The 72,089-nt window shown below is 52.9% G+C and overlaps 1 protein-coding gene across 5 annotated transcripts; it reads right to left on the bottom strand.

Moving 5' to 3' along the window:
- Nucleotides 1–22,426: 22,426 nt before the first annotated feature.
- On the bottom strand, nucleotides 22,427–66,262 carry CLASRP (CLK4 associating serine/arginine rich protein). Of its 5 annotated transcripts, XM_076052035.1 has the most exons (22): nucleotides 66,026–66,258; nucleotides 64,285–64,519; nucleotides 61,828–61,925; nucleotides 60,327–60,428; nucleotides 59,361–59,437; nucleotides 58,485–58,575; nucleotides 54,762–55,108; nucleotides 54,329–54,425; nucleotides 52,176–52,254; nucleotides 51,900–51,973; nucleotides 51,198–51,239; nucleotides 49,583–49,927; nucleotides 46,629–46,766; nucleotides 45,648–46,187; nucleotides 44,281–44,320; nucleotides 42,153–42,213; nucleotides 37,116–37,174; nucleotides 36,183–36,229; nucleotides 35,704–35,789; nucleotides 35,413–35,446; nucleotides 24,648–26,684; nucleotides 22,427–24,495 (listed from the first exon to the last, which is right to left on the bottom strand). In XM_076052035.1, the coding sequence occupies exons 2-21, from the start codon at nucleotides 64,381–64,383 to the stop codon at nucleotides 26,600–26,602; spliced, it is 2,541 nt and encodes an 846-aa protein (XP_075908150.1). In that variant the 5' UTR covers nucleotides 64,384–64,519; nucleotides 66,026–66,258; the 3' UTR covers nucleotides 22,427–24,495; nucleotides 24,648–26,599. The 5 variants fall into 5 exon arrangements, with proteins under 5 accessions (XP_075908150.1, XP_032830298.1, XP_075908151.1 ...); XM_076052036.1 differs by lacking the exons at nucleotides 22,427–24,495; nucleotides 24,648–26,684; nucleotides 35,413–35,446 and having other exon boundaries at nucleotides 35,756–35,789; nucleotides 44,277–44,320; nucleotides 66,026–66,262; XM_032974407.2 differs by lacking the exons at nucleotides 22,427–24,495; nucleotides 59,361–59,437; nucleotides 61,828–61,925; nucleotides 64,285–64,519; nucleotides 66,026–66,258 and having other exon boundaries at nucleotides 25,094–26,684.
- Nucleotides 66,263–72,089: the final 5,827 nt, after the last annotated feature.

The raw sequence follows: 72,089 nt of genomic DNA, 5'->3' as shown, positions 1-72,089 counted from the left end.
CTTCCCCAGCACCTCCGATTAGCACGAATGGCGACGTACGGTGCGAAAGAAGTTCAACGCTGTGCTACGAACTCGGTAACCCGAGTACAACAGCGGTGACAATGGTCTGAACCGATCCTGAGCCTCCCCTAGGTCGACTCAGCCTCAAATGAGTACCTGATGCAGTATCTAAACATCGTCACTCCGGAGACAAAGGCGGCCGGGTGCGGTGCTGGCCACCCACCCCTCGAGTGCAGTCTTTATAGACGCTGCTCGCTAACAGCACTTGGCCCGGCAGTCTGATTGTGATGTGTCGTGGTGGCGTTGGTGATGGTGTTGTGATGGTGTTGTGATGGTGTTCGTGATGGTGGTTTTGGTGATGGTATTAGTGATGATGGTGTTGGTGTAAGTGATGGTGGTGATGGTGTTCGTGATGGTGGTGATGGTGACTAATGGGTCATGTGTGGTTGTTGAAATGTACGACGATAACGATGATGTGATCGGTGATGATGGCAGTGGTAGTGGGTGGTGGTAGTGATGGTGGTAGTAATGGTGGTAGTGATGGTGGTAGTGATGGCAGTGGTAGTGGGTGGTGGTAGTGATGGTGGTATTGATGGTGGTAGTGGGTGGTGGTAGTGATGGTAGTAGTGATGGTGGTAGTGATGGTGGTAGTGATGGTAGTAGTGATGGTGGTAGTGGTGGTGGTAGTGGTGGTGGTAGTGATGGTAATAGTGATGGTGGTAGTGATGGTGGTAGTGATGGCAGTGGTAGTGGGTGGTGGTAGTGATGGTGGTATTTATGGTGGTAGTGGGTGGTGGTAGTGATGGTGGTAGTGATGGTGGTAGTGATGGTGGTAGTGATGGTAGTAGTGATGGTGGTAGTGGTGGTGGTAGTAGTGGTGGTAGTGATGGTAATAGTGATGGTGGTAGTGATGGTGGTAGTGATGGTGGTGGTAGTTGGTGGTGGTAGTGATGGTGGTAGTGATGGTGGTAGTGATGGCAGTAGTAGTGATGGTGGTAGTGATGGTGGTAGTGGTGGTGGTAGTGATGGTGGTCGTGATGGTGGTAGTGATGGCAGTGGTAGTGATGGCAGTGGTAGTGATGGTGGTAGTAGCGATGGTGGTAGTGATGGTGGTAGTGATGGTGGTAGTGATGGTGATAGTGATGGCAGTAGTAGTGATGGTGGTAGTGATGGCAGTGGTAGTGATGATGGTAGTGATGGTGGTAGTAGCGATGGTGGTAGTAATGGTGGTAGTGATGGTGGTAGTGATGGCAGTGGTAGTTGGTGGTAGTAGCGATGGTGGTAGTGATGGCAGTAGTAATGATTGTGGTAGTGATGGTGGTAGTGATGGCAGTAGTAGTGATGGTGGTAGTGATGGCAGTGGTAATGATGATGGTAGTGATGGTGGTAGTAGCGATGGTGGTAGTGATGGTAGTAGTGATGGTAGTAGTAGTGATGGTGGTAGTGATGGTGGTAGTGATGGCAGTAGTCGTGATGGTGGTAGTGATGGTGGTAGTGATGGCAGTTGTAGTGATGGTGGTAGTGATGGTGGTAGTGATGGCAGTTGTAGTGATGGTGGTAGTGATGGTGGTAGTGATGGCAGTTGTAGTGATGGTGGTAGTGATGGTGGTAGTGATGGCAGTTGTAGTGATGGTGGTAGTGATGGTGGTAGTGATGGTGGTGGTGATGGCAGTAGTAGTGATGGTGGTAGTGATGGTGGTAGTGATGGCAGTTGTAGTGATGGTGGTAGTGATGGTGGTAGTGATGGTGGTAGTGCTGTAGTGGTTACAGCACTTCTGTAGCTGGTAGTCGCAGTCGATGACAGGGGTATGAGTAGATGATGGCCGTGATGGTGATAGTAGTGGTAGCAGGACTGCAGCTGGTAGCAGTCGGCAGCAGTGTGAGTTGGGTGATGATGACAGTAGTGGTAGTAGAAGATGGTAGTACAAGTAGGTGGTGGTCGTGATGGTGAGTGTTAACGTTGGTGAGTGTTGGTGGTGAGTGTTAGTGGTGGTGAGTGTTAATGAATGATGGTGAGTGTTGGTGGTGAGTATTAGTGGTGATGAGTGTTAGTGAGTGTTAATGTTGGTGAGTGTTGTTGGTGAGTGTTAATGGTGGTGAGTGTTAGTGGTGGTGAGTTTTAATGATGGTGATTGTTAATGTTGGTGAGTGTTGGTGGTGAGTATTAGTGGTGGTGAGTGTTAGTGATGGTGAATGTTAATGTTGGTGAATGTTGGTGGTGAGTGTTAGCGGTGGTGAGTGTAAGTGGTGGTGAGTGTTAGTGATGGTGAGTGTTAATGTGGGTGAATGTTGGTGGTGAGTGTTAGTGGTGGTGAGTGTAAGTGGTGGTGAGTGTTAGTGATGGTGAGTGTTAGTGGTGGTGAGTGTTAGTGGTGGTGAGTGTTAGTGATGGTGAATGTTAAGGTTGGTGAGTGTTGGTGGTGAGTGTTAGTGGTGGTGAGTGTAAGTGGTGGTGAGTGTTAGTGATGGTGAGTGTTAATGTTGGTAAGTGTTGGTGGTAAGTGTTAGTGGTGGTGAGTGTTAGTGATGGTGAGTATTAATGTTGGTGAGTGTTGGTGGTGAGTGTTAGTGGTGGTGAGTGTTTGTGGTGGAGTGGGAACAGTAACGTAGCGTGTAGTTCACTGCACTATGAACCTGGCGACCCGGGATAGATTCCCGCTCATTGCCACTGGTGATGATTATTTGAAGCGGTCCTGGGCCTCCCCTAGGTCGACTCAGCCTCAAATGAGTACCTGGTAGGGTGTGCAAACATCGCCACTGGGGAGACAAAGGTGGCCGGGCGTGGTGCTGGCCACCCACGGCCTTCATAGGTGCTTGCTAGCAACATTTGCCCCAACACTCTGTTAAGGCAATACGGGGGGGTCTTTGTCTATATTTCAGTATTATAGTAGTGGTGGTGAGCATTGGTGGTGGTGAGTGTTGTTGGTGGTGAGTGTTGTTGGTGGTGATGAGTGTTGGTGAGTGTTGGTGGGCAGTGGTGGTGAGTGTTGGTGAGTGTTGGTGGGTGGTAGTGGTGAGTGTTGGTGGTGAGTTGGTGAGTGTTGGTGGTGGTGAGTGTTGGTGGGTGGTGGTGAGTGGTGGTGAGTGTTGTTAGTGGTGGTGAGTGTTGGTGGTGGAGAGTGTTGTTGGTGGTGAGTGTTGGTGGGTGGTGGTGAGTATTGCTGCTGGTGGTGGTGAGTGTTGGTGGGTGGTGGTGAGTATTGCTGGTGGTGAGTGTTGTTGGTGGTGAGTTTTGCTGGTGGTGGTGAGTGTTGGTGGGTGGTAGTGGTGTTGCTGGTGGTGGTGAGTGTTGGTGGTGGTGGTGGTGGTAAGTGTTGCTGGTGGTGGTGAGTGTTGGTGGGTGGTGGTGAGTGGTGGTGGTGGTGAGTGTTAGTGGGTGGTGGTGAGTGGTGGTGGTGAGTGTTGGTGGTGGTGAGTGTTGGTGGTGGTAAGTGGTGGTGGTGGTGAGTGTTGCTGGTGGTGAGTGTTGCTGGTGGTGAGTGTTGGTGGGTGGTGATGAGTGTTGGTGGTGGTGGTGAGTGTTGGTGGGTGGTGGTGAGTGGTGGTGGTGAGTGTTGGTGGTGGTAAGTGTTGGTGGGTGGTGGTGGTGAGTGTTGGTGGTGGTGAGTGTTGGTGGGTGGTGGTGAGTGGTGGTGGTGAGTGTTGGTGGTGGTAAGTGTTGGTGGGTGGTGGTGGTGAGTGTTGGTGGTGGTGAGTGTTGGTGGGTGGTGGTGAGTGGTGGTGGTGAGTGTTGGTGGTGGTGAGAGTTGGTGGTGGTGAGTGTTGGTGGTGGTGAGTGTTGGTGGTGGTGGTCAGTGTTGGTGGGTGGTGGTGGTGGTGAGTGTTGGTGAGTGTTGGTGGTGGTGAGTGTTGGTGGTGGTGGTCAGTGTTGGTGGGTGGTGGTGGTGGTGAGTGTTGGTGGTGGTAAGTGTTAGTGGGTGGTGGTGGTGGTGGTGAGTGTTGCTGGTGGTGAGTGTTGGTGGTGGTGAGTGTTGGTGGGTAGTGGTGAGTGGTGGTGGTGGTGAGTGTTGGTGGGTAGTGGTGAGTGGTGGTCGTGAGTGTTGGTGGTGGTGAGTGTTGGTGGGTGGTGGTGAGTGTTGCTGGTGGTGGTCAGTGTTGGTGGGTGGTGGTGGTGAGTGTTGTTAGTGGTGGTGAGTGTTGGTGGTGGTGAGTGTTGGTGGGTGGTGGTGGTGAGTGTTGGTGGTGGTGAGTGTTGGTGGTGGTGGTGAGTGTTGGTGGTGGTGAGTGTTGGTGGGTGGTGGTGAGTGTTGCTGGTGGTGGTGAGTGTTGGTGGTGGTGAGTGTTGGTGAGTGTTGCTCGTGGTGGTGATTGTTGCTGGTGGTGGTCAGTGTTGGCTGCGGGCCATGGGGCTAGCCGTGTGGTTTTGGCGTCGGACAAGGAGCGAGTGATGGGGGTCGCGGCGGCTGTGGCGGGAACCTCCCGATTTGGAACCCGGCGCTAAGCGAGGTCATGCGGGCTGCGGACCGCCTCTGTGGGGCCCTTTGTGAGCGCCGGGGCCTCGCTCGCAGCCGCAACACCGACGGCATTGTCCGCATTATTTGTTTATTTGTCTAAATATTTCAGCTCTTTATTTGTTTGCGACCGTATCGATCGCGCCACGCTGGTGCGAAGCGGCTGCGTGCGTGAGAGTGCGGGCGTGTGATGATGTCAAGTGTTCGTGTGTGTGTACTACTGGCTAACAGCACTTGCCCCTACAGCCTGTTCGAGCTGTAGGGGGGGAGTCTTTGTGTCGGAGTGTGTGTTTGTGTGTGAGTGGGGAGCGGTAGTGTAGTGGATGACGCTACGCCGCGCTACCAACCCAGCGACCCGAGTTCGATTCCCGCTCACGGCCACCAACACCGGTGATGATTATCTGAACCGGTCCTGGGGCCTCCCCTAGGTCGACTCAGTCTCGAATGAGTATCATATGCGATGTGTAAACGTCCCCACTCGGGGAGACAAAGGCGGCCGGGCGTGGTCGCTGGCCACCCCTCGTGTGCCGTACCGGCCTTCATCGGTGCTGCTGCTCGCTAACAGCACTTGCCCCAACGGTCTGTTAAAGGCTATACAGGGGATCTTTGTCTTTGTTGGTTTGTGTCTATGTTCATTGGTTTAAATGTGCGTATGTGTGTTTGTGCATGTTAATATGTGTGTGTGACTGACTGAGTGAGTGTTCTTTATTTGAGTGTGTGACAGGGACTGAGTATAAGAAGCGAGCCTTCGACACTTCACGTTATGGCCGAAGACGCCCGTAGCTGCGTTATGCAGCCGATGAGAAGACCATGCCGCTCCACTGATTCGAAGTGAGACTTCCCCTGCCAAAGCCGAGTTGGTCATAAGCACACTGCCCAGGTACGGGAACTCCTCCACCCTCTCCACAACTTGGCCCATCACTCATGGGGAGTTGAGGCAGGGGAGCATTTTGTTGCTCTGTGAGGCTGATGATGAGGCGCCATCTCTGCGTGGCACGCTCCAGGTTCAGCAACAGCGTCTGCAACTCCTTCTCGGAGTGGGCAAGAATCACCAGAGCATCGGCATACATAATGAGTGACCAGGACCCCTTGAATTGCACGCAAGCATCAATCAGCCTCCTATTGTATCTGCTGTACGAGATGGAAACTCCTCGGCTACAGCCATGGAAAGGTTCATCTTCTTTGGTTCTTTCGGTAAAGTCACGTAGAATGAGAATAAAATAATAAATTGATAAAATAAAATAACACAATAATATTCTCACGACGTTGCGGCCACAACACAAGCGGCCTTCATCAGGTGAAGGGAGCGATGTGTTGTGGCCGAAACGTCGTGAGAATATTATTGTGTTATTTTATTTTATCAATTTATTATTTTATTCTCATTCTACGTGACTTTACCGAAAGAACCAAAGAAGATGAATCATTGCAGTCACGAAAGCTTTAAATCGAAATCATGGAAAGGTTCTCGAATTACGTGGTCAAATAAGATTTAAAATAATGTGGGAGCCAGAGGAAATTCCCTGTCGCACCAAAAGGTGAACAGGGAATGGTTCTGACTCCTTACCACACAGCTTTATCCGAGCTCCGGGTCGTCTCAGCCAAGGCTTTGCTCTCCCTTGTCTCTACTTGCGTGGACCCCATGCTAGGTCCTATCAGTGAGCCCCCATCCGGAGGGCGAATGAGCGACGCTCACAACAACGAGCGGAGCGCCAGGCGGCTAAAACACAGAAAATTGGCACAGTAGGGGGCACAGGTGGTGCATCTGTCAGCCATCTGAGTCAGTCAACCCATGGAACCTGCTGGGTTTGTCCCGTGACTTCCTGCTAGCAGCGAACTGTCGATATTTCACGTGGCCTCAAGGTGCACCCAGCCTGGCACAAGCGCTGTGGTGACGTGACAGCCACTTCGTGGCGAACGGCGGCTGTTGTGGTTCGTGGTGGCGTGGCTCGGTGTGTGCAGAGACGCGGCAAGCCATCCTCCACCTGCTCCCCTTTCTTTTCCACCTCCTCTAGCACCACCTCGTCCGCCTCCTCCTCCCCCCTGCCCCCCCCCCCCCCTCCGTGGCGCGTGTTGATGGGTCGCGCATTGATTGTCACAGAGGCTGGAGACGCGAGTCGACGCGCTGACCTTCTCCCTCTCTCGCTCCCCTCCTCCTCGCCGCTCCGCGTGGCTGTCCCAATTTTCAGATTTGGCAAGAAAATGAAATCCACCGCTGAGTTCATCGGCGAGAGGCGCGGCCATCCATTTATTTATTTGTCTCCGAACTCCGCGCTCCGCTTTGATTTTGCGTGCAGGGCTCCTCCAACGCGAATCCCCGTCCATGACGCAGCCCCACTCAGCGGTGGTGCCGCTTGCGCTGGCTGAGGTTATGGTGGTGGTAATGATGGTGGTGACAATGACGAAGGTAGTGTAGCGGGTAGCGCGTTGCGCTACGAACCCAACGACCCGAGTTTGATTCCCGCTCACGGCCACCAACACCGGTGACGATTATCTGAACCGGTCCTGGGGCCTCCCTTAGGTCGACTCAGCCTCAAATGAGTATCATATGCGATGTGTTAACATTCCCACTCGGGGAGAGAAAGGCGGCCGGGCGTGGTCGCTGACAACCCATCGTGTGCCGTGCCGGCCTTCATCGGTACTCGCTAACAGCAGCCTATTAAGGCTACACGAGGGATATTTGTCTTCGGTGGTTATGTTGTTAGTTGTGGTGTTGATGGTGGCTTTGGTTGTGCTGCTGCTGGTGGTGGTGGTGGAGTTCGTGTTGTTGTTGCAAGCGTGGTGGTGAGGGTTGCTGGGTCACTCAGAGATTTGTGTATTGCAGCTGCGTGCTGGGTGATGACCACAAAGCGGCGGTACAGCAAGCGGGATCACGAACCCGGCGATGTGATGGGGAACTTTGAATCCGCCCCTCCGTCCCACCACCTCCTCCACCACTACCGCCGACTTCTCATCCACCTCCTCCACACCCTGGCTCCGACCAGAGTGCGGAAGATGCCCAGGCTGCTGGCCGGACGTTGCCTCTCCAGGGCCACCTTCCTCGCCCTGTATATGGCGAGCTTGGCGTAGCCGAAGAGCACGTTGACCAGCCCCTGAAGATGTTGGGGTCCGTCGCCCTTCGGGTATCCAAAGATGAGGACCGTCGGGGAGAAGTGGAGGCTGAACCTTAAGAGGATGTTTCTCAGGACCTTGAACAGCGAGTCCAGGCTCTTGCACTCCACGTATTGGTGCGCCACCGTCTCCACTTTACCGCAGAACCGACACTCCGGGGACGTGTCGGTGAAGCGCGCCAGGGAGACGTTGGTGGTGACGGTGCCGTGGGCGATGCTCCAGCTGAGGTCGCCGATGCGGTTGTACGTCGGTCTGCAGTAGAGTTGCCTCCAGCGAGGCCTCTCCGGAGAGACGCAGGGCAGGGCTTTCCTCCAGGCATGGTCCTTGTGGCTCCTCAGGGTGTCCTGTTGGTGGAACCGGACCATGTAGGAGTAGAGCACCTTCCTCTTTACATTTGCGAAGGCCACCTCCGGCAGGTCTTCCAGCCGGCACAGGTTGTGATCCGCCTTCGTTTGTCGGCATTGGCGATGCAGTGGCACGACTGAGAGCTCCGGTGGAGGGGGACCGAGAGGGGCCTCGTCATCCCCATCCCTCTCTCTCTCCATCCCTCTCCTCTCTCTCCATCTCTTTCACTCTCTCTCCATCCCCCCCACCCAACTCCTCGTTGAGCCTCTCACTCTGTGCAATTAAAAACATTGTAATTAGCGCATTTGCAGCGCTGGTAAAATTAAAATAATTGTCAGCTCTAATTAAAAAAATGACCTCTGCGTGTGTGTGGGATGCTCCGGAGCTCAGCACGTGATCACTCCGAGGTGCCAGCGCGTCAGATTCCGTGCTATGAGAAGGAATTCGGTACCTTCCTTAAGAAATAAAACAAGAATTACATTTTTCGATACACACAGTGGGGAGCGGTGGCGCTGCAGTTAGCGTGCTGCGCTACGAGCCCGGTATAGATGTGCAAGTGGTGTTGGCCACCCACCCCCTCGTGTGCCACAGTGCCGGCCTTCATACAGTGAGGGAAAAAAGTATTTGATCCCCTGCTGATTTTGTACGTTTGCCCACTGACAAAGAAATGATCAGTCTACAATTTTAATGGTAGGTTGATTTGAATAGTGAGAGACAGAATAACAACAAAAAAATCCAGAAAACGCATGTCAAAAATGTTATAAATTGATTTGCATTTTAATGATGGAAATAGGTATTTGACCCCCTCTCAATCAGAGAGATTTCTGGCTCCCAGGTGTCCTTTATCCAGATAACGAGCTGAGATTAGGAGCACACTCTTAAATGGAGTGCTCCTAATCTCAGCTTGTTACCTGTATAAAAGACACCTGTCCACAGAAGCAATCAATCAGATTCCAAATTCTCCACGATGGCCAAGACCAAAGAGCTCTCCAAGGATGTCAGGGACAAGATTGTAGACCTACACAAGGCTGGAATGGGCTACAAGACCATTGCCAAGCAGCTTGGTGAGAAGGTGACAACAGTTGGTGCGATTATTCGCAAATGGAAGAAACACAAAAGAACTGTCAATCTCCCTCGGCCTGGGGCTCCATGCAAGATCTCACCTCGTGGAGTTACAATGATCATGAGAACGGTGAGGAATCAGCCCAGAACTACACGGGAGGATCTTGTCAATGATCTCAAGGCAGCTGGGGCCAGAGTCACCAAGAAAACAATTGGTAACACACTACGCCGTGAAGGACTGAAAACCTGCAGCGCCGGCAAGGTCCCCCTGCTCAAGAAAGCACATATACATGCCCGTCTGAAGTTTGCCAATGAACATCTGAATGATTCAGAGGACAACTGAGTGAAAGTGTTGTGGTCAGATGAGACCAAAATGGAGCTCGTTGGCATCAACTCAACTCGCCGTGTTTGGAGGAATGCTGCCTATGACCCCAAGAACACCATCCCCACTGTAAAACATGGAGGTGGAAACATTATGCTTTGGGGATGTTTTTCTGCTAAGGGGACAGGACAACTTCACCGCATCAAAGGGACGATGGACAGGGCCATGTACCGTCAAATCTTGGGTGAGAACCTCCCCTCAGCCAGGGCATTGAAAATGGGTCTTGGATGGGTATTCCAGCATGAAAATGACCCAAAACACACGGCCAAGGCAACAAAGGAGTGGCTCAAGAAGAAGCACATTAAGATCCTGGAGTGGCCTAGCCAGTCTCCAGACCTTAATCCCATAGAAAATCTGTGGAGGTAGCTGAAGGTTCGAGTTGCCAAACGTCAGCCTCGAAACCTTAATGACTTGGTGAAGATCTGCAAAGGGGAGTGAGACAAAATCCCTTCTGAGATGTGTGCAAACCTGGTGGCCAACTACAAGAAACGTCTGACCTCTGTGATTGCCAACAAGGGTTTTGCCACCAAATACTAAGTCATGTTTTGCAGAGGGGTCAAATACTTATTTCCCTCATTAAAATGCAAATCAATTCATAACATTTTTGACATGCGTTTTTCTGGATTTTTTTTATTGTTATTCTGTCTCTCACTGTTCAAATAAACCTACCATTACAATTATAGACTGATCATTTCTTTGTCAGTGGGCAAACGTACAAAATCAGCAGGGGATCAAATACTTTCTTCCCTCACTGTAGGTGCTGCTCGCTAACAGCACTTGCCCCAACAGTATGTTAAGGCTATGCGGGTGTTCTTTTTATTTTGTCTTAGACACGTACAAAAGACAAAGATCACCCGGATAACGTTAACATTTTTATTGGGGGCAAGTGCCGTTCGAGGGAGCCGTGGGCTCGAGGTTGGCCGTGAGTCCCACGCGGAGTGGGGAGTGCGTGTGGCTTCGTTGTCGAAGGCAACCGGAGACCCCGGAGAGTCCCCACCACGCACAATGGTGACAGACGCTCAACATCACTCCGCACAGATAGGCGTAATAATCCATTGCCCTGCTATGACCACTGCCACGTGGCTACCTGGCAGCCCGAGACCTGCACGCTACCTGGGCCCTGTGCACTCTTCTCACTGCCGGTGCTCGAGTTGATACGCCGTTGTTTTTGTGCCGATTTCAATTTGTTTCACCGCTCTGCTTTGTGTTTGCTTCTGTCATTGTGCCGCCTCGCGAATGGGGCTCCTCTACCTTGGTCTCTTGAATTCTCACCTGGCTACACAACTTCACCTTGTAACTATGGGAACAATAGCCTTATAGCTAATCGGATTCCTTAAGTAGAAATACATAATTTGGATTCTAACATATTTCTCTGTATCATCTCAATGTGTCTCTGTGGGTCTTTACTGCACCTATATGTCCCTCTGTATCTCCATGGGTCTCTATATATCTCTATGGGTCTCTATATATCTTTCTGTATTACTAGATATCGCCGTGTGTCTCTATATACGATGGCGTGATATTATCTTCCTAGCCTGGGATGCAGGAGGTCGTGGGTTCGATCCCGACCTGACGGCGCCTGCTGCTGTACATGTGTCGTGGGTCTCTCGCTCCTCTCCCCGTGGTCGCGTGGATTTGTCTCCGGCTCCTCTGGCTTTCCCCTCCACATTTAGACATCACCACGCTTTTAGGGTCTTTGGCTGCTATACATTCCCACGTGATCAGCCACTTTCGCTGAGCTATCATTCCCGATAGCCAGGTCGCTTGTAAAAAATAGCTACAGAGCTCAAGTGGGTCTTACCTGGCACAATACAAAGTGAGTTTATAAAACAAGATTCCATCTCTTGTGAAAAATAACTACAGAGCTCAAGTGGGTCTTACCTGGCACAATACAAAGTGATGAATTTATAAAATAAGATTCCCTCCCCGGACACCCGGGCTGTCCGTGGGCCCTGTCAACTCACTTCACGCTTCACATTGTATGCGTGTGTGTGTTTAGTTTGTTGTCCTTCCCACGCACCCACGATTAGCACGGTTGGCTATGTACGGTGCGAAATAAGTTCAGCACACGTATATTTACACAGCACACACGTGTACATTTACACAGCACACACGTGTACATTTACACAGCACACACGTGTACATTTACACAGCACGCGTACATTTACACAGCACACACGTGTACCTTTACACAGCACACACGTGTACATTTACACAGCACACACGTGTACATTTACACAGCACACGTACATTTACACAGTACACACGTACATTTACACAGCACACACGTGTACATTTACACAGCACACACGTGTACATTTACACAGCACACACGTGTACATTTACACAGCACACACGTGTACATTTACACAGCACACACGTGTACATTTACACAGCACACACGTGTACATTTACACAGCACACACGTGTACATTTACACAGCACACACGTGTACCTTTACACAGCACACGTGTACATTTACACAGCACACACGTGTACATTTACACAGCACACACGTGTACATTTACACAGCACACACGTGTACATTTACACAGCACACACGTGTACATTTACACAGCACACACGTGTACATTTACACAGCACACACGTGTACATTTACACAGCACACACGTGTACCTTTACACAGCACACACGTGTACATTTACACAGCACACACGTGTACATTTACACAGCACACACGTGTACATTTACACAGCACACACGTGTACATTTACACAGCACACACGTGTACATTTACACAGCACACACGTGTACATTTACACAGCACACACGTGTACATTTACACAGCACACACGTGTACATTTACACAGCACACACGTGTACCTTTACACAGCACACGTGTACATTTACACAGCACACACGTGTACATTTACACAGCACACACGTGTACATTTACACAGCACACACGTGTACATTTACACAGCACACACGTGTACATTTACACAGCACACACGTGTACATTTACACAGTACACACGTGTACATTTACACAGCACACACGTGTACCTTTACACAGCACACACGTGTACATTTACACAGCACACACGTGTACATTTACACAGCACACACGTGTACATTTACACAGCACACACGTGTACATGACACAGCACACACGTGTACATTTACACAGCACACACGTGTACATTTACACAGCACACACGTGTACATTTACACAGCACACACGTGTACATTTACACAGCACACACGTGTACATTTACACAGCACACACGTGTACATTTACACAGCACACGTACATTTACACAGCACACACGTGTACATTTACACAGTACACACGTACATTTACACAGTACACACGTGTACATTTACACAGCACACACGTGTACATTTATACAGCACACACGTGTACATTTACACAGTACACACGTACATTTACACAGTACACACGTGTACATTTACACAGCACACACGTGTACATTTACACAGCACACACGTGTACATTTACATAGCACACACGTGTACATTTACACAGCACACACGTGTACATTTACACAGCACACACGTGTACATTTACACAGCACACACGTGTACATTTACACAGCACACGTACATTTACACAGCACACACGTGTACATTTACACAGTACACACGTACATTTACACAGTACACACGTGTACATTTACACAGCACACACGTGTACATTTATACAGCACACACGTGTACATCTACACAGTACACACGTACATTTACACAGTACACACGTGTACATTTACACAGCACACACGTGTACATTTACACAGCACACACGTGTACATTTACACAGCACACACGTGTACATTTACACAGCACACACGTGTACATTTACATAGCACACACGTGTACATTTACACAGCACACACGTGTACATTTACACAGCACACACGTGTACATTTACACAGCACACACGTGTACATTTACACAGTACACACGTGTACATTTACACAGCACACACGTGTACATTTACACAGCACACACGTGTACATTTACACAGTACACACGTGTACATTTACACAGCACACACGTGTACATTTACACAGTACACACGTGTACATTTACACAGCACACACGTGTACATTTACATAGCACACACGTGTACATTTACACAGCACACACGTGTACATTTACACAGCACACACGTGTACATTTACACAGCACACACGTGTACATTTACACAGCACACGTACATTTACACAGCACACACGTGTACATTTACACAGTACACACGTGTACATTTACACAGCACACACGTGTACATTTACACAGCACACACGTGTACATTTACACAGTACACACGTGTACATTTACACAGCACACATGTGTACCTTTACACAGCACACACGTGTACATTTACACAGCACACACGTGTACATTTACACAGCACACACGTGTACATTTACACAGCACACACGTGTACATGACACAGCACACACGTGTACATTTACACAGCACACACGTGTACATTTACACAGCACACACGTGTACATTTACACAGCACACACGTGTACATTTACACAGCACACACGTGTACATTTACACAGCACACACGTGTACATTTACACAGCACACACGTGTACATTTACACAGCACACGTACATTTACACAGCACACACGTGTACATTTACACAGTACACACGTACATTTACACAGTACACACGTGTACATTTACACAGCACACACGTGTACATTTATACAGCACACACGTGTACATTTACACAGTACACACGTACATTTACACAGTACACACGTGTACATTTACACAGCACACACGTGTACATTTACACAGCACACACGTGTACATTTACATAGCACACACGTGTACATTTACACAGCACACACGTGTACATTTACACAGCACACACGTGTACATTTACACAGCACACACGTGTACATTTACACAGCACACGTACATTTACACAGCACACACGTGTACATTTACACAGTACACACGTACATTTACACAGTACACACGTGTACATTTACACAGCACACACGTGTACATTTATACAGCACACACGTGTACATCTACACAGTACACACGTACATTTACACAGTACACACGTGTACATTTACACAGCACACACGTGTACATTTACACAGCACACACGTGTACATTTACACAGCACACACGTGTACATTTACACAGCACACACGTGTACATTTACATAGCACACACGTGTACATTTACACAGCACACACGTGTACATTTACACAGCACACACGTGTACATTTACACAGCACACACGTGTACATTTACACAGTACACACGTGTACATTTACACAGCACACACGTGTACATTTACACAGCACACACGTGTACATTTACACAGTACACACGTGTACATTTACACAGCACACACGTGTACATTTACACAGCACACACGTGTACATTTACACAGTACACACGTGTACATTTACACAGCACACACGTGTACATTTACATAGCACACACGTGTACATTTACACAGCACACACGTGTACATTTACACAGCACACACGTGTACATTTACACAGCACACACGTGTACATTTACACAGCACACGTACATTTACACAGCACACACGTGTACATTTACACAGTACACACGTGTACATTTACACAGCACACACGTGTACATTTACACAGCACACACGTGTACATGACACAGCACACACGTGTACATTTACACAGTACACACGTGTACATTTACACAGCACACACGTGTACATTTACACAGCACACACGTGTACATTTACACAGCACACACGTGTACATGACACAGTACACACGTGTACATTTACACAGCACACACGTGTACATTTACACAGTACACACGTACATTTACACAGCACACACGTGTACATTTACACAGCACACGTACATTTACACAGCACACACGTGTACATTTACACAGTACACACGTACATTTACACAGTACACACGTGTACATTTACACAGCACACACGTGTACATTTATACAGCACACACGTGTACATTTACACAGTACACACGTACATTTACACAGTACACACGTGTACATTTACACAGCACACACGTGTACATTTACACAGCACACACGTGTACATTTACACAGCACACACGTGTACATTTACACAGCACACACGTGTACATTTACATAGCACACACGTCTACATTTACACAGCACACACGTGTACATTTACACAGCACACACGTGTACATTTACACAGCACACACGTGTACATTTACACAGCACACGTACATTTACACAGCACACACGTGTACATTTACACAGTACACACGTGTACATTTACACAGCACACACGTGTACATTTACACAGCACACACGTGTACATTTACACAGCACACACGTGTACATTTACACAGTACACACGTGTACATTTACACAGCACACACGTGTACATTTACATAGCACACACGTGTACATTTACACAGCACACACGTGTACATTTACACAGCACACACGTGTACATTTACACAGCACACACGTGTACATTTACACAGCACACGTACATTTACACAGCACACACGTGTACATTTACACAGTACACACGTGTACATTTACACAGCACACACGTGTACATTTACACAGCACACACGTGTACATGACACAGCACACACGTGTACATTTACACAGTACACACGTGTACATTTACACAGCACACACGTGTACATTTACACAGCACACACGTGTACATTTACACAGTACACACGTACATTTACACAGCACACACGTGTACATGACACAGCACACACGTGTACATTTACACAGTACACACGTGTACATTTACACAGCACACACGTGTACATTTACACAGTACACACGTACATTTACACAGCACACACGTGTACATGACACAGCACACACGTGTACATGACACAGCACACACGTGTACATTTACACAGCACACACGTGTACATTTACACAGCACACACGTGTACATTTACACAGTACACACGTGTACATTTACACAGCACACACGTGTACATTTACATAGCACACACGTGTACATTTACACAGCACACACGTGTACATTTACACAGCACACACGTGTACATTTACACAGCACACACGTGTACATTTACACAGCACACGTACATTTACACAGCACACACGTGTACATTTACACAGTACACACGTGTACATTTACACAGCACACACGTGTACATTTACACAGCACACACGTGTACATGACACAGCACACACGTGTACATTTACACAGTACACACGTGTACATTTACACAGCACACACGTGTACATTTACACAGCACACACGTGTACATTTACACAGTACACACGTACATTTACACAGCACACACGTGTACATGACACAGCACACACGTGTACATTTACACAGTACACACGTGTACATTTACACAGCACACACGTGTACATTTACACAGTACACACGTACATTTACACAGCACACACGTGTACATGACACAGCACACACGTGTACATTTACACAGCACACACGTGTACATTTACACAGCACACACGTGTACATTTACATAGCACACACGTGTACATTTACACAGCACACACGTGTACATTTACACAGCACACACGTGTACATTTACACAGCACACACGTGTACATTTACACAGCACACGTACATTTACACAGCACACACGTGTACATTTACACAGTACACACGTGTACATTTACACAGCACACACGTGTACATTTACACAGCACACACGTGTACATGACACAGCACACACGTGTACATTTACACAGTACACACGTGTACATTTACACAGCACACACGTGTACATTTACACAGCACACACGTGTACATTTACACAGTACACACGTACATTTACACAGCACACACGTGTACATGACACAGCACACACGTGTACATTTACACAGTACACACGTGTACATTTACACAGCACACACGTGTACATTTACACAGTACACACGTACATTTACACAGCACACACGTGTACATGACACAGCACACACGTGTACATGACACAGCACACACGTGTACATGACACAGCACACACGTGTACATTTACACAGCACACACGTGTACATGACACAGCACACACGTGTACATTTACACAGCACACACGTGTACATGACACAGCACACACGTGTACATTTACACAGCACACACGTGTACATGACACAGCACACACGTGTACATGACACAGCACACACGTGTACATTTACACAGCACACACGTGTACATTTACACAGCACACACGTGTACATGACACAGCACACACGTGTACATGACACAGCACACACGTGTACATGACACAGCACACACGTGTACATTTACACAGCACACACGTGTACATGACACAGCACACACGTGTACATTTACACAGCACACACGTGTACATGACACAGCACACACGTGTACATGACACAGCACACACGTGTACATTTACACAGCACACACGTGTACATGACACAGTACACACGTGTACATTTACACAGCACACACGTGTACATGACACAGCACACACGTGTACATGACACAGCACACACGTGTACATGACACAGCACACACGTGTACATGACACAGCACACACGTGTACATTTACACAGCACACACGTGTACATGACACAGTACACACGTGTACATGACACAGCACACACGTGTACATGACACACGCCGCGTGTTCACAGGCGACGTCTCCCCCCCCCCCCCCCCCGTGTACCGCTCTTGCTGCTGCTGCCTCTTTTGACATTTTTGAACGCTTCCACCAAAGTGGTCGGTTTAACGATGTCACAAGTTGTAGTTTACAAACAACAACAACAACAACAAAAAACCCCACGCGTTGTTTTTGTTGTTAAATCAAAGGCCAGGCCAAGACGCAGCACCCAGGTATGAATGTAAATTTAATGCGGCTGCACTTGTGAAGTCGGGAGCCAGACCTCGCCATTGATGCCATTAACGATGCCGCATCTACACCCCCCCCTCCACTCTCACAGCCCCCCCCCCATCTACACCCCCCCCCCATCTACACCCCCCCTCCACCTACACTCCCCCCGACTCTCACAGCCCCCCCCCCCATCTACACCCCCCCTCTCTCACAGCCCCCTCCATCTACACCCCCCCCCATCTACACCCCCCCTCCACTCTCACAGCCCTCTCCATCTACACCCCCCCCCTCCACTATCACAGCCCCCCACTCTCACAGCCCCCCCCCATCTACACCCCCCCCATCTACACCCCCCCTCCACTCTCACAGCCCCCCCCCCATCTACACCCCCCCATCTACACCCCCCCTCCATCTACACCCCCCCTCCACCTACACCCCCCCCACTCTAACAGCCCCCCCCATCTACACCCCCCCTCCACCTACACCCCCCCACTCTCACAGCCCCCCCCCCCATCTACACCCCCCCTCTCTCACAGCCCCCTCCATCTACACCCCCCCCCCCCCACTCTCACAGCCCCCTCCATCTACACCCCCCTCCATCTACACCCCCCCCACTCTCACAGCCCCCTCCATCTACACCCCCCCTCCACTATCACAGCCCCCCACTCTCACAGCCCCCCCCCCCATCTACACCCCCCCCCATCTACACCCCCCCCTCCACTCTCACAGCCCCCCCCCATCTACACCCCCCCTCCATTTACACCCCCCCATCTACACCCTCCCTCCACCTACACCCCCCCCCCCACTCTAACAGCCCCCCCATCTACACCCCCCCTCCACCTACACCCCCCCACTCTCACAGCCCCCCCCATCTACACCCCCCCTCTCTCACAGCCCCCTCCATCTACACCCCCCCCCCCACTCTCACAGCCCCCCCCATCTACACCCCCCCACTCTCACAGCCCCCCTCCATCTACACCCCCCCTCCATCTACACCCCCCCCCCCACTCTCACAGCCCCCCCCATCTACACCCCCCCACTCTCACAGCCCCTCTCCATCTACACCCCCCCTCCATCTACACCCCCCCCCCCCACTCTCACAGCCCCCTCCATCTACCCCCCACTGTACCCCGCCACACGCGCCACCTGCCAATCATCCTTCTCTGCTGCTGGATGGGGGCGGGGTGGGGAGTGATTGAGACGGAACCCGTTCTCTTAACTGCCGCGACGGGAGATGGAGCGGGCGACGTAGAGAACCTCAAAACAAAGATCCCACCTCTACTTTGGAAAATATCTCCCCCACCACGGTGTACTGACGTCACAAGCGGTGAACGAGTGACGCGTGTGGGTGACGTGAGATCCTCACGGTGTACTGACGTCACAAGCGGTGAACGAGTGACGCCGTGCCGGCCCGCACGGCCTTGTGAGAATTCCCAATTTCGGCAGCACCGATTAATTCCGCACAAACACTCTGCACTGGTTTCGACAAACAGAGCCTCATCAGCAGCACCGCAGAGAGGACGTTGCACTCCGGAAGGACCGCGGGGAAGTGTCACGTTCTCACAGACGGCACACGGGCCACCGTGGCGTCCGCCACGTGCACAGCGCCTCGTATCGATCCACTGCTGGATGAGTGTCTACCCCCCCCCCCCCCCCCCCCACAGCTCTAGCCCAGGGGTCGGCAACCTGCGGCTCATGAACGACTGTTTCGTAACGTTGCCTAAAGACCACCGTCTCGTGTTCGCATCAGAATCAGAAAGGGTTTTATTCGCCATGAAAGTTCGCACAGACAAGGAATTTACTTTGGCAGGAAGGTGCATACATTCAACATATAGGAATTTTAAATCTTAAAATAAAGTAACTATAAGATACAATCTAAAAATACAAATAGGGTAACATAGTGTAAATATGGCAAGGTGTCATTTTGTAGATAAAATGTTAAAGTCGGTGTAAGCCCTTGGCCTTGTTTAAGAGGCCAGCAGCGGATGGGAAGAAACTGTTTTTGTGGCGTGAGGTTTTGGTCCCGATGGACCGCAGCCTTCTGCCGGAGGGGAGTAGCTGGAACAGAGAGTGTCCAGGGTGGGAGGAATCGGCCACAATCTTCCTCGCTCGCCTCATGGTCCTTGTCGTGTGCAGGTCCTCGAGGGTTGGTAGATTGCAGGCAATTACCTTCTCAGCAGTGTGGATGATACACTGCAGTCTGCTCTTGTCCTTGGCAGCAGCGTACCAGACGGTTATGGAGGAGGTGAGGATGGATTCAATGATTGCTGTATAGAAGTGCACCATCATTGTCTTTGGCAGGTTGAATTTCTTCAGCTGCCGTAGAAAGTACATCCTCTGTTGAGCTCTCTTGGTGAGGGAGCTGATGTTCAGTTCCCACTTGAGGTCCCGGGAGAGAATAGTGCCCAGGAAGCGGAAGGACTCCACAGTTTTGACTGGGGAGTCGCACAGGGTGATCTGGGTGAGTGGGGCTGTATTCTTCCTGAAGTCCACAACCATCTCAACTGTCTTTAGAGCATTTAGCTCTAAGTTGTTCTGGCTACACCAGGTCACCAGGTTGTCAGCTTCCCACCTATAGTCAGACTCATCCCCACCAGAGATCAGCCCAATGAGGGTGGTGTCGTCCGCAAACTTCAAGAGTTTGACGGACAGATGATTGGAAGTGCAGCTGTTGGTGTACAGGGAAAATAGCAGTGGGGAAAGGACGCAGCCATGAGGAGTTCTGGTGCTGATGGACCTGGAGTCAGAGACTTGTGTTCCCAGCTTAATGCACTGCTTCCTGTCAGACAGGAAGTCTGTGATCCACCTGCAGGTGGAGTCAGGCACGTTCAGCTGGAAGAGCTTGTCCTGAAGCAGGGCAGGGATGATGGTGTTGAAGGCAGAGCTGAAGTCCACAAATAGAATCCTGGCGTAGGATGTTGGGGAGTCCAGATGCTGTAGGGTGAAGTGGAGGGCCATGTTAACTGAGTCGTCCACAGACCTGTTGGCTCTGTAGGCAAACTGAAGGGGGTCCAGGAGAGGGTCTGTGATGGCTTTGAGGTGTGCCAGGACCAGGCGCTCAAAAGACTTCATTACCACAGAGGTAAGGGCGACCGGTCTATAATCATTTAGTTCTGTTGGCCTTAGTTTTTTGGGCACAGGGATGATGGTGGACTTGAGACAGGCTGGTACATGGCATGTCTCCAGGGAGGTGTTAAAGATGTTGGTGAACACCGGAGACAGCTGGTCAGCGTAGTGCCTGAGGGTAGCTGGAGAGACAAAGTCCGGCCCAGCTGCTTTGCGTGGGTTCTGCCTCTTGAAAAGTCTATTAACTTCTCCCTCCTGAAAGGAGAGAGTCGTCTCTGTAGTCGTGGTGGCGGATGGGGCCTCTTGGGTGGGAAGGGGGAGTTCAGGACAGTCCAATTGTCTTTCAAATCTACAGTAGAACTCGTTCAGGTCGTTGGCCAGGTGGGAGTCGTTAGTGGTGTGGGGGGCTCTGGACTTGTAGTTGGTGATCTGCCTGAGCCCTCTCCAGAGAGAAGCAGGGTCGTTAGCAGAGAACTGGTGTTTTAGTCTCTCTGAGTACAGTCATTTAGCCTCTCTCACCGCCTTGCTAAACCTTTTCTTTGATTCCTTGAATCTGTCTCTATCCCCACTCCTAAACGCTTCCTCCTTCTCCAACCTCAACCTTCTGAGCTTTGCTGAGAACCAGGGCTTGTTGTTGAAGTTCACCCTGGTACGTGTTGGAATACAGCAGTCCTCACAGAAGCTGATGTATGACGTCACAGCCTCTGTGAGTTCATCCAGACTATTGGTAGCAGTCGTGAACATATCCCAGTCAGTACAGTCCAAGCACGCCCGCAAATCCTCCACAGCCTCACTGGTCCACTGTTTGGATGTCCTCACAGCAGGTTTACAGAGCTTTAGTTTCTGCCTGTATGCAGGAATCAGGTGGACAATGGCATGGTCAGAGTGTCCCAGTGCTGCTCGGGGGACGGCGTGGTAGGCTCTACTGACTATAGTGTAGCAGTGATCCAGTGTTCCCTTCTCTGGTAGGGCATTTAATGAATTGTATGTATTTGGGGAGTTCGTGGCTAAGATTACCTTTGTTAAAGTCGGCAAGTACGATAACCAGCGGATCTGGATTTGCTCGCTTCACACTCAGTATCTGGTCGGCGAGCATGCGTTGGGCCTCTTTAACCTGAGGACTCGGCGGCAAATAAACTCCAACCAAAATGAGCGACGCGAACTCGCGAGGCGAGTAGAAAGGTTTACAGTTTATAAAAAAATTATTCAAGGAGCGGAGAACAATGTTGCAGAATCACTGTGACATCTACACACCAGCCACTGTTAATGTAAAAACAAATACCACCGCCTTTCGTCTTGCCGGAGTGCAATGTCACGATCCGATCTTACAAGATGGAATCCTGCCAGTTGTAGCGCAGTGTCCGGAATCAAATCACACAGCCATGTCTCCGTGAAGCACAAAACAGAAGCTGAAAGAAAGTCTCTGTTTTTCACCATCAGTAGCTAAAGTTGGTCCATTTTGTTGCACAGTGAACGTACGTTGGAGGGGGAAAAGCTCGGAAGCACTGTTCAGATCCCGCATCTGCGTAGCCGTACGAAAGCCCCCGACCGTTTACCCCTTGGGCGGCGTTTCGCTGCTTGAGCAAAGCCTAGCGCGGCTTTGACCAGAATGCCCACTAATTCTGCTGCTGGAAGCAGAAAAGTGGGATGTTTAAAAGTTCGTCTGTTGTTAGGGAACTCCGAAAATATTGGCAAAACACTGAATTAACAGACAAAACAAGACAAAACAGGGCGCATCGACCGGCTGAGGCTACCATCATCGGCGCCATCTTCTCACCAGCACGGATGTGCTGAACAGCAGGCCCCCCTCACAAGCACAGGTGTGCTGAACAGCAGGCCCCCCTCACCAGCACAGGTGTGTCGATCTTGAAATATTGAGGTTTTGTTATTTTGGTTGCTGACCCCTGCAGTCGCCTTAGCGAGGGGCACTGCTCGCAATCGGAAGGTCACGAGTTCAAATCCTGGTTTGAGTGTCCACTCAGAATGCTTTAGAATCAGAATATTTAGACCGGAGAAATCCGATGAGCTATGAAGCTCTTTTTCACTCAGCCCATTGCCCTGCTCACGCCCAGAGTGCGAGCAGCATCGCCTACTCGGCCCCCACGCCTTCCTCGGCAGACAAAGGGGGATAACCAACAGTTGAAAGTGTGAAGAAAATCAAACACTTCCAACGTGAACCTTTTCAGCCTGGCATTCACAGATGGAAGCCACGGAACATTAATGGTACAAAATACATGGTGTGCAAACATGTCGAAAACGAATTTCTTTAAATTGAAAACTAATTCCTTCACGACTGCTTTGACGTTTAGTTTGCTTACCGTCCCTCGCACCTCCAATTAGCTGTTAGCTACGCACGGTGCAGGTCAACATACAACCACCACCACCACTCCGGTGTGTGTATGAGCGCTAAGCACGCTGCGCTACGAACTCGGTGACCCGAGTACAACAGCGGTGACAATTATTTGAAGCGGTGCTGGGCCTCCCCTAGGTCGACTCAGCCTCATACATAACCGAGCGACTATTTGAATTGCACGGAATAATGGGTAATGTAGAGCGGTCTTGGGGTTTTGAAAGAAAGATGCCTGTGAAGAAATAACATTTGATGATTGTGCACCAGTTCAACAGCGGTTTTCCTGTGGCTAGACTCGGCTCCCGCTAGAGAAATGTGTAAACCACCGCCGATGGCTCTGCATGGGTGTTTTGTGAACGGGGAAACGGATTTTGTAAGTCAGGGCTGCGAGGGACCTCGGGGACTTGGCAGCCGTGACCGACGGCCCGTGACCAGGGCCACCCGCAGACAGACGACACACGCACGCACCTCTCAAGCAAGCACTCTCACCGTTGAACATAACTCACGCTGCTTTAATTTCCGTGCCACAAGTCGAGTCCAACAGAAGATTGCCCCCCCCCCCAGCCCTGCAGTGTGAATAGTCGATCCCCCCCCCCAATCCCCGCCGTCAGTAGTGAATTGTCGAGTCCAACCAAACCCACCCACACCCCCGCAGGAGAAAGAAATGAGAGGTTCACACACAAGCGTGGCGCGTGCAGACTCCAACAGAACTCCGTGTGGCACACACGACACGGGGATAGTGGGGCAGGGGGGGGCGGAATGATCCGCTCAATCGGGCCGAGGCTGCGCAAACGCGGAGAATGCAGCCACACAGCAAGAGCGAGCACGGACTCACCCACCCACCAACTCACCCACCCACTCACTCACCCACTCACCAACTCACTCACCCACCTACCAACTCACTCACCCACTCACCCACCCACTCACTCACCCACCTACCAACTCACTCACCCACACACTCACCCACCCACCCACTCACCCACCCACTCACCCACCCACTCACCCACCCACCAACTCACCCACCCACTCACTCACCCACTCACCAACTCACTCACCCACCCACTCACCCGCTCTCATTCGCTTGCCCATTCACACGCACTAATTGGCTCTTACCCACCCGCTCACTCACACATTCGCTCATTCACTCACCCATTCGGTCATCCACTCGCTCAAGCACGCACTCATTCTCTTACCCATTCACGCACTTACCGGCTCACCCACTCACTCATGGACTTTTTGCACAATTCACTCACCCAATGGCCAATCCACTCGCTCACCTGCTCACCCACTCAGGCACACGCCCACTCGCTCACCCTCTATTCCACTTAGGCACGTGCTCACTCGCTCACGCACTCACCCCTCACCCGCTCTCTCACTCGCTCACCTGCTTGGCTCCGCTCGAGCTCGCTTCCAATAAAAAAAAGCAGCACAGCCTCGAATACAAAAGCCGCTTGGCCACCATAAAAAAAATTCAAACCAGAACCCAACGTTGCCTGGCCCGGTTACGTTTTAAATATCGGACCGACACCGCCGCATTGCCGAGGACACCACCGCTGCCGCCAATAGAAATCGTGCCCTGGGCGACACGGGGCGAGGGGTGACAACGCGTGTGTCAGTGTGTGTGTCAGTGTGTGTGTCAGTGTGTGTGTCAGTGTGTGTGTCAGTGTGTGTGTGTCAGTGTCAGTGTGCGTGTCGATCGGGGAGCGGTAGCGGCACGAGGAACCCAGCGACACGGCCTCCCACAACAGTGACGAGCATCTGAACCGATCCTGGGCCTCCCCGAGCTCGACTAAGCCTCAAAAATGAGTACCTGGTGCGGTGTGTAATCGTCACTGGGGAGACAAAGGCGGCCGGGCGTGGTGATGGCCACCCACCCGTCATATGCCATGCTGGCCTTCATAGGTTCTTACGAACAGCACTTGTCCAAACAGTCTGTCATGGCTATACGGGGGGATCTTTGTCTTTGCATGTGTGCGTGGGAAGGGCGAGGGGACCGAGTGTAATAACCCTGGATGGGAGAGAGGGGGGCGAGACGCGTTGAGGTGGAGCGGTGGCACAGTGGTCAGCGCACCGTGATGTGAAACCGGTGAGGCAAATTCCAATAGCTCGCCACGGCTAACACCAGTGGTGAGCAATGTTCTAAAGAGGCAGGCAGGTTGGTAGGTGGGCGAGTTGGCGAGCGGTCGAGTGAGATGGCAGGTGGGCAAGTGAGCAGGTGAACTGATGGGTGATTGAGTGGTTTGAGTTGTCAGGTGAGCGAGCAGGTGGGTTGGTGCGTGAGTGGGTGGGTGGATAAGTGAGCGTGTCTGGCTGTGCGGCGAGAGGGTGTTTGTGGCCATCGTTACACCAAGGTGAGCGCTTACAATTGGGGCACGGTTATCACCCCGCCAGTGCCCCCCCCCCGCCCCCCCCATCAAAGCATTGTAGTTACTCATACACCGCGGTTACCCCGAGGCCTCGTCGCCGCGGTTACCCCGAGGGCCAGGTAGCTGTGGTAACCTCGAGGCCTCGTTGCCATGGTAACCCCGAGGCCTCGCCACCGCGGTTACCCCGAGGCCTCGTCGCCGCGGTTACCCCGAGGGCCAGGTAGCTGTGGTACATCGTTGCCGCGATTATTCCGAGATCGCGTCGCTGCGGTCGCCCCAAGGCCTCGTCGCCATGGTCACCCCGAGGTCTCGTTGCCGCCATGCAGTCACTCTAGAGGCCTCATCGCCACGGCGATCGCGAGAACCTCGCCGCAGCAGTGACCCCGAGGGCCTCGTCGCTGGGGTCACCCCGAGGACTTCGTCGCCACAGTAACCGTGAGCCCTCGTCGCCAAGGTGACAGCCAGGGCCTCGTGCAACGATGACCCCGAGGGCCTTGTCGCCAGGATGACTGCGAGGGCCTCATAGCCACGGTGACAGCGAAGGCCTCGTTGCCGCAGCGGCCTCGAAGGCCTCATCGCCATGGTGATCCCGAGGACCTCGTCGCCCCGGCGACTCCGCGTGTCTTTCCCTAGTGGCGGCTGTAGCGGTGGAGGCTCCGTGATCGCGAGCGGGAGCGCGAGCGTGACAGAGAGCGGCTCCGTGACCGAGACTTCCTGTGGGAGACATGGGGGGGGGGGGGGGGGCAGGGAGGAGGACCATGGAAGACGAAGAGGAGGGGGGAGAGACGGAGACACGTTTCTCGACGTTCAACAGAACCTCGACGTTCAACAGAACCTCGACACTTGCGAAGAGCGAAGGTCTCGTCGAGGCAGGCTGAGCGCGTCTCTGCGTGCACAGCGGGCGACACTGGGGGGTGGGGGGCGGTGTGAAAACGTGGGAGTAGTGAACTATTTGTCTTTTGTCAACGTGACACTTTTTTTGCTGATTGGCCGTGTCGGGTGGTGGAGGGTTACGACACATTTATAAATAACGCGATCTAACCCAAAAAACATTATAATGAATAAATATAATTATTATATAACATTATTCTCATTATTATGATAACAGTTTGTGATGTACTACCGCCGAACAATATCCGCTCATCGCCCTCACAGGGAGAGAGGACGACTCGGAGAGAGGGGACGACTCGGAGAGAAAGCGCGAGGGGACGGCTCAGAGGCGCCAGGAGGAGGAACCACAGACGAGGAGCAGGAAGGCAGCAGCAGCCACCGAGTGGTGAAGAGCCGCATGGCTGTCGGTGGCAGTGTTGGAAACGGTGTTGCTGGTGGCGTTGGTGGTGGTGTTGGAAACGGTGTTGGTGGTGGTGTTGGTGGCGGTGTTGGTGGTGGTGTTGGTGGTGGTGTTGGTGGCGGTGCTGCTGGCGGTGTTGGTGGCGGTGTTGGTGGTGGTGTTGGTGGCGGTGTTGGTGGCGGTGTTGGTGGCGGTGTTGGTGGTGGTGTTGCTGGTGGTGCTGCAGGCGGTGTTGCTGGTGGTGTTGGTGGTGGTGTTGGTGGCGGTGTTGGTGGCGGTGTTGGTGGTGTGTACACGATGACGATGGGATGTGAAGCAGCAGCGCCACTGCCGTTGCACGGAGGAGAGGGAGCAGTGAGGGAGGGGAGGCGGCAGAGGTGCTGTGATTGAAGGGGAAGCGTTGGTGGGGTATGGGGGGGCGAGGGGACAGGGGGGTATGGCGCTGGCAGGGGGGGCACAGAACATGTGCTTTCCGCGGCCGCACGCGAACGAGACGGCACGCGAATTACGACGCCCTGGGGGGGGTGGGGGGGGGGATGGTGGGGGGGGAGAGCTACGCAGTGCTTCACTCCGGGAGAGTGAGAAAGCACAATGACAGCTGTAGACTCACCACAAAGACCCATAAGCTCACCACAAAGAGACCCGTAGACTAACCACACAGAGCCCCGTAGACTCACCACGCAGAGACCCATAGACTCCCCACACAGAGCCCCGTAGACTCCCCACACAGAGACCCATAGACTCACCATACAGACCCATAGACTCACCATACAGATCCATAGACTAAAACAGAGACCCAAAGACTCACTACACAAAGACCCATAAGCTCACCACAAAGAGCCCCGTAGACTAACCACAAAGAGCCCCATAGACTAACCACACAGAGACCCGTAGCCTCACCACGCAGAGACCCAGAGACTCACCCATAAAATAACACAGACACAAAGACGAACAGAGACCCATAGACTAACACAGAGACCCAAAGACTAACACAGACACCCATAAACTCGCAGAGACCCATAGACTAACACAGGGACGCATAGACTAACACAGGGACCCATAAACTAACCCACAAACAGAGGTTTGTGGGAAATAATAGGCATTTTCTGTACTTTTGAGGCATAAGCAATTAGAAAATAACACTTACTACCCAGGAACAAAAAAAATATAAAAAAATTGTTCCACAGTGTTATAAATGTGGAGGGGAAAACCAGAGGTTGCAGAGAGAAAAAAATGCGTGACCACGGGGAGAGAGACGCAAATTCCAAATATAAAACAGGCGTCAGGATCGGGATCAAACGCACGACCTCCTGCATACCAGGCGAGGGAGTTAACATCTCGCCACCGCTAAACAAGCTTTGCGGTAATAACATAATTAGTTTGTTGCGCTTCCTCGCACCTCCGATTAGCACGGTTGGCTACATAACCGTGCTGAAAAAATGAAAGATACATGACAACAAAGCTCCTCCAGTGGCTACTATGGTGTTGCATGGGGGGGGGGGGGCGGTGACGGTGAGCTGGACGCGAGGTGCTCTCGTGCCCGATGCCAATGCCGTGGGCGAGCGCCCCTCCCCGCGCTTCCCCCGCGCTTCCCCTGGCGCTCCCAGGAAGCGTCGCGGCGAGCGGGAAGGGCCTCGCACGTTCGTCAGGAGCCCTTGAACGCGCGCCAGGCGGCCGCTACTGCGGCCGCCGCGGCCGCCTTTGAAGAACGGGGAAGAGGGGGGGGGGCCCATTGCAGCCACTTCCTGTCCGAGGGCCCCACAAGAGCCCAACGCGCGTTTCCTTCTCCCCCTCCCTGAGGTTTAAAATAAATAATGAATGGTGTTGTTTTTTTTGTGGTTCGCTGTTGCCGGTTGCGGGCCACGGCGTGCCGCTTCACCATCGCTCCGCGTCTACTACCGGGCGACGCTCGCCCGTCGGCGTTCGCGCGCTTCCTCCTTTTATCCTTCAAAGCCACCGGGCGCTGCCGCCCGTCCCTGGCCTGTGCCACTTGGCAACGGCCAAGCGCCGGGGGGGGGGGGGGGGGGGGGCGCGAGGCGCCCCCCTCTCTCGCTCTCTCCCCGTAGGATAACGGCCACGTGATGGGCCCCCCCACCACGTCCCCCCGCGGGCACCCCCCCCCCCTCCACACCCACCCCCCTGCCCCATAAGACACACCCACCAAACCGGTCATCGGCACTGTGGCCCAACAACTCCGACCCTCCACTCCACCGCTACCGCCGGCCTCGCTGCCCCGAACGTCGCCTGTCAGGATATTATTTTCTTTCTTTGAATGCCACACGCACACAAGCACGGGCACGAGGTCATTAGCGGCGAACGCGTGCGCGGGATGCGGTCTCGCACGGCGTCGAAACGTTCACGTGCGCAGCGGGCCTGCTGCTCCACCTACGGAAGGCGCTGCTGTATAAATAATAAAGTATCGCGACGACGACGACGACGGAGATTATCATTGTTGTTGACGTGCGGCTCGCCAAGCGTACAGAGGCCCCCCCTCGTGGGGCCGTGGCGAGGAGCGAATGGGGGGCCCGGTCCGGGGGCCCACCGCAACTGACAACGCGACGCAGAAACTTCACACCGCCACCGCCGCCCGCCGTGTGCGCAAAACAAAGACAAAGGTGCCCGCCGCCTCTGCGTAGCCTACGCGGGGCGTGGAGGCAAAGTGCCGCTGGTGACCGCCACCCGCGATGGCAGGCGTGGGCCACACGGCCACCCTTTGTCCTCTCACAGGGCCGAGTCCACATTTAGCGGAGGTTAAAAGACACCGGGGAGGGATAATTCGATGTTGGCCGCGAGCGGGTGAACGACCTTCGGGTCACCGGCTACATTGCGCGGCGGCGCCAAACGCTGCGTCACCGCTTCTCACCCAAATACAAAAGATCCCTCGTGTAGCCTTAACAGACTTTCTTGGCAAGTGCTGTTAAGCGAGCACCTATGAAGGCCGGCACGGGATACGAGGGGGGTGGGCGGCCAGCACCACGCCCGGCCACCTTTATATCACGAGTAGCGATGTCTACACACCGTACTAGGTACTAATTTCAGGCTAAGTCGACCTAGGGGAGGTCCACTACCTGTTCAATTATTCTCCATCGATATTTTTCACAGGCGAGGAAACCAACTCAGGTCGCCGGGGTTGTAGCGCGGCGTGCTAACCTCTGCGCCTCCACTCCCCGAGCACGCACATACACGCACACATACACGCATGCACACAAAGACAAAAGTGGGTGGCCAGCACCATGTCCGGCCGCCTTTGTCTCCCTCGTGGCGATGTTTACACATCGCACACACGTACATACACCCCGCACACACGTACATACACCCCGCACACACGTACATACACCCCGCACACACGTACATACACCCCGCACACACGTACATACACCCGCGAGCACGCACACACGGCGGCACGCGCACGCACTCAACGCCCCGGTACATGAACACTTGAGCGTGGAGGGAGGAAGGTGGTGTGGGAGGGTGCCAACGGCGGTGGCGGAGGTGGTAGCTTGTACGGCGAAAAAAATAAATAATAAATAAAAAGGGGGACGCGTTTGCACCTCACTGACAATCCAATTACAGCGACAATGCAGCTCGCTGTGCCAGGACCCGCTCCTATAATCATCCCCTCGCGCTGACATTTCCATTGCACCGCACGCGCTTATTAGAATTAAAAATTAGATTCTCTCCCCGTTTTTTTTATGGCAATGTGGCGGAGGAGGTGGCGGCAACGGGTGGGCGGTGGTGGGGGGGGCTCCTCCCCGCCCACCACCCCCCCGCCCACCCGTCGTGCTAACGGAGCGCGGTGTCAACCGGGGCAGTAGAAAGATCAACAGCGAGAAGGGACGTGCGCTACGCCGAGCTGACGAGAAGACATTCGTTTTGCGCGCTGACCTGACTTGAGTGTCAAATTAGCCCCGCGACACACATACATAGATTACATACACACATACACACACAAACACTATACACTATACACACACTTATACACACATACACACACACACTCACATACAACACATACACACACTCACATACACACACACACATACACTATACATACATACACACATACATACATACACACATACACTATACACACATACATATACACACATATACACACATACATACACACACATACACACACTCATACACACACACAAAGATAAAGATCCCCCGTATAGCCTGAAACAGACTGTTGGGACAAGTGCTGTTAGCGAGCACCTATGAAGGCCAAAACGGCACACGAGGGGGTGGGTGGCCAGCACCACGCCCTGCCACCTTTGTCTCCCTAGTGGCAATGTTTTTACACACCACACCAGGTACTCATTTGAGGCTGAGTCGAACTAGGGGAGGCCCAGGACCGGTTCAGATAATCGTCACTGATTTTGGCCGTGAGCGGGAATTGAACTCGGATAAGAAGGTTCGTAGCGCAACGCGCTAACCGCTACACTACCGCTCCCCACATACACACACACTATACAACAACAACAACCGCCATTCGCCACTAAGTGGCGGTGACATCACCATGACACTTGTGCCAGTCCATGTGCACCTTGAGGCCACGTGAAGTGTCGAACGCCCGCTGGCAGGAGGTCACGGGGCAGACCCAGGTGCCACGGGTCGACTGACTGAAATGACTGGCTGGTACACCACCTGTGCCCCCTACTGTGCCAACCTGCTGTGCTTTAACCACCCGGCGCTACACACAGTATGTACACACATCCATACTCACATACACTATACACACACACTCACATACACACACATACACTATACGCAAAGATAAAAAAACAAAGATCCCCCATATATCCTTAACAGACTGTCGGGGCAAGTGCTGTTAGCAAGCACCTATGAAGGCCGGAACGGTACACGAGGGGGTGGGTGGCCAGCACCACGCCCGACCGCCTTTGTCTCCCTAGTGGCACCAGGTACTCATTTGAGGCTGAGTCGACCTAGGGGAGGCCCGGGACCGGTTCAGATAATCGTCACTGGTGTTGGCCATGAGCGGGAATCGAACCCGGGTCGCCAGGTTCATAGCGCACTATACACACATACACACACTCACATACACTATACACACATATTACACACACATACACCAAATACACGTGCACACTCACACACGATACACACATACACTATACACACACTCACATACACTATACACACACACATACCACACACACACTATATACACATACTACACACACACATACCACACACACTATATACACATACTACACACACACATACACCAAATACACGTGCACTCACACATACACACACATATATACACGCAAATACACGCACACCCAAAACACACACATATATACACGCAAATACACGTGTGCACACACATTTTAAAAGCACAAATATGTATATACATGTGTGCACGCATGCACACACACCAAAATATTTTCTCGCGCGCACGAGCACACACAAAAACACAAATATTACAAAGTCAAAAATCCCCCGTATAGCCGAGCAGACTGTTGGGGCAAGTGCTATTAGCGAGTAGCACCTATGAAGGCCGGCACGGTACACGAGGGGGTGGGTGCTCAACACCACGCTCGGCCGCCTTTGTCTTCCTCCCAAGTGATAATGTTTACACAATCCACCAGGTACTCATTTGAGGTTGAGTCGACCTAGAGGAGGCCCAGTAACCGGTGCAGATAATCGTCACTGGTGTTGGTTGCCGGGTTCGTCGCGCATTCCGCTAACAGCTCCGTAACCGCTCTCCACATACACTTACACACAGAGACAAAGATTCCCCATATAGCCTTCAACAGCTGTTGGCCTAAGGACAGAATGGTACACGAGGGGGTGGGTGGCCAGCACCACGCCCGACCGCCTTTGTCTCCTCAAGTGGCGATGTTGACTACACACCACCGCACCAGATACTCATTTTAGGCTGAGTCGACTTAGGGGAGGCCCAGAACGGGTTCAGATAATCGTGTTGGCCATGAGCGGCATAGCCAACACCACGGTAACTGCTACACTACACACTTATAAACACACAAAGATCGTATTGCCTTAACAGACTGTTGGGGCAAGCACTGTTAGCAACCACCTATGAAGGCCGGCATGGCACACGAGGGGGTGGGTGGCCAGCACACCCGCACACACTATACCTTCGCGCGGTTACACACATGAAATGTACTCACAAATACACACAAAGACAAACATTCATACACGCACACACGCATATTACTCACACGTACACGCACACAAAAACGCACGTGCACACGTACACACGTACACACGTACACACGTACACATGTGCCCACGTACGCGCGTTAAGAACCGCGATCATTTTGTCCACCTCCTCTTGGCAGGGCTCACAACCAGAAAATTACTGCGCGGCTCCTCTTAACCCCCCCCCCCCTACTCCACCCAACACAAACAATATTTATAATAATCGTACTAATAATTATAATACCAATGCGTGTAAACAATATTTATAATAATCGTACTAATAATTATAATAACAATGCGTGTAAACAATATTGATAATAATCGTACTAATAATTATAACAATGCGTGTAAAAAATATTTATAATAATCGTACTAATAATTATAACAATGCTTGTAAACAATAATTATAATAACCGTACTAATAATTATAATAACAATGAGTGTAAACTATATTTATAATAATCGTACTGATAATTATAATAACAATGCGTGTAAACAATATTTATAATAATCGTACTAGCTTTAAATCAAAATAATTATAGTAATCGTACTAATAATTATAATAACAATGCGTGTAAACAATATTTATAATAATGCGTGTAAACGGCAGAAGTTGCCTTTGTGAATGTGAGCGCACGTGGGGAGGGTGTGTTTTTGTTGATTGGAAATCTGTGAAAAGAGCTTCACAGCTCTACAGATTCCTCCAGGATAAATATTCTGATTCCGTAGTTGGTGTCGTCTCGTCAACTCGGTGAGAGAAGCCACCATTACCACCACCACCACCACCGTCACCAACACCGTCACCAACACCACAACCATCGCCACCACCACCACCAACACAAACACCACCACAGCCTGTGGGTCTCCATGTGAGTCTGTGTGTGAGCCTGAGTGTGAGTCTATGGGTCTCTGTGTCTATGGGTGTGAGTCTATGGGTCCATGTGTGAATCTGTCGATCTCCGTGTGAGTCCGTGGGTGTGACCCTGTAGATCTCTGTATGAGTCCATGAATCTCCATGCGAGTCTGTGAATGCGAGTCTGTCGGTCTCTGTGTGAGCCTGTGGGGCTCTATTCAGCGGTGTCCGTGTAAGTCACCGAGAGTGGTGTGATAGCTCGCAACAGAACTCCCCGTGTGAGCCAACGGCAACAAAGAGAGACATCAAAACTCTTGCATTATTAACGAGTGGGGGGTGGGGAAGCGAGCTCAGTCTGTCTCGGGAAGCCTGACCCAAAACTCGCGAAAAAATAACACAAAGAGGTCCGCGCAATTCAATTACCGGCGCCTCTGCCGCGCGTCTACCCGCTACCAAAAATCGATGCTAGCGCCGCGCCGGTACCAGAGAGCGTGCCGGCCAACCCAGCGCTAATTGTGCACGCCTGGCGGTGGTGGTGCAAGTAGCGGTAGTGATGATAGTGGTGTCGGTGGTGGAAGTGGTGGCGGTAGCAGTGGCGGTAGTGTGGGTGGTGATGTGAGTGGTGGTGGTGGTGTAGGTGGTGGCAGTGGTGGTGGTACGAGTGCTGCAGAATGGTATGCAAAACAGTCTTGTTAGGCGAGAGAGAAGCACAAACATGGAGACAAAGTGAGAGACGACAGAGAGACAGCGAGACAGAATGAGAGAGACAGAGCGAGGGTGGGTGAGTGAGCAAGCGAGCAAGTTAGTGAGCGGCTGGGTGAGTGAGAGGTTGACTGAGTATATGAATGGGTGGATGAGTGCGTGAGAAGTTGAGTAGACAAGTGGGTGGGTGTGTGGGTGAGTGAGCAGGTGAGAGTGTGAGTGAGTGAAAAACGTTATTGAGCTTAAGTGAATCTGGGAGTGGGAGAGCGAATGAGCAAGTGACTTAGTGAGTTGATGAGAAAGTTCATGAGCATGTCGAGGAGTGAGCAAATGAGTGATTGAGCGAATGATTGAGCGAGCAAATGATTGAGCGAGCGAGTGAGAGGGTGGCGAGTGAGGTGTACCTAGACTTGTAGGAGGAGGAGCCGTAGTCTCGACCTGTGGGCAAGAGGAAACACAGGAAACACGGGATGAGACACGGGATGAGACACGGGAGGAGACACGGGAGGAGACACGGGAGGAGACACGGGATAATACACGGGAGACGACGCGGAACGAGACGCGGGAGGAAACCGAAGAGATGGGCGTTCTCCCCAAAACACTCACACCGTGTGCAGAGTAAGAGACAGAGGCAGGGAGAAGCAGGGAAAGACTCGGGGAGACGCGACTGGGCGAGCGTTGTGGGTGGTCCTCACCATGTTTGGGGCTGCTCGAGCGGCTTCGACGCTCCCGGTAGTCGTGCCGATCATCGTCCCACTCATCGCGGTCCTTCTCCCTCTCCCTGTATCCCAGGTCACACGGCGGACGGGTCAGAGGTCAGGGGTTGAGTTGTTGTTGTTTGTGCACCACTGCCCATGCCGCAGCAGCATCACTGAACAATGTCGTGAAGTTATTTATGTAACGAGGCAAGGTGGAACTCAGGAGACCAGGATCAGAGGCTCATTTACGAGAGCCGGGGTCACCAAAATAAAAAAAGCAAATCGCCGTCAAACGGTAACTTGCGAAGGGCGGCTGGGGACAAATCGTCTCTGGGCTGACCATGACGCAATTACTCGTTACGTCGCGACAGTTTTCACGACAATGTCACCATGTCTTGCCAATAATCACGAGAGGGGGCACGGGAGGCACGAGGGGGTGGGGTGGTGGTGGGGGTGTCGACTACGACGCCTCTTACTTTTGTCGCATTCGTCGAGCCAGCGCCCTCAGCTCATGCTCGCGCTCCTGGGGGTCACAACAACCACAGCAGCAGCAGCAGCACGAGGGCATCATCGCATCGTCCGGCGGCTCGTGACGACGCGCCAAGAAGGTGCCCCCCCACCCCCCCGCCCCCTTTGTCTCCCCAGTTAACACACTGCACCGGGTGCTCATTTTGAGGTTGAGTCGACCAAGGTGAGTCCCAGAACCAATTCGGATAATCGTCACTGCTGTTTTTTGGTGGCCGTGAGCGGGGAATCGACCTCGGGTCGAAGCCGGGTTCGTAGAGCGGAGCTCTAACCGCTGCGCCACCACTCCGACACACCGAGACGCGCACGCACGGACACACGCAGCAGACATGCGCATCTCTACATAAAAGTGAATGCTATTGTAATTGCATTCTGTATAAAATTTTAATGGGGTGTAATCCTAATTACATTTTGGAGAAGTGTAAATAATTGTAGCCAACCGCTGAATTTATTTATTTAATAATAATAAAAAGTGCCGCTCATTTGCGTGGCGCTGGCAAAACTGCGGCACCATTACCCCGAATGGCAATCTCGGCAACAGTTTGGGTAAAATACTCGCACTGTTTAAAGAGCGCACGGTGAAAACAAGTCAAGCCCAGCGAACGCATGCACCGCAAATATGCGCGCTTGCACACGCGTGTGTAGAGACAAAGACACCCCGTGTAGCCTTTAACAGGCTGTCAGGGCAAGTGCTGTTTGCGAGTAGCAGCGGCACCTAGGAAGGCCGACACGGTGCACGATGGGGGTGGGTGGCCAGCACCACGCCCGCTAACCTCTACATCCTCACAGCACCACCTGACCCACACAGCCCTACACCTGCTCACCCACACACTCACTCACCCAAACACACAGCCCCACACTCACTCATCCCTACGCCCGCTCACCTCTCTCTCCTGGGCTTGCTGTGCCTGTTTGTGATGTGCGGCCTTCTTATCGGCTTTATCTGTGGTCAAGAGGGGGGGAGGGGTGTTAGTGAAAGGTCCACATTCATGGGTCAGAATCCAAGAGCGCTGTTTCTCACGGTCACATTGAACAACGGAGTGACAAGCACCAAGCAGAGTCTCAACGACAGGTTTCGTTAAGGTGCCGCCACAGCAACAGGGGTCTGGCCACTGATTATTTGGAGTATTTTGACTGCTATAAATTTCCACATGATAAGCGACATTTTTTTAGCTATCATTTGTGGCCAGGTCGCTTCTGAAAAATAAGTGAATACCTCAGCGGGTACATCTTAAACCACCTCATCTACGTCGTTTCTAAACTTCCCCCCCCCCCCCCGTCTCATTTGCCGATCTTGTTTGCCTCCGTGAGCCCCAACGTTAACTCCTAGGGTCAGAGGCACAGCCCTGCAGTTTGCCTGCTCACGCCACATCACCGCCGGTGCCAGAGTGTCTGCTCGGAGCAGCTCTTAGAGAAGAGAGACCCCTCCAGGTGGCACCAAGGGCCGAATCTCCTATGCGGGACTGCGACGTATGTATGTTTTAGTCGTAGTTTATTTAACATCTATTTTGACCACGTAGTTCGTGAAGCCTTCAATAGCTGTACCGGGGGAATCTCCATATAAAATGGGAGGCTGATCGATGCCCGGGTGCGGTCAAGGGATTGCTCCCTATTGCTCAACCACGTTATGTATGCCGATGATTTGGTAATAGCTGCTCATTCAGAGGAGGAGTTGGAGACGCTGCTGCTGAGACTGGAGCGTGCTACTAAGAGATGGGGCCTTACCATCAGCCCCACCAAAACTAAGCACCTGCCTGGGTATTTTGTACCATCGGACACTCCACCCCCACAACTCCCAATCGGTGATGGGGCAGTTGTGGAGAGAGTGGAGAGTTTCCCATACCTGGGCAGAGTGCTTATGACCGGCTCCAGTTTAACAGCAGAGGTCTCACTCCGAATGAGTCGAGCGGCAATATCTTTTCATCGGTTGTGTAACGCTGTGTGGAAGCTACCTGGTCTGTCGCTCCGCACTAAGCTTCAGGTATTCTCGGCCATGATCATTCCCTCCCTTCTCTACGCTTGCGAAACGTGGACCCCCCTAATGGAACATCTTCGCCGGTTAGAAACATTTAGGCTGGCCTCCCTACAATCCATCCTGGGTTTAACCAGGCTGGATTGTGTGAGGAGCTCACAAATCCTTGAAAGATCTGGGCACGGTCCCATCGGTGAGCTCCTCCGGCAGGCAAGGCTGCATTGGCTGGGTCATGTAGCCCGCATGCCCAGCCACCGCATGCCGAAACAGCTTTTGTTCGGCCGGATCGAGGGGGCAAAACGGGCGCGGCACGGGCTAGAGAAGAGATGGAGTGATGTGGTACAGGAGGACGTGAAGTTGAGTGGACTTGCCAATGACTGGTACCAGCGGTGTCAAGATCGGCCTCTGTGGAGGAGGCTCATGAAGAACGCTACTGGGCAGTTGGAGGCAGTCGCCCTCCAACAACAACGGAGGGCGGAGGAGCGACCCTCACAACAACGAGCGGAGCGCCGGGTGGCAAAAGCACAGCAGGTTGGCACAGTAGGGGGCACAGGTGGTGCATCAGCCAGGCGTCTCAATCATCTCAGTCAGTCGACCCATGGCATCTGGGTCTGCCCCGTGACCTCCTGCCAGCGGGCGTTCGACACTTCACGTGGCCTCAAGGTGCACATGGCCTGGCACAAGCGTCGTGGTGACGTCACCGCCACTTAGTGGCAAATGGCGGTTGTTGTTGTATGTTGAACTTCTTTCGCACCGAACGTAGCCGGACCGGGAGAAGGTAAACAAAGTAAACACAAATATAGCAGTTCTAAAATATGAGTTTTCAATCTATTTGATGATGATTTAAAAGTGCACATCTCCAGTGGCTTCCTAATATCGGAATGAAGAGCATTCCAGACGGTCGCAGAAGCGCATCTGAAAGCACGCAATTCGGTGACTGTCTTTATTCCGATGGCCAGCCAAGAGCCACTGCTGCGAGGATGAGCGGAGTTCGCCGTGATGATGGTTTACGCCACCACGACAGCTACCGACGGGACAGAACCACGGTAAAACATCGGGCGGCACGTGGCGATGGCGTGGGCCAACCGCGGCCGGCTTGGGACCAGAACCTCTCCCCGCGAGTCGACGTCGCACGCGCACGTTAATAAAACACACAATGTTGACAACACATTAACGGGGTGGGTGGGTGGGTAGGTGGGGAGGGGGGGTGGGTGCGTGTGGGGTGGGTGGGGGGCGAGCGAGGCCGCCAGCCCGTGACACACGCAAATGCACGCACGGCACCTCCAGCGCTCACATTTTCGGCGCAGGGCTTTACTCGCGAATGTAGTTTTTTTATCCAATCAAGAAAATAATTATTAATTTGAATTTATTTTTGGGATGGGGGCGAATGGTGGTGGTGGGGGTAAACCCCCCCACCCACCCACCCATGAACAAATGAAATTAAAAACAAGGTGAATGTAATATTCAATGAACGCTTTGGATTTTTTTTCGGGAGCACCAGAACTGCAAATTGGCACGGAGGCTGTGAGCGCGCGTTCCGGGGCGCGTGACAACGCGGCGCCACAGTGTTGAAAGTCGCGGCGCAATCACTGCCGTTAACCGGTTAGGGAAGGACCACGGCGCTGCACGCACGGTGTGTGTATGCGGTGTGTGTGCAGTGTGCGCACAGTGTGTGTGTGCGCACGGTGTGTGTATGCGGTGTGTGTGCAGTGTGTGTGCAGTGTGCGCACGGTGTGTGTGTGTGCGGTGTGTGTGTGCGATGTGTGTGCAGTGTGCGTGCGGTGTGTGTGTGCGCGCGGTGTGTGTGCGCAATGTGTGTGTGCGATGTGTGTGCAGTGTGTGTGCAGTGTGCGTGCGGTGTGTGTGTGCGATGTGTGTGCAGTGTGCGTGCGGTGTGTGTGTGCGCGCGGTGTGTGTGTGTGTGCGCAATGTGTGTGTGCGATGTGTGTGCAGTGTGCGTGCGGTGTGTGTGTGTGTGCGATGTGTGTGTGCGGTGTGTGTGCAGTGTGTGTGCAGTGTGCGTGCGGTGTGTGTGTGCGCGCGGTGTGTGTGTGTGCGCGATGTGTGTGTGCGATGTGTGTGCAGTGTGTGTGTGCGATGTGTGTGCAGTGTGTGTGTGCGATGTGTGTGTGTGTGCGATGTGTGTGCAGTGTGCGTGCGGTGTGTGTGTGTGTGCGATGTGTGTGCAGTGTGCATGCGGTGTGTGTGTGCGCGCGGTGTGTGTGTGCGCTATCAGCGACCGAGCATTCACACGCCTCCAAGTGTACCGAGACTGACACAAGCACCGTGGTGACGTCACCGCTACTTAGGGGCGAACGTCAGTTGTCATTGTGGGCGCCCGGTCCAGCTATCGTCCAGCGCAAAGCGAAGGAATGGCCGCGGTGACGGTGGGAGAGGGGAGGGGGCAGTGAGGGGGGGAGCCAGGGTGGCCGGACACGATGCCCAGAACTGCTGCGTTCGTGATGCCGAACAAGTCACCGGGTCACCGGCTAGCTACTGGAAAATGGTGGCTACGTGACGAGATGCCGCAGCCAGGAGAGGGTAATACCGAAGGCGGTGTGCCGGGTTGGTGGTGACGCGGACCGACCCGGGTGAGACCTAAGGCCCGATGATGCCGTGATCGAGAAACCCACCGCACGGCGGCGACGGTGGAAGTGGCAGGGGTGGCGACGGTGGTGGTGGTGACGGTGGTGGTGGCGGCGGTAGTGGCGGTGACGGCGGTGGCGTTGACGGTGGTGGTGGTGAGGGTGGAGGCGGTGGTGGCGGCAGTGGTAGCACGAGCCACAGGTGGTGGCTCGTGCGACGAGCGGCGAGCGATCGGGTTAATCGCCATTAGCACTCGACACGACCGCAAAGTTTTCACAATTATCAATTGAACATCGGGGTGGGGGTTGGTGGGTGGGGGGTGCCGGCCCCCCACTCCCCCTTTTATTTTGCGAGCGCGCGAGTGTTTTTCGGGGTGGAGAGAACGCAGCAATTAGCCTAAATAATTCATCCTCCGCAGCGCACGCGCAGCCACTTCTAATTAGCGCTAAAGCAGCGGCGGGGTCCGCACGCGCTGCGCCCCGAGTGGCGCCCCGGCCGATCCATAAAAGATGGCGCTGCGCGTTTCAAAGTGTCAGGTCGGCTTAGGCACGCAGCCTCCCGGTCCGGGCTTACAGCCGCCGCGCTCGTCACACTTAATTCGGGACAAACCCCGCCGCCGACGGACCCGCGGCTCGTTAGGGTAGTGATCCGGCCGTGGAGGGAGGGGAGAGCGCGGGGCTGCGCGGCCGCTAAAAAATTAACGCGCCGCCCGAGGGCCTAGCTGGCTAAAGAGGGTGCAGCCCCAAACGGTTATTTAAATCTCGCGAAACGCCCGCCATCATCTCGCTCGCTCGCTCGCTCTCTCTCGCCTAACGCTGCCGGGATTGCGGTCGCTCCCCTGCCCACAAGCCCCCCCGGCTCTCTCTCTTGCCCCGAGCTAAGCGCGAGTGGCGTGACCGACGGGGCTTCCGGCGTTCATGATGTGGTGAGACAGCAGCGAGCGGCGCCGGGCCTAGAGTGGGCTTCGGGGTTATTGCGCATACGCGCACGTGCATGCGTGCGTGCTCAAGGTACCAGATGAATGCGTAGCCCCTGCAAGTGCTCACACGTGGCCACAGCCGACGGCACGACCTCTGCTAGAGGGCGCTCTGCAGAGCCCTTCCAGTTGTCGTGTTTGGTCTGCTCTTTAACGCTGGCTGGCCAGTACGTCTCGGGTAGCAGGGATGAGAAGAGTACCCACACTTTACCCCGCCGTACACGACCCGCCGATCAGAGCCTGCGGTGTACACCTCAACTGCCGCCGCCGGGAGATCGAACCGGCGTCTTCCCAGGGGGGGGTGGGGGGGAGGGAGTGGGCAGTACAGCAAGCGGGTCGTTAGCGCGCCCAGCGTCTAGGGGCGGACGCGAGCGGGTTGCGACTCACATTGCTTGTTGAGAGCCTTCTGCATCTTGATCTTCAGCCTCTCCCGCGGGGTCATCTTGGGCTGCAACGGAACGGCGCGGCGAGCGGCGCGGTGAGCGACGACAAGGGGCTGCGCGAGCAGCGATCGGAGCGACGACTCTCACCGCCGCCACCATAATTAACGCGCCACGCGCGCACCATCAGCACTCGGCATGCGACCCAAACTCCAGCGGCGATTAGCTACGCCAGACAGGCGTTGCCTCGACGTCACCCCCTTCCCCCCTTCCTCCACCCAAACCCCCCGTGTTTCCGTTAGCATCCCACAACTTGATTAACTAGGGGGTCTTTAAATAATCACGAGCTAAGACGGAGACCTCGAATTTGCCACGTTGTGTCCCGAGAGTGGGCTGACATATTCAAGGATCTGTTGTTGGTGCGCGACAACGATGATGATGATGAGGACGATGTTCGTAACTTCGTGCCAGTTAAAAATAAAGTTTCCTTCCCACGGGACCTTTTTTTTTTAATTGGGTAATTAAGCTTAATTACTCGGGTCACTACGAACACAATGATGCGGAAGAACGCCGCCGCGCTGCTGGTGCATAGAGTGGGAACAGCGTGGACGTCCAGAATAACAAACACCTCCTCATTCAAGACATCATCATCGCACACCTCCTCACGGCTTTCACATTCCGCATCTTCCTCGAAGACACCGGCGGCGTAACCGTCGACCACATCAGAACATCATCAGCAGGCCGACGCTGCACCACATCTCCTTCACGAAGGGAAAACTGAAGACAGCCACAGTGGTGCGTGACTGTGGCCATGCAACCCAACACGATGTCCAGGAGACTGACGCCAATGTGGAGGTTCTGCTGCTGCTGCTCGCCACGACGAGAGGGCTTCAGCAGAGAGAGAGAGAGTTCGTGTCGCTTCGCTGTTCCTCCTCTTCCTGCGTTGAAGGAGCGCAGACCACAGTGGGTTTACTCTGCGGTCTACAGGTTTGTGATGATGATGGCATTCTTGATAATGATACTGCTGTTGAAGCAGCTAATGACACTGTTGCTAATGTTTCTACAGCTGATGACAATGATGATAATTCGATAAGGAAAACTCTTGCTGCTACTGCTGTTGTTGCCGACGATGAAAATGATGAACGTGATGTTAGGGCCGGGTCACATGTCCCCAACACAAACCCTGACCCTCTGGCCTGAACACTCTGACCAGACACACCAATCTGACCTGTTAATAAATTATTAAGAATTATGCTTGTTTAGCCACTCAAGCCTCGAGTCTCGCGTATATGTCTCAGTGGAGGTGGGGGGGGGCGCTGATCGCTACCGAGTACGCTTGTATGTATGTTGAACTTATTTCGCAACCATACGTAGCCAAACGCGCTAACTAAAAGGTGTGAGTGTGGTTCCAACGGAGCAACTGGCAAGTGTCATTGTCGGAAAAAACGTGGCGGCGGTGCGTTTGTATTTTTGATTCCGCACGCCAGAGACGAGGTGGCGAGCGCTCTGGCCGAGAGAGAGAAAACCGGCGATGCCGGCGCGTTCGGCGTCACCCACGATGTTTGCACCAGTAAAGGATTCACTTCGATTGGCACACAATCTCAATTTTTGTACAACCGTGTCACACGTGCAAATGCACGCACATACAATGACAAAGATTCCACCCCCCCTCCCTCCCTACTCGCTCACGGCAAGTGCCGTGAGCGAGTAGCAGCGCCGATGAAGGCCGGCGTGGCGCACGAGCGGGAGGGTGGCCAGCACCACGCCTCGGCCGACTTTCTCTCCCCGGTGGTGATGTTTCACATGGTGTATACAGGTTACTCGTTTGAGGCCGAGTAGATCTAGTGGAGGCCCAGGACTGATTCAGATAATCGTCACCGGTGTTGGTGGCCATGAGCGACATTAGAACTTGGGTCGCCGGATTTGTAGCAGTGCCCTAACTGCTGCGTCACCACTCCCCACACATACGTACACACATATGCACACACACATAAAGATACAAACATGCACATGTACACACACACACACGTATAAAAACTAAATCACATGCACACGCATACACACACGAGCAAAGACAGACACGGTGTCTGCATGACTGGCAGCTGAAACAAAGACAAAGCTAAATTCTTACTGACTTTGGCAGCTCCAGTTTCTCTACCAGTCGGTGTGTCCGGCCTGCAAAACACAAAAACCCAATGAGCTAGGAGCACTCCGCAATCAACAGGTCACTGGACAGACCCACGCAAGCACACGCAAGCATACACGCACGGAGGCCAAGTCGATCTTAGGAAGGCCCATTACCGGTTCAGATAATCGTCACCGGTGTTGGTGGCCATGAGCAGGAACCGAACTCAGATGGATGCGTTCGTAGTGCAGCGCGATAACCGCTCCCCACCAATATCAATACCCACCATTCGCCACTAAGTGACGGTGATGCCTGTGCCAGGCCAGGTGCACTTGACAGGTCACAGGACAGACCCTGGTGCCATGGGTTGAATGAGATGACTGGCAGATGCACCACCTGTGCCCTCGACTGTGCCAACTTGTTGTGTTTTAGCTGCCCGGTGCTCCACTCGTTGTTGTGAGTGTTGCTTGTTTGCCCTCCCGTTTAGCACCTTTCACGAGCTTCCTCCAAAGAGGCTGATCTTGACACCAGTCACTCACCTCCATATCCTCTCGGACCACATCATTCCAGTCCATGTCACGCCCATTTAGCCCCCTCTATCCGGTCAAGCAAAATCTGCTTAGGCATGCGGTGGCTTGGCATGCAGGCTGCATGACCCAGCAAATGCAGCCTTGCTGCCGGAGGAGCTCATCGAAGGGACTGTGTCCAAATCTTTCAAGGATTTGTGAAATTCTCACATAATCCAACCTTGTTGAACCCAAAATAAATCGTAGGCAGGCCAGCCTGAATGTTTTTAACTGCGAAGTTGTTCTATTTGGGGGGTCCACATTTCGCAAGCAAAGACAAGGAAAGGCATGACTGTGGCCAAGAAGACCCAAAGCTTTGTGTGAAGCGACAAGCCAGGTAGCTTCCAGAAAGCAGCGTTACGCAGCTGCTGAAAAGATGCTGCTCAGCTGATGTGGAATGTGCCCTCTGCTGCCAAACTGAAGATGGTCATAAGCACACTGCGCAGGCATGCAAAACTCTCCACTTTCTCCGGAACTGCTTCATCACCAATGGGGAGTTGAGGAGGTGGAGCGTTTGATGGCACAAAATACCCAGGTAGGTGTTCAATTTTGGTGGGCAGCAATCACCAGATCATCAGCATACATAACATGGTTGACCAATAGGGAGATATCCCCTCGACCGCACCCAGGCACCAATCAGCCTCCCATTGCATCTGTAACAGATGTAAATTGCTCAAGTACAGCCTCTGCTGTAAAACCGTAGCTGGTCCTGAACCCTCTCCACTCTCTCCACAACCGCTCTCCAAGTTTACACACACACACACGTGTTAAACACACACGCTCTCGCAAGCGCGCAGCTGGGCGCTCTTACTTTTTAAGTCTGGGCCCAACGACCTCAGCCGTGCCGCCCGGGTTCCCGGAGAAGCCCGACGAGGAGGAGGCCGCCACGGTGGAGATTCCGGCAGCAGCAGCAGCAGCAGCAGCAGCTGCTGCCGCCCCCCCCACAGCCATGACCGCTCCCCCCCCCACCCCTGAGGCCGGGGGGGGGGCCCTGAGCTTGAGCGCCGTGGCGCGCGGGGGCCGGGCGGGGGAGCAGGGGGACCGGCTGCGCGGGGAGCGACTGCGCCCACTTCCCCGGCCACGGCCGCAGCTCATCTGGCCCCTTCCCCGATTCCGGTTCCGGCTTCGTGATCGGCTCCGGCTGCGAGTCCGAGGAGTCCGGCTCCGGCTGCGTGTCCGAGGAGTGCGGCTCCGGCTGCGAGTCCGGCTCCGGCTGCGGCTCCGGCTGCGGCTCCGGCTGCGGCTGCGAGTCCGGGTCCTGGTCCGGCTCCGGGTGCGGCTGTGGGCCCGGCGGCCCTGCCGACGGAACCGGTCGGAGGAGTGGGAGCGAGAGCGTCGCGGAGCGCGCGACCTGGGGTGGGGTGCAGGGGGGAGCGCCGGTCACTTCCCCGCTCGACGGGACAAAGCGCATGAGACAAAGCGGCCCGCAGAAGCGGACCTCACAGCGCTACCCGCGAGCACGCAGTAGGAGGGGGGCAGTACTTCGTGGGGGAGGGGTATACGGGGGAGGGGGGTCACAACACATACAAAAGGTGGAGGGGGGCTGGTAGAGAGGGAGGGTTGCGCAGATGGGGAGATGATTACCGAGGGTGGCAACCAATCGGCGTAATCGACGGGACAGAGCGGGTTAGAGAGAGAGCAGCTTGCGAAAGCGGACATCACAGAGCTACGTCCGAGCACACAGCGGGGGAGGGGTGGCACTTCCCCACCCGCCCTGCCATGCAGGAGTGATGTTCATCACACGGCAAGGTGGGGGGGGGATGACACAAGGGGGAGATTCGTGGTTCGTCACCGCGAGGAGTAGGGGGAGCGGTTGCGCCGCTCGTGTGATGAGTAGGGGGAGCGGTTGCGCCGCGGTGCTGGGCGGCGCCAGTGGCGGCGCGAGCGCGAGCGCGACCTCCGGCTCGACGAGGAGCGCGAGCGCCGTCTCCTGCGGGGGGGGGGAGTAGGCGAGAGGGGGGGGTGTGGAGATGGGGGGACGATTACTGGGGGTGGCAACCAATGAGCGCACGAAAGTCGTTCGAATACGTCCGGTCGAGCAACGAGAATGCAGAACCTACAGTGGAGTGAACCTGTGTGTCTCTGTGCCTCCGTGTCTCTATCTGTGTGTCTCTGTGTCTTTGTCTGTGTGTGTGTGTGTGGCTCCGTATCTGTGTCGACGTGTCTATTTATATGTCTCCCTGTCTGTGTGTGTCTGTGTCAACGTGTCTGTGTCGACGTGTCTGTGTGTCTCTGTGTGTGTGTCTCCGTGTGTGTGTGTCTCCGTGTGTCTCCATGTGTCACCATGTGTCTCCGTATGTCTCCGTGCGTGTCCGTGCGTGTCCGTGTCTCCGTGTGTATCCGTGTGTATCCGTGTGTATCCGTGTCTCCGTGTGTGTGTCTCGCCTCAACGTGCACATAGCCTGGCACAAGCGTCGTGGTGACGTCACCGCCACCTAGTGGCGAATGGCGGTTGTTGTTGTGTCTCCATGTGTGTGTGTCCGTGCTTTTTTGTCTGTGTGTCTCCGTGTCTGTGTCTCCGTGTCTGTGTCTCCGTGTCTGTGTCTCCGTGTCTGTGTCTCCGTGTCTGTGTCTCCGTGTCTGTGTATCTCCGTGTCTGTGTCTCTCCGCCTGTCTCCGTCTGTCTCCGTGTGTGTGTGTGTGTCTCCATGTCTGTATGTCTTTGTTTACCCAACTGCACCATCACCCAGTGAGCTGCATTCTAACCACTCTACACACACGTAGTCGGCTCCTCTGACACCTGCAGTTGTGCACCACCTGTGCCTCCTCTGTCTCACAAGTCAAAGGTAGCCGCTACTGCTTTTCAGAAAATCTACAAAAAAATATTTTACAAGATTAAGCCCACCGAGATATATAGCTCTTTTTCAAAAGCGACCTGGCCACAAATGATAGCTCAATAAAGTGGATTATAATATTTAGGAATTTATGGCAGTAGTCAAATACACTAAACGCATGTTGATTCTAAATATGGAGGGAAAAACCAGGAGACCTGGAGAAAAATCTATGCAGCGTGGACGTGTGGATTTGACGTCGTCACGACGGCCGAAGAGTTGGGCCCCCGGCAGTGTGGCGTTTCCCCGTGTCACGGTCCAAATGTTGCCAAATTTGAATCAAAAATCAAATCACACCACAAATTGCTCAGCTGGGAGAAAATACGGAGCAACGTCGCCTGTCTGTTGAGAAAAACTGACAGGACCCTCCTATGAAAGAGTCCCGAGACTCGGCGAGACTTTCCTGGGTGAAACGAGCACAGTAACAACCACGACGGTAACTGGCAGTGAGCAACCGAGCTACTGCGAGAGACGGAGACCCACCATCGGCCGCCCTTTTTATCGAGCCTCTCTCCTTAACGAGGCCCGCGCACACGAGGGACCGCGGTGTCCGCCAACGCTTAATTGTTTTAACGAGCCGCTAAACCCACCGGCGAGCGGCCCTGTCCCCCGCTCCCCCCCACCACCCCCTCGCCCCCCACCCCTGCCCCCCCCCACCTCCGTCCCCCGCCAGTTTATGCTGGCAGGTGTGAGCTGCCGGGTTCGGCCATTTGCGCCTGGCTCGCTAACGCGTGTCAATTAGTGCTTCCTGTGTGGCGTCGCCAGTGGCCGAGCCGGTGCCGGGGAACGTGTGCCGGCGCGTCGCACCGTCACGGTGAAGCTCGACTGTGATTGGACGGCATGGACGGGTAACACCGTCAAGGTGAAGCTCCTACTGTGATTGGACGGGACGGACGGGTAACACCATTACCATGAAGCTCGACTCAGATTGGACGGGATGCACAGGAGACACAACCAATTAAAAACTATCACATGACAACCCATTCCAGAAAATTCTAGGAAGATCAATTACTATTATAATTATTATTTTTAAGCTTGTTAGCCAGGAAAGCCTCATTGAGTCTCAAGACCCAAGATTCAATGAGGGCCCTGCCAGTTTGTCTCAGTAGGGGGCGATGTTGCTGCTGCGTGTGGTGATTCCACAGTTTCGTGATTTGTAGGTAATTTTTGCAGCAATGGGATGTTTGGCCGATAGCGGCTGTGTGCGGTTGTTATTTAGCTATGGGAGAAGGAAACCGGGAGAAAACCCATGCAAAACAGGGGGAGAGAATACAGACTCCACTTGGTCATGGCGACATCACCACCGGACTCGCGCCAGACTAGGTGCATTTTGAGGTCACATTAAACACAAATGCACACACATTCACATAGATGCATAACCTGACATGCAGACAGGAAGACACCACACAAACACAAAGATCCCCCATATAGCCTTAACAGAATGTTGGGGCAAGTGCTGTTAGCGAGAATCTATGAAGGCCGACATGACACACAAGGGTGTGTGTGGCCAGCACCACGCCCGGCCGCCTTTGTCTCCCCAGTGATGATCTTTGCACATTACAGCAGGTACTCATTAAAGGCTAAACTGAGGGGCGGTCCAGGACTGCTTCAGATAATCGTCACTCCTCTTATTGCTCGACAGCGGGAATCGAACTCGCGATGCCAGGTTCGTAGCGCAGTGCGTTACCCACTGCACTACCGCTCATAAACATAAAACAAAGGTTCATCAGCAGGCTATTGGGGCAAGTGCTGTTAACAAGAACCAATGAAGGCCACCATAAACAGAGTCACACTGAAACACACAGCCTCACATACACACACAGTGCCACCAACACAATCCCACACAGTCCCAACGACACGCAGGCACACCGACACACACAGGGCCGAGAGGTGAGAAAGTTTGAAAATTACCGACCGGGACGCGGCGCTATCACTTAGCGCTGGGGCGTTGGCCTTGCCGGAGCGCGACGCTGCGGCGGCGCCCCCCGCCGCCGACCCTCCACTGGCGCGTCTGTGCGTCCCCCCGGCGTGGGTTCGATCCCCGGCCCTGGCTGTCGCCGACGAAGTCGCGGCGGCGGCGGCGGCGGCGGCGGCGCCCTTCCCGGCGACGGCGCCCCCCGCCGTGGCGCCGGAGGCCGCGGCTGCCCCGCTGGCCCCCTCGTCGTCGCTTCCCCCGAAACTGGTGATGAAGGTGATCTGGCCGAGACGGTCGCGCGACGCGCAGCACGAGCGCGAGCTCGAGCTGCTGCGCGAGCGCGACCTGTGGCGGCGCGCGGAGACACGCAAAGACACGCGTGGTCACACGGAGACACGCAAAGACACGCGTGGTCACACGGAGACACGCAAAGACACGCGTGGTCACACGGAGACACGCAAAGACACGCGTGGTCACACGGAGACACGCGCACGGGGACACGCGCACGGGGACACGCGCGCGGGGACACGCATGGTCACGCGGAGACGCACGCGGAGACGCACGCGGAGACAGGGAGATGCACGCGGAGACACAGAGACGCGCGCGGTCACACGGAGACACGCAGATACAAACATCCACCGTGTAGCCTTTAACAGAGTTGTTGGGGCAAGTGCTGTTAGCGAGTCGCACCTATGAAGGCCGGCACAGTGCTTGACGGGAGTGGACGATGATCTGCTGTGGGTTAGTGAGTCTTTCCACAGCCTCCACCCCCCTCTCTTAAATTAAGCAAATCACCGGCGAAAAAGTGTGGAGGCGGGGGAGGTATGGAGTGGTTTTTACTTCCACATTTCGAATCAACACGCGTTTCGATTATTTGCCTGCTACTATAAATTCCAACATGATTATAAGCCACTGTGTTGAGCTATCATTTGTGGCCAGGTCTCTTAGAAAAAGAGCTGCTACTCTAAAAATATTTGCACATTATAGTTTTGTATAGCCCTGTGCACGAGTTGGGTCAATGTTAGCATGTTTGCTGGGTGCGTGCTATTCTATCCCTGCGTATCACGCAATGCGTTCAGGAGTTTCATGCCAATGTCGAGGCCTGATAGCAACGAGAGGCTTCGGGAGCGAGTGCCTTTGATTGTGCTGTCCCCCTCCGTTGAAGGAGCGCAGACCACAATGGGTTTACGGTTCATAGTTTAGGTTGTATGGCCACAGTAAGACTACTGTCGCTTGTCTTTAATGTATCTCTACGTTTCTCTGTGTCTCTATCTCTGTGGGTCTCCTGTGTGTCTCCACGTGTCTCGGGGTTTACTAGACGGTCCCTAGTTTGGGTTGCATGGCCACAATCGCACGACAGTGGCTTGCCTTTAATTTTCCATTCGTGAAGATGTGCAATGAAAAAGGGCCATTGCACGAATCGTCACCTATTATAAATAAAAAAACATATCTAATTTTTTGTTTAGGCAAATCATTATAAGCCCAGCCATTGCCGTTCCTGTTCGGCTTCCGACTTCCCTGCGCCCACGACCAAACCACGGAAGCCCAGCAGGGTTGAGGCTGGACAGCGCTTGGGTGCGTAACGGCCGTAACGAGTGGATGCGCACGCCGGTACCTTTTGTAGGGGTCATAGGTCGGGCTGTCCCTCCTCGCGTAGCTGCAACACAGAACAAGGTGGACGCGTCACGACCGGAGGCACGGGGGATCCGCCGCCAACCCCCCACCCCCCGTCTGAACGAGGGGGTCCACCTGGTGAGGGGGGGGGGGGTGGTTCGCGGGGCCCCCTTAAAGCCGCCACAACCGCCCACGTCGCCAGAGCGGGGTTCAGGAGAATCGTGGGAGGGTGTCCAAAGGGGTCGCAGCACCAAGGGACAATGGCGGAGCTATCGAGTAGTGTGCAGGCGGTGCAACGGCACCAACGAGAGTGGGGGGGGGGCGTGTGTCCCGGCCACTGGGCTACGAAGAGGGGTGGGGATGGGGGGAGAGGGGTGGGGATGGGGGCCATGGTATGGGGGGGGGGGCGAGTGGTCGTGGAGGGTCCTGGCAGTGTCAGCTTTGGCGGCGTGGGCGTTTGCCTCCCGGGCGTCCCGGCTGGAATGAATCACTGAGACTCGGGGGGGGGGGGAGGGAGGGATGTGGGGGTGGCGGTAACGGCAAATCGTCGTGGTTTGGCGTCTGCGATTGGTGGGTCGCGCGTCACGTGAACTGCCCATGGAACGCCGGGCAGCAGCGGCTTAACAAAGATGGCGGTGGATGTGCATCGAGACCGGGGAGGAGGTGGAGCGTGCGGGGAGACGATGAGGAGGAGAGGGGTTACCTGGGAGGGCTAATCTTCCTCTCCTTCAGCCGTTTCTCCCGGAACTCGCGTCGCTGACGGCGCGACTTCCGGCCCTGCGCGCACGGAGCATCCCAACTCTTACAGCGATTCAGCTTGGCAGCCAGACCACTCGCTCACTTACCACTCGCTCACCCACCGCTCGCCCACAAACCGCTCCCTCACCCACCGCTCGCTCACACCTCGGTGGACTGGTCGAGACCAGACTCACAGAGCGCTCACTCTCCACCCTCTCGACTCCCCCCACTCTCGACTCACCGAGTACATAGACTTCTCCTCTTCGAGGGCCTTCGCGTACTTAATGGCCTCAATTTCATCCTTGTCCTTCCGGAGCATCCTGCGGTGAAGCATCATGACGGGGTGGGGGTGGGGCATTAACGGGAGGACACTAACAGGGGGGGGGGGGCAATTTTTGGGGGGGCTCTAACGGGCGCAAACAGATCTCCTACAAGCCAGCTGCTCGGGCCAAACGAGAGGTGCCAGTGCAGAGATCTTCTTCTTTCTTCTCGTACGGCTGATATAGACGCAGAGCACCAACTACAATCTCACATTCGGGTGGTCAAGCCAGAAAACGGCGTCACGAGCGGCGGAGTGTATTACCGTCGCTGTGATGTGTCCTTCGTATTTGTGGAACTGGGCATTGTGTCGTTATGTTGTATGGTCTGTTCTGGATGACCATAGTCGCAGCACTGTTGGAGAGTTTTTAATTTTCCATTTGTTCATCAGGTATCCACATCTGCCATGTATGTATGTACGTTGAACGTGTTTCGCACCGTACGTAGCCAACCGTGCTAATCGGTGGTGTGGAATCAGAGGTGCGGTTTGTGCAGCATGGATGCGGTTTAGGGTGGGACCATTAGCTTCTTAGAAGATCAAAACCCTCACGAGTGAGGATCGAGTGAGAGGTAAACGCAAGGTGATAGCGGATCGCTCACCGCTCCCTGTGCAGGGTTCGCAGTTCGAATCGAATTTTAAACTAAACTATTTTAATTTTACCAGGTAAGGGCCATTGAGCAGTCCCCAGGTTAAGGAAGACCCGACTTACGGAAATACGACTTTACAGAAATGCTCCCATAAATCATGTAAAAAAAAAATTCAATACTGGATGCATAAATGTTTGCAAATAGTGCAGAGCAGTGAGGTTGAGGATGAAGCGTAAAGCGGGGCCGCATGTTCCCCAAGGCGGTGGTGTACTGTATAGCACTCACGCTGTTACATTGTTACCGTGAGTATACTGTAGCCGCCACATCGTCTCGTAACTTTAGTGTAATATTACCCTTAATTGCATTGCAACAATGACTGGAAAGCGACCAAGTGCTTGCAAGAGTGCAGGACCTGTTCGTAAGCGTAAATTGATTAATTTAGAGCATAAACGCCGCCTTCACAACCAAAATTCCGCCTTCACCCGAGCTTCACGAGGATTCAGGTAAATGTAATTTCCTGTAGCGTTGCATAATCCTTTTCCTCTTGTAGCATTACGTTATTGTTTTTTTCTATGCTTCGTGTATTCATAAACAATTGGACAGTACAGTATATGTTACATTAGTTTAAGCAAGGATAGTGTTAGGGTATATATTCGATCAAACGAAAGAATCAAAGGAAGTGCAGAGTTTGCGTACAGCAATACGATATGAGTAGCAAGAAAGAACGCACGACAGTGTGATACAGTACCAACTATTTCCGGATATGTGATTTTATCTTGATTTTGTGGGGAAATTGCTCGGTTTCCGACATACGGAAAATTACATTTACAGATATTTATCGGGAACCTAACCGTTCCGTAACCCTGGGACTGTGTGTACAGTTATTTTTCAGAAGGGACGTGGCTATCACAAATCACAGCTTAAGGAAGTGGCTTACAGCAGCAGCCAAATAGTCTAAAGGTGTGATGTTGATTCTAAATGTGGAGGGAACCGGAGGAAAAATCCCTGCGAGCACGGGGAGAGAGAGAGAGAGAGAGACACCCAAACTCCAAATATACAGCAGGCATCAGGGTCGGGATCGAACCCACGACTTTCTTGTATACCAGGCGAGGTAGTTAACATATCGCCACCCTGGCACGTTGACTGGTTAACACCGGGTGCGTGTCATCAACCCGTCACGGAGCAGAAAGCGACAGTGTTAAGAACCTGGCAACCAGAGTTCGATTTCCACCCACGGCAAACACCAGTGACGATTATCTGAACCAGTCCTGGGCCTCCACTAGGTCGACTCGGCCTCAAATGAGTACCTGGTGCGGTGTGTAAATATCATCACTGGGGAGACCAAGGCGGCCGGGCGTGATGCTGGCCACCGACCCCCTCATGTGCCGTGCCGGCCTTCATAGGTGCAACTCGCTAATGGCACTTGCCCCAATAGTCTGTTAAGGCTACAGGGGGATCTTTGTCTTTGGTGGGGTGTGGGGGCCTCACCGGACGTAGTCGGCGTCACTCATGCCGTAGTTGGTGGCGCATTTGTTCATCTCGGCGATCTGCTCGGCGTTCAGCTCATCGATGTCCACCTCCACGTCTAGCGGGTGGGACGCGCACGGGGCGAGACAGCCACAACTCACGCACTAACGCACATGCGGTACGCACAACACCCACAAAGACACGCACGCGCCACACACACCGCACACACCACCCCACAAAGACACGCACGCACCGCACGCACCACATGCACACCCCTCACAGAGACACACACACACCACACACGCGCCACACGCACCACCCCACAAAAACACGCAAACACTACATGCGCATGCAGACACCACACGCACCGCATGCACACCACCCACAAAGACACGCATACACCGCACGCACGACCCTACAAAGACACGAATGGAAAAATCCCCTCCAACCGTACCGATGTCGGGGATGGTTCCGTCGGACTCGCTGCTGCTGCTGTCTCCATCGCCACCATTGTCCCCGGCCCCCTCCTCGTCCTCCTCTTCCTCCTCCTCTTCGTCGTCGTCGTCCTCCTTCTCCTCGTTGCCGCCACCATCTTTATCAGCTCCCTCCCCGTGCTCTTCCGCTCCGCGCGCTCCGGGGCCGTGGCTGCTGCTGCTGCTGTTGTTGTTGTTGTTGCCGTGGGACGAGGAGGCGGCGGCGGCGGTGGCCGTGGAGGAGGAGGAGGGGATGGCGTCATCGGGGGCGACCACCGGGGAGGAATCCTCGTAAGTGTAGCCGATGGTTGCGCGCTTCTCCGCCAGCCTGCCACGAGCGCACACAAAAGACAAAGGTCCCCTGTGTAGCCTCGACAGACTGCTGAAGGCGAGTAGGGCGCCAAGGTGGCGAAATCTTAACATTGTGGGTTCGATCCCGACGCCTGTATATTTGGAGTCTGCATGTTCTCTCCCACCGTGGTTACGTGGATTTTTCTCCAGGTCCTCCTGTTGTTCCCTCCACATTTACAAACATGCGTTTAAGAGTATTTGGCTGCTATAAGTTCCACATGATAAGCCACTTCGCTGAGCTGTGGCTAGGTCATTTCTGAAAAAGAGCAAAATAGCTCACTGGACATGACCTGGTAAAATACAAAATAGTTCAGAAGTAGCAATGCCGTTAGTGAGCAGCGCCTATGAAGGCCGGCGCGGCAAATGTGGGGGGTTGGCAGCACCGCCACGCCCGGCCACAGTTATCGCCCCAGTGACGATGGTGACATCGCTCCGGGTACTCTCTTGAGGCCGAGTTGACCTAGGGGAGGCCCAGTACCGGTTCAGACAATCCGTCGCAGGCATTAGCCGTGAGCGTAAATCGAACTCGGGTTACCGGGGTTAATAGCGCAACGGCACTAACCGCTGCGCTGCCGCTCCCCTGCCACATGCACATGCACAGGGAGGGAGCCTATGGCTGGACACGGCAGGCCCGAGCACACAGGAGGCCTACCAAGGGCTTTGTTTATATCTGCGACTCGTAACCACTGCTACAACGAGAGCAATGCGCCAGCTATACCGGATGTGATGTGGCGAATCCATTCTGCGGTTGCCAGCCCTCCAGCAACAGCGGAAGGACAGAGCAGCGACACTCACAACAACGTGCTCCCCAGTGGGGAGGCAAAAGTGGTGCATATCTCCCAGTCATCGCAGTCGGTCAACCCATGGAAGCATGACCTCCTGCCGGCAGCGAGCCTTCCCCATTTCGCGGGATGGCCTCAGGAGTGCACCTAGCCTGGCACATGCGCCGTGGTGACGTCACCGCAACTAAGCGGCGAAAAGCGGTTGTGTTTGTTGTTGTTGTTGTGGGTTACCCGCACCTCCGATTAACGCAGTTGGCTACGTACGGTGCAAACGAAATTCAACATACAGTCTGTTCTCCTATAAGACGTGTTTTATAATGCAAATTTAATACAACGCGATTGAGTGCGCGAGTAGGAATAAGCGGCCGTACAGCTTCCTCGGTGTAGCATCACACAAGGCATTGGGATGCTGCTGGATGCTTCTAGATGCTACCCAAGCGCCTCAGCCTTAGTTCGTCCTGCGTACGCATCTCAAAAATTATCACGGACTGCGCATTACCCCCAAATATTATTTCTAATTCATGACAACGCGATTTTTTTACATAACGCGGTGTTCTTCAGGAACGCTACTACAGCGTTATAGGAAAACAGACTTTACATATGTACATACCAAAGTATCCGAGAGTCCAAATTGGGTCCTCGGTAACGAGAAGACTCTACACAGTGCCGGGCCAGCCTCAACCCTGACCCCGCGGTGACAGCGCGAGCGCATCAGCCATTCCTGTTGCCCTGGGCCTAGGCGGGTGGAGACGGCGCGCGGAGCAGCAGCAGCGAGCGACTAAGTCACTGCCGCTTGCCCATTAAAGCGAGGCGGAACACGGGGCGGCGATGTTACGGTGTGGGAAAAAAGTATTTGATCCCCTGCTATTTTGTACGTTTGCCCACTGACAAAGAAATGATCAGTCTATAATTTTAATGGTAGGTTTATTTGAACAGTGAGAGACAGAATAACAACAAAAAAATCCAAAAAAACGCATGTCAAAAATTTTATAAATTGATTTGCATCTAATGAGGGAAATAAGTATTTGACCCCCTCTCAATCAGGAAGATTTCAGGCTCCCAGGTGTCTTTTATACAGGTAACGAGCTGAGATTAGGAGCACACTCTTAAAGCGAGTGCTCCTAATCTCTGCTTGTTACCTGTATAAAAGACATCTGTCAACAGAAGCAATCAATCAGATTCCAAACTCTCCACCATGAACAGGATCAAAGAGCTCTCCAAGGATGTCAGGGACAAGATTGTAGACCTACACAAGGCTGGAATGGGCTACAAGGCCAATGCCAAGCAGCTTGGTGAGAAGGTGACAACAGTTGGTGCGATTATTCGCAAATGGAAGAAACACAAAAGAACTGTCAATCTCCCTCGGCCTGGGGCTCCATGCAAGATCTCACCTCGTGGAGTTGCAATGATAATGAGAACGGTGAGGAATCAGCCCAGAACTACACGGGAGGATCTTGTCAATGATCTCAAGGCAGCTGGGACCATAGTCACCAAGAAAACAATTGGTAACACACTACGCCGTGAAGGACTGAAATCCTGCAGCGCCCGCAAGGTCCCCCTGCTCAAGAAAGCACATATACATGCCCGACTGAAGTTTGCCAATGAACATCTGAATGATTCAGAGGACAACTGGGTGAAAGTGTTGTGGTCAGATGGAACCAAAATGGAGCTCTTTGGCATCAACTCAACTCGCTGTGTTTGGAGGAGGAGGAATGCTGCCTATGACCCCAAGAACACCATCCCCACCGTCAAACATGGAGGTGGAAACATTATGCTTTAGGGGTCTTTTTCTGCTAAGGGGACAGGACAACTTCACCGCATCAAAGGGACGATGGACGGGGCCATCTACCGTCAAATCTTGGGTGAGAACCTCCTTCCCTCAGCCAGGGCATTGAAAATGGGTCGTGGATGGGTATTCCAGCATGACAATGACCCAAAACACACGGCCAAGGCAACAAAGGAGTGGCTCAAGAAGAAGCACATTAAGGTCCTGGAGTGGCCTAGCCAGACTCCAGACCTTAATCCCTTAGACAATCTGTGGAGGAAGCTGAAGGTACGAGTTGCCAAACGTCAGCCTCGAAACCTTAATGACTGGGAGAAGATCTGCAAAGAGGAGTGGGACAAAATCCCTCCTGAGATGCGTGCAAACCTGATGGCCAACTACAAGAAACGTCTGACCTCTGTGATTGCCAACATGGGTTTTGCCACCAAGTACTAAGTCATGTTTTGCAGAGGGGTCAAATACTTATTTCCCTCATTAAAATGCAAATCAATTTATAACATTTTCGACATGCGTTTTTCTGGATATTTTGTTGTTATTCTGTCTCTCACTGTTCAAATAAACCTACCATTAAAATTATATACTGATCATTTCTTTGTCAGTGGGCAAACGTACAAAATCAGCAGGGGATCAAATACTTTTTTTCCCTCACTGTAGCGGCCGTTAATGTTTAACGGGGTCGTGGTTGTGGGCGGCTGCATGTCTGTACGGTGGAACTTCTTTCGCGCCGTACGTAGCCAGTCACGCTAATCGGAAGTGGAGGGTAGTGGGGGGGGTGGGGGGTGCCGTACTTTTTCTTCTCCTCCTCCAGGATGCGGGGGTTGGTGGCCGTGCCGTACAGCTCATCCATGTAGATCTGGTAGAGGCACTGCTCCTCCGAGACTGCCGTGGCGACACAAAGACAAAGGCAACGCCGGTGTAGCCTTTTAAAACTGCTATTTCGGGGCAAGTGCTGGCACAGCAGTAGCAGCAGCCGCCATTCACGGCGACGTCACAGAAACGCTCGAGCCAGGCTAGATGTACTTTAGGCCGTGTGAAGTGTAACAGGCTTGCTGGCAGGAGGTTCACGGGACAGACCTAGGGGGTATGTTATGGGTTAACATGTGACGCACGAAGAAGACACGCAACAGACGCACGCACGGGACACGCGACGCACGCAATAGTCACGTGACACGCAATCGCGTGAGACATGGGGCAGATGCGCAAACCCACGCATGACACCAACGCAACATACGCACACACAGACAGCAGACACGGCAAACACACGCGAGACACACGCGCACTCGTGTACATGTGCACTCCCATGAGCTTTAAGGCAACACTGTTACACGCATTAGTTTGTGTTTTGTTCGTCTTTGATGTGGGGGAGCAGTGGTGCAGTGGTTAATGCATTGCGATACGAAACCGGTCCTGGACCTCTCCTAGGTTTACTCAGCCTTAAACAAGTATCTGATGTGGTGTGTAAATATTAGCAATGGGGAAACAAAGGCGCCCGGGCGTGGTGCTGGCCACCCGCTCCCTCGTGTGCCATGCTGGCCTTCATAGGTGCTCGCTAACAGCACTTGCCCCAACAGTCTGTTCAGGCTATTCGGAGGATCGTTGTCTTTCGCACGTACACGTGTGCATGCGTGTGTGCGTGCATGTGTGTGTGCGTGGCAATCACTCACTTCCCGCGAACTCATTCTGCACGAGGCAGCGGTAGCGCTCGTAGTTGCACCGGCGCTCATCCCCATCCTCCCAGACGCTGCAGAGCACCACGCACGCACACACAAAGTAAAATATCTAGTGGCGATGCTTTTACGCACCACACCAGGTACTCAATTGAGGCTGAGTCGACCTAGGGGAGGCCCATGACCAGTTCAGATAATCGTTACCGGTGTTGGCTGTGAGCAGGAATCGAACTCGAGTCGCCAGGTTCGTAGTGTTGCCCGCTAACCGCTAAACTAATGCTCAGAAGGACACACAAGCAAGCACACACACATGGCTACACACACGCACACACAAGCGCGCCCACACGCACGCGCATATGCACATACGGGGTTAGCACACACGTACTCTGCTCGCTCAATGTCCACTCCTGGTCCCTTGGGTTCTCACCTGGTTAAACAAGATTAATTTAATCTCAGCCACTCAAATACTCACTCACTCGTTTACTCATTCACCCAACAATCCACCCAGCCACTCAACCACCCAGTCATAAACTCACTCATTTACCCAACCATCCACCCAGCCACACAACCACTCACTCAATCACTTATTCACCCACCCACTCATTCAACCGACCATTCACTCCACCACCAACTCATTCACTCACTCACTTACCTAACCATCCATCCAGCCACTCAACCACTCACTCACTCAACCACTCATTCACCTACCCACTCACTGACTCAACCAACCATCCACTGAACCACCAACTCATTCACTCATTCATTCACCCAACCATCCATCAAGGCACTCAACCACTCACTCAACCAGCCATGCATCCAACCACTAAACCACTCAATCACCCACCCACTCACTCACCCAACCTTCCATGCAGCCACTCACTACTCTTGCAAACGGTAATGTCCAGCCGGTCGGCAAACCAAACCGCCCAGGGGGGGTGGAACGCAACGGAAGCAGTTGGTCACCTGTCACCGGCAGCCAGGCCCTTGAACTCGGGGATGAAGTCCAGGTGAGCTCTCACGTCGAACCTGTCAATCATGTTGTTTGAGTCTCCCTGCCAGGGCATCCTGCGGAGACATAAGACAGGGCACATCACCCAGGGGCTCCCTCCCGGACCCTAAACTAAATCTGTAAACTGTTTTTATTTGACCAGGTCAGGCCGACGAAGCTACATAGCTTAATTTTCGGAAGCGACTTGGCTTTCACAAATGATAGCTCAATGCAGTGGCTTATCATGTGGATATTTATAGCAGCCAAATACTATAAATGCACATTGGTTCTAAATGTCGAGGGAAAAACCTGAGAAAAATACACGCGACCATGGGAAGAGAGATACCGCAAACTCCAAATACACAGCAGGCGTCAGGATGGCGATCGGACCCACGACCCCCTGCATACCCGGCAGGGGAGATAACATCTCCACGCCGGCACGGTCGCTCGCGCATTGGCAAGGTGGGGGAGCGAGGACGGTGAGGAGGTGGGAGCAGGAGCGGTCGTTGCGCTGCGGCGTCGAAACATTGGGAGCAGCCGGTGGTGCGGGGGTCAACAGCCCTGGCTGGGAGCCCCGCCGCCCACATGCAGGCCCCACGCGACCGCCGAATTATCATCAAATTAGCGCCGTGACATTTGGAGCGAACCTCCCATCTGTCTGCTCCGAGCGCCGCTGCCACCGCGACATCGCAACCACCACGTGGCTCCCCGCGGGACCCGACAGCAACGTGCGTGGGCGACTGTCTGCCTCCCTCCCTCCACTCTCTCCATACCTCCCTCCACTCTCTCCATACCTCCCTCCACGCTGCCCTGCCTCGCTCCTTGCCTCCCTCCCTCCTTAGCTCCCTCCCTACTACACTCCCTCCCTCCTTAGCTCCCTCCCTACTACACTCCCTCCCTACTACACTCCCTCTCTCCTTAGCTCCCTCCCTACTACACTCCCTCCCTCCTTAGCTCCCTCCCTACTACACTCCCTCCCTACTACACTCCCTCCCTACTACACTCCCTCCCTCCTTAGCTCCCTCCCTACTACACTCCCTCCCTCCTTAGCTCCCTCCCTACTACACTCCCTCCCTCCTTAGCTCCCTCCCTACTACACTCCCTCCCTCCTTAGCTCCCTCCCTCCTTAGCTCCCTCCCTCCTTAGCTCTCTCCCTCCTCCTTAGCTCCCTCCCTACTACACTCCCTCCCTACTACACTTCCTCCCTCCTTAGCTCCCTCCCTACTACACTCCCTCCCTACTACACTTCCTCCCTCCTTAGCTCCCTCCCTCCTTACTACACTCCCTACTACACTCCCTCCCTCCTTAGCTCCCTCCATTACCCCCGTATCTCTCTCCTAAGTGTGCTAGGAGCGTGCGTGGGGGTGCATACAGTGAGATGGGATGGTGTGATAGGCGAGCGAGTAGAGTAAGACGGGGTGGTGAGTGTGGTAGGAGAGTGAGTGGAGGTGAGTGGAGGTGAGTAGAGCAACTGACATGTTCACCGGGCTCTCTGCCGCCACGGCCACAGCTGGATCCAGGTTCACCCTGTAGGACCGGCCATGCACCTGCAGGAACTGTGCCGGGTCTTTTTTCTGTGCCGTGAAGGAGCATGGGGGGGGGGGAATGGGGTGGGGGGACAGTTTGGCAGAACAAAAATGCATAACAGTTGATTCACCAACATCCATTATCAGCCATGATTATGGGTCGGCAACCAAAATAACAAGAGGGGACATTTTTTTTTTAATTTCAAGAGCCGAACTGCAGTCCTTAGAGAGCCACCGCAAGCAGCTCCAGAGCCGCAGGTTGACGACCCCTGGCCATGATCGACCCACTGCTGGATGGAGGCACATCCGAGAGCCGCCACCATCTATCGCCACCCCGTGATACTGTCGAGGCGATCCAATAGCAATGACGCCAGGCTGCACACAAGGCCTGTAACCCAGCACTGTGCGCAGCATGACAGTGAGCGGAGATGGTCGCTCACTCACGTGGTCACGCGATGACTCAGGAGGCGCGAGGAAAAACCACTGGCACACAGAATGGCAGCAAAGTGATCATCCGGACTCAACAATTGCCCAAACTCTGCGGTCCTCTGTATATTAAGGATCTGTCGGTCAACTCATGAGTGTTTACACGTTGGAGGAAACCGGATTACCCAAAGAATACCCACGCATGTGAGGTGGAAACACTATCGCATAGACTATTATAACGGTTGGCTACGTATGGTGCGAAAGAAGTTCAACATACAAAAATACATACAGATGGGAGCCCACATTTTTGCTAAAATGTCTTATGCCGGCAAGCCAGGGTATGGCTCCTCCTCGCCGCCCGCCCACAGGAAAGGAGGAAGTTCCACAACATAATCTCTGTGTGATCCACCAACCCTCGCTGCTCCCTTCACAGTGCGAATTACAAGCAGCCAGGTGCAGCACAGCGACCACTACCTGACCAATGGGCGATGAGTGACCGGCAGGCACAAACAGGTTGTCACAGGAGGCTTACGGGGCGACACAGTGGGCAGCAAAATCAGAATCTTTATTTGTCTTGGAGAAATCCGATGAGCTACGAAGCTCTTTTTCACACATGTCCAGTAGTTTCACAAGTGCCCCCTCCCCCTCATCCCCCCTCCTGGCTTCTGCCCCTCACCGATCCCCTTTGTCTTCCCAATGCAATGATGCCAGATTATTTTTCAGCCCCCCACCACAGCTACAACGAGGCCTATACCAACCCCTCATCAATCCCTTTTGTTTCAACTGCATAAAAACTATACCGCCACTTACAATACCCCAATTCTTCATTTCAAATAATTATCATCCTATGTACAATTTTATTATTGCCGTAAAGTGCCTTGGGAAAAGCGCTATATGAATCTCAAAAAGATAAAGGAAGCGCAGTAACATTCACCGCTGTACATATGTATTCGATGAGCTACGAAGCTATTTTTCACACCTGTCCAGTCGCTTCACAGCTTGACAAACACTGCGCACCAGCACTCAGCTCTGCCAGTCCTGGGCCTTTCTGCTCAGGAGCGTCACGATGGCGCCCTCTGGCGAGAGCACTGTGGCGCTACTGCCCTACACGTGAACGCGTCTCCCGCCACGAGGTGAGGTGGACTGTGGGAAATGGCACGACAGATACATCGCCGAGCGTGATGCAATGTAGGAGCCGGCACTACAGGAACATCACAGAGTGTGATGCATTCTGGGAACCGGCACTACAGCTACATCACCATGTGATGCATTGTGGGAGCCGCGACAGATTCAGCGATAAAACGCACCACGTTCGCCACGAGTCCGCCCATGAGAATGCCCTCTGGGGACGCTGCAGAAATTCCACTGTGCGTCCCCGCACATAGAGCCAAGTGGGATTTGGGTACTAGACCGTGCACTTCCCAGTGCATCGACTGCTTACGCTCTGTGCGATTCCCGTCGTTTAAAAAACTCAACTGCTTTATTTTACCAGGTAAGGCCCACTGAGCGATGTAGCTCTTTTTCAGAAGCGGCCTGGCCACAAATGACAGCACAACGAATTGGTTTATCATGCGGAAATTTATAGCAGCCAAATACCCTAAACGCATGTTGATTAAAAATGTGGAGAGAAAAACCAGAGGACCCGGAGAAAAATTCACTGGAAGAACACGCAAACTCCGTATATACAGGCATCGTCAGGGTTGGGATCGAACCCACGAACACCTATACACTAGGCGAGGTAATCTAGAATTGAAGCTTTCGTGACTGCAGAAATTACTATACTCATTGGTTTTTCCGGTAAAGTCACGTGTGTGACTTTACATGAATCACGATGTTTCGAACGCAACACATCCCAACCCTGCCGGCTTTAAACCTCGCGACGCGCCCCGCTCAGACCCGGTCGCCGTAGCTCAACGGGGAAACCTCACAGCGACGAAGTGTGAAACCCCCCCCACCCCACAACACCGGCGCTGACACTCACGATCTTCTCGTAGTACTCGCGCCGGCGCTCGACGCGCTTCTTGTAGTCCACCATCATGCCACGCAGCTTGCGCTCCTGCTTGCGCGCCTCGTGCCACATGGTCGCGGTCGTGGGGGAGGCGCCGCCGGTGGGGGTGGCGGCAGCAGCAGCACCACAGAGGAAAGGGGGAGCTGCCCCGCCGGAGATGGACCGCCGTTGCTCTGCTCCGCGCGAGACCTATGGGTTATTGTGAGACCTGCAGACGAATACAGAGACACAAAGAATAAAACAGGGACCCATATACTAACACGCAGATCCATAGACTATTAGTTAAACTAACACCCAGACCCATAGACTAACACCGAGACCCGTAGGCTAAAACAGAGACCCATAGACTAACCTCACAAAGATTCCCCGTATAGCCGTAAGACGATTGTTAGGGAAAGCGCTGTTAGCGAGCACCTATGAAGGCCGGCACTGAGACACGAGAGGGGTGCCCAGCACCACGCCCGGCCGCCTTTGTCTCCCTCGTGACAATGTTTAGACACCGCACCAGTTACTCTTTTGAAACCCAATCGACCTAGGGGAGGCCCAGGGGCGCTTCAGATACTCGTCAGTGGTTGTTGGTGGCCGCGAGAGTGAATCGAACTCGGGTCGTCGGGTTCGTTGTGCAGCGTGCTAGTCACGACACTATTCAGGGCCAACGTGAGACACACAGATCTATGTTTAAACTGGGACCCGACCCTACATGCATACGCATAAGCGTAGATTGCGTTCCGCTTTCCAAAGTGCAGTGCGTTAACCACTGCGCCGCCGCTCCCACCCCCTTCTCTGCACCAGCCCTCATCAGTCCACACCTCACAGTCGACACAAAGTATCAACAACAGCCAAAGGTCCCCCGCCGCATAGCCTTTAACAGGCTGTTGGGGCAAGCAGTGTTGGCGAGCACCTCTATGAAGGCCGGTAGGGCACACGAGGGGGTGGTGTGGTTAGCACCACGCCGGGCCGCCTTTGTCTCCCCAGCGCTGGTGCTTACACGACGCGTCAGAAACACGTCGCCGGTGTTGGCTGTGAGCGTGATTCCAACTCCCGTTTCACCGGGTTTGGAGCCAGTGCGCTAACCACTACGCCACCGCTCCCCGCCAACGACAGCCATCACCACTGTAAACATCACCTTTAATTATTTAACTACTAATTAATGTCGTCAGCCGCGGTCAATCCACTGCTGGATGAAAATCTGCCCACCTATCACGATCCTGCGATGTCAACAATTCATCCAGACCCAAAACTAATTTCATATTTCCCCAATACGACAAATCCACAATATTTCCCAGTGCGTACACAGTATTATTCACTTAAGAGTTGCTTCGGAGGTGGTACATGGTGAGCGCACTGTGCGACTTGCAATCCACACGGGGTAGAGTTCCCATCTCCCGGTGCGGCAGTGGAACTAGTACAGTTCAAGAATCCACAACTCGGTCTGTCCAATCTTGATTTGTCTGTCGAGCAGCAGAATTGTAAACAGCACGGTGATCTACGATCGGTAGGTAAGCGGCGTATCGTGAGGAAAGTCGTGGGTACTCTGACCTCTTCCAACGCAGTCTGGTGAGCGTGGAATCCTTTAGAGTCTAGAGCTGCCTCTAAGCGGAGGCCCCTTCCGCCAGCAGAGGCATTTCGATAGCAATTGCAAGGGGCGCCGCATGAAAATCCAATACAGGGCCTAGACTGCAGGCTTCTAAGCCTGAGGCCTAGCGCCGCTCACCTGTGCTTGCCCCGGGGAAGCGAGAGACGCGGGGGCCGCTATCCCCTCCCGGTCGCTTCTGCAGCCGCGAGGCCGGAACTCTGTGGGGGTCGCCCCCCCCCCACCACCCCTCTCCCGCTCGAGGCCTGGGACTCGCGCTCCTCGCACGCTCCTCGCACTCTCCCCCCGCGCTCTCCTCGCACTCTCTCGGAGTCTCGCGCTGCCATCCACCAATCACGAGGGAGAAACGGCGACCCCCCTCCGTGTTGTGAGGGCCAATCACGAGCCAGCACCGATCCCCGCCACCCCACCACCGCTCCGGACTTCGACAATTCCGGACAATCGACTCGCCGGACATTGCACTTTGCCGTACGAAGGTCTCTTCCCTCCCGGTTCATAAAAAAAAAACCTAACACATCTATATATAAAATTGGTGAAGATTCTGGCAATGGTCCTTCTCCATAGCACATATTCACAAATGGACAATTAAAAACAAGCCAGGCGTGCGATCGTGGCCATGCAACCCAAACTATGGACCGTCTAGTAAACCCAGAGACACGTGGAGACACACAGGAGACCCACAGATATAGAGACACAGAGAAACGTAGAGATACATTAAAGACAAGCGACAGTAGTCTTACTGTGGCCATACAACCTAAACTATGAACCGTAAGCCCATTGTGGTCTGCGCTCCTTCAACGGAGGGGGACAGCGCAATCAAAGGCACTCGCTCCCGAAGCCTCTCGTTGCTATCAGGCCTCGACATTGGCATGAAACTCCTGAACGCATTGCGTGATACGCAGGGATAAAATAGCACGCACCCAACTCGTACACAGGGCTATACAAAATAATGTGAAAGTATGTTTAGTTTAGCAGGTAAAACCCACTAAGCTCTGTAGCTCCTTTTCAGAAGAGACCTGGCCACCACAAATGAGAGCTAAACGTATTGGCTTATCATCATGTGCAAATTTAAAGCAGCCAAATACTATAAACGCGTGATGTTGATTCTAAACGTGGAGGGGAAAAATCGGACCCGGGGAAAAATCCACGCGACCACGGGGAGAGAGGGAGACACGCACACTCCAAATGTACAGCAGGCGTCAGGGTCGGAATCGAACCCACGATCTTCTGTATACCAAGCGAGGTAGTTAACATCTCGCCACCGCAACGCTGGTGGAAGTACACAAGCAACATATTATTCCGCTTGTTTGCCCAGGAAAGTCTCACCGAGTCTCGCGACTCATTGTCAGGAGGGAACTGCGCCATTTTCGCAGTAAGGGGAAAGCAGTGGTCAGGAAGGAGGCAGCGTGGCTGGGAGATGGTTACATGAAACAGCTACAGCAGGGGCGTAGTTGCTCATCTCTTAAAGCCAGTCGGGGGGGGAGGTGTGAGAGTGGAGGGGGAAGTGGGGATAGACATTTCACACCTCGATATCAAACATGAAGGTGTTAAACCAACCGAATTGCAGAACGGTCTCGATTAAAACAGCAACATTGTACCTGCATGCATGGATTCATATTGCTCCCATCATGAAGTGAAAAATCATAAGAGTGCAGTTGTTTTATTTTCCCTAAGTCAGACCTCCTATCAATCATTCTTATTGCTGCTAGTTTTTTAATCTTCAGAAAAGCCTTACTGAGTCTCAAGACTCTTTTACAAGAGGGTCCTGCCAGGTTCACAGTAATTTGAGCAATGTCACTGCTTTGTGTGATCCCTAATAAAGTAATTTTCAGTGTAATATTGCAGCATTGGGAATGTTTGGCCGATACCAGTTACATTGTGTGGTGGTTTTTTATTTAGCTACGATAACCAGAGAACATGGAAAAACCCATGCTGAACAGGGGGAGAGAACATGCAAACTCCACTCGCACTCACGCCCGAGTCAGGAATGAAATCAAGGTGATCTCCCAACATTGGGATCAAATAATTTAATTGACTCCAAGGTGACATCAATATAACTGCCAAAAGCCATAATTAGATTCCGGAAGAGAGAAAAAAACAATAAGCAAAGCACGCATTTAATTGTTAATAGCTCTTTATTTATAACTTTAGTTGTTCTGTATATGTTACTTAATAAATATTTAGTCAGGCTACGAAGCGTTAAAATTAATAAATGAGCCACTTCATAACCCAGCAATCGGGCATTACACAGAAAATACTTCACAGTAGTCCGAGCCAGCTGTGCCTTAAGTTTCAAACAACACACAAGAGACGCGTGTAAAAATCGCTCAGCCTTTGTGCGTTATGCAAAAAAACTCCCCAACGGTTCCTGAGGAACTGCACGGTGGTTCCTCTTGTCTTAGTTCACCATCAAAACAAATTTGAGCAAACATGTAACGACTGACGGGCAGCGGTGAGACAGATATAGACAACTATAGAACGGTATGTAGATCGGTTTCGTGTTTATTAGGACTCATCAGTCGCTATCTTGGCGAACAATCAGCGCGTGAACCCACGCACCCAGGCGCCAGTCCACGAGGGACACTGAAGCGAACCCAGACTATAGCCAGTCTGTTGCTGTCTCTCCGCACCCAGTCAGTTACTCTCTCCAGACACGGACCCACGGCCTGCAGTGTAGAATATTTGCTTCGTTATAAGCCTTGATGCCGGTATTCTTAAAATAATCTATTTTTTTATTTTACCAGGTAAGACCCACGGAGCTATGTAGCTATTTTTTAGAAGCGACCTGGCTACCACAAATGACAGCTCAACTAAGTCGTTTATCACGAAGAAATGTACAGCAGCCAAATATTCTAAACGCATGTTATAAATGTGGAGCGAAAAACTGGAGGACCCGGCGAAAAATTCACGCAACCACGAGGAGAGAAAACGCAATCTCCAAATATACAGGCGTCAGGATTGGGCAATCAAACTCCGATCTCCTGTATACCAGGCGAGGTAGTTAACATCTCCCAGCCACCGGTGGCGCCACCGTATTCTTAGTCACAGCTCGGCTCAGGCTTCGGCTCAACAGCCGCCTCCAAGCCCCTGTGCTTAATGTAATGCCGGCTCCAAGCATGGTCCCAGCCATGCTCGAGATTTTCCAGGAACCCGAGCTGTGCCACAGCTAAGTAGCTCACTCGCGTCACGCAAACTCCCTCCGGTCATCCTCGCAGCAACGGCTTTTGTTTGGCCTTTGAACAAAGACGGTCACCGCATCGCGTGAAAAATGAATTAAATGAAATGAAAGATGCGCTTCTGCGGACGTCTATAACGCTCCTCCTTCCGAGATTAGGAAGTCACTATGCACTTTTAAATCTAAATTGAAAAATTATTTTTAGAGAACTGTTTTTTGCATTTAATTAATCGTCCTTCCCCCGCACCTCCGCTTAGCGTACGGTGCGAAATTTGTTCAACTTACGTCCATCCATGCCTCTTTGGAAGCAACTGAGCAGCTCAAGCCTGAGCTGGAGTGTAAAAGATTCCGAGACAGAGCCGAGCCGCGGCTGTGAATGCGGCCATTAGCAGCAGCCGCCACTGCCAATGAGTCACTGAATGTCAAAACCGATCCAGGGTGAATGAAAAGCAATCCTGCCGAAAAAATACACTCTTAGTAGGTCGTGCGGCTGAAGGGGATGTACAAAATAAATATTTTTGTGTTCTTACGTGGAGAGACGGATAGATAGCGGGGTATGGTCTGCTTCTGTTGTAGTTTTTTAGACATGTTCACTACTGCATTGCACGTAAAGAATCAAGTGTTGTTTTAATATAATTAAATTCGATTATAAAAGACGTCTCTGCCTGTTGACATCCCAGGAAGCGAGTTTGGCTGACAAAAAATTGGCTGCGGCGTTTTGGACATCTCTTGCTCCGAATCGGTTGGCACTAAACTCTGATCTCACCCTTGCTTGCAGGAGTGGTCTTCACTGCAATGGTTTCCTCGCCTGGTAAAATAAATAAATGCAATGTTTTCATTGACGGCTCGGGGTTTACACGGACGATTCGTGCGTGGAATACATATAGCAAGGGTGATCCGTTTATAGATACCCCTACTAAATATAATAGGGAGATAGTTGAGAGAAAACTGAATGTTATTTTCAAACGCTCTACATGCACCATCTCCCCCCACCAAATAGCAATACACTTATTCAAAAGTTGTCACGCTTTCACAATATTCAATCAGCCGTTGAGAACCGAGGACCATTAGAAATCAGTGGGGTATCTATAAATGGATCGCCCTGTACAGTTTATTGCATTAAAAAAACTCAATGCGTTCGTAAACTACACTGGCTTTGTGTAATAGGCGACGTTTCGGGAAATGCTCCCCCCCCCCCCAATTGCACATGGCCTGAAACGTCATGGATATTGTCCTTTAAAGGGGCTACAGCAAATTCCGAACGTGGTTTTGTTGTCGTCGTTTGTGCCCCGCTGCGTAGACGCAGCAGCAGCAGCGAGTAACACGTTCATGCCCTTGGTACAAAGCACCCCGGGGTTCACCGCGCTGCTGACGTCTTGTTCCAGACTCCCCACGGGCAGCTTGGGTGGCTTCAGGTGGCCCAATACCGCGTCCAAGACATCACCGCCAACACCGCCGCCGCCACCACCCTGGGTTCCAATCCAGGTTTCCGCCGCGCCCGAAATTAACGGAGCGTCCTCAAGAGGACAGCGGCGCCGACGGTTCCGGGCGCCGTCACCGATGATCGCGCGCAAGAAAAAACACGCAAAATCGAATTTGGGTTTTCACTCCAAATCGGTCGATTCTCATGCTCCAAGACAGTGGGTCACAACCTATGGTGCACCCGCAAAGCCGTAGAGAAGTGGTCCGCGGAAATGTTGCAGAAAGGAAACACGAGATTTCTTACCGCCCGTCGCGGTATATTTAGTCAATAACAATGCAAGTTAATTGTTTCCATGGCTTTCCTATGCAACATTTAACCACACCTTGAAATAAGTTTTAATTTTGAAAAAAAACGTTATCTGTACAAGGTGGCCTGCGGCGATGTTGCGTGGGTACGTTTGTACATATGTTGAACTTCTTTCGCACCGTACGAAGCCAACCATACTAATCGGAGGTAGGGGTTGACAGTGGTTAAGAACCACCGTTACAAAAATAAAAATTAAGTGTGACTGCAGCGGAGACGAACCCTGACATGGCAGCGCATCTGAGCATGCGAGCCACCCTCGTGTGAATAAGAACCAACTGGAAGGACCTCAGAAGTAGTTCCGTGTCGTCATTTTCCAGATAACCTCCTTTAACATGGGGCGACGTTACGCTGCTTGCGGCAAGCACCAAATACAAATTTTCGTCCTGTAATGAGACAAATAGTACAAGTGGAATATAAAGATAAAACGGCAGTTACCATAAACCTATAAAGCACACCCATGTTGCCAAAGACAGCATTCTACACACTTCATTGAACGGCATTTGTTGCTATTAAAGTTACTTAGACATGCCAAGAGATGTATTAGTCTGGTCACGAAGAGAGTGAGATATGACTTGTCCTAAAAATGCATTTCTTTTGGTAGCTTGGCCCCAAACTCACAGAGCACTCACGCGACCGGTAAAACCTCTCTTCGACTGCACAACCCCATCCGCGCCGGGGCCATGCCGAGCCAGACCCACGCTGTTCATTTTGCACTGGGCCATTCGTCTTTCCATTGCAGAAGCCGAGCCGCTGGCCTTGCGCACAACGAACGAACCGAGGTGCGTAGAGACGATACGGTGACGCCGTGTCCCCCCAGGGGGTACAGACGTCACACGCACGATGCTGCGAACAAACCGAGACGCACGCAGACGGTGTGGTGACGCCGTGTCCCCAAGGGGGTCCCCCCCTCCCCCCCCAACGTGTCCGTCCACGGCGTACCGACATTACACGCAGTGAACGTGTTGTGTGCGCCGCCGCTTGGCCCTGCTTGAGCAAAATTCAGAAGTTGCGGGGGGGAAGCGTAGCACGGTTTGGTTTTGACTCTCATCGGCAAATATCCGGTGGGAAAAAAAAACACCCATGCCGTGATGGGCCCTACTTTGGCTCGGCTCGGATGTGCCAGTTGACAAGGCGTCCAAGTCCAACACCACGGCAGTTTAAAATAAACAAAAACGACGACTCGCGTTACACTGCACAAAGCCGAACTAATCACAAATCGG

This window comes from Petromyzon marinus, chromosome 53 (genome assembly GCF_048934315.1).
Source record: "Petromyzon marinus isolate PM22_M1 ecotype Great Lakes invasive population chromosome 53, UKy_Petmar_22M1.pri1.0, whole genome shotgun sequence".
In the NCBI taxonomy this organism is placed as follows: Eukaryota; Metazoa; Chordata; class Hyperoartia; order Petromyzontiformes; family Petromyzontidae; genus Petromyzon; species Petromyzon marinus.
Note: the sequence above shows the minus strand (reverse complement) of the source record. Positions and strands in the feature narration are given on the sequence as shown.

Excerpts from the sequence above, each read along its gene's own strand:
- CLASRP (XM_076052035.1), bottom strand. The coding sequence starts at position 64,383 with ATGTGGCACGAGGCGCGCAAGCAGGAGCGCAAGCTGCGTGGCATGATG. Across the intron at positions 60,429-61,827 it reads GCAGAGAGCCCGGTGAACAT|GATGCCCTGGCAGGGAGACT; the intron begins GTCAGTTGCTCT and ends ATGTCTCCGCAG. Across the intron at positions 49,928-51,197 it reads ACCTATGACCCCTACAAAAG|GTCGCGCTCGCGCAGCAGCT; the intron begins GTACCGGCGTGC and ends GCGCCGCCACAG.